The 72,089-nt window shown below is 44.6% G+C and overlaps 2 protein-coding genes and 2 pseudogenes across 2 annotated transcripts; all 4 read left to right on the top strand.

Moving 5' to 3' along the window:
• Positions 1-10,858: 10,858 nt before the first annotated feature.
• On the top strand, positions 10,859-11,530 carry LOC119922603 (olfactory receptor 4C3-like). Its single transcript, XM_038742334.1, has 2 exons — positions 10,859-11,011; positions 11,072-11,530. Exons 1-2 carry the CDS (start codon positions 10,859-10,861, stop codon positions 11,528-11,530), a joined length of 612 nt encoding a protein of 203 aa, XP_038598262.1.
• Positions 11,531-19,638: 8,108 nt separating this feature from the next.
• On the top strand, positions 19,639-20,894 carry LOC119922590 (annotated as a pseudogene).
• An 8,106-nt stretch (positions 20,895-29,000) lies between these two features.
• On the top strand, positions 29,001-29,937 carry LOC119922589 (annotated as a pseudogene).
• A 6,705-nt stretch (positions 29,938-36,642) lies between these two features.
• Positions 36,643-43,488, top strand: LOC119922602 (olfactory receptor 4P4-like). The gene is made up of 2 exons (XM_038742333.1): positions 36,643-36,996; positions 43,363-43,488. Exons 1-2 carry the CDS (start codon positions 36,643-36,645, stop codon positions 43,486-43,488), a joined length of 480 nt encoding a protein of 159 aa, XP_038598261.1.
• The last annotated feature ends 28,601 nt before the right edge of the window (positions 43,489-72,089 follow it).

Below are 72,089 nucleotides of genomic sequence, written 5' to 3'. Positions count from 1 at the left end.
TGGAGCATTTGAGCTAGAATACAGCAGGACAGACTAATCTAATGCTACATAGACAAGTAGCTCATATAAATCTGAAATGTCAGTAGTGAATATGTTCATTATCTTTGTGTTTTCTTGAATGGAAAAGTGACCCTCATCTGTGTGCTCAGTGTCCCCCTAGACTCAATGGAGAATGAAATCAGTGTGACAGAATCCATTCTCTTGGGACTTACACAGAATCCAGGGATGCAGATCATAATATTTAACATGTTTTTAGCCATCCACAGTGTGACTATGATTGGCAACCTGCTTATCATGACAACCATAACCAGCAGCAAGACTCTGGGCTCCCCCGTGTACTTTTTCCTTACTCATTTGTCCTTAATAGATATGATTCATTCTTCTTCCTCAGCCCCCAAACTGATTGCAGACTCCATCCGGGAGAATAACACCATCTCCTATGAAGTGTGCATGACCAAGGTCTTGGAGGTGCTGAGATCATCCTCCTCAGTGTGATGGCCTACAATCACTACGTGGCCATCCGTAAGCCTCTGCACTACCCGACCATTATCAACAGGCGATTATGCAGGCTGCTGGAGGGGGGTCATCTGGATGGTGGGGATTCTTCATGCACTGATCCAGATTATCTTCATAATGAGGTTACCATTCTGTGGCCCCAGTGTGATTGATCACTTCATGTGTGATCTGTACCCTATGCTGAAATTCACCTGCAGTGACTCCCAAACCATTGGTCTCTTCATTGCTGCCAGCAGCTGGGTGATCTGCTTGTTCAATTTCATTTTGTTGACGCTTTCCTAAGTCGTCATCATATGCTCGCTGAAAACTCAGAGCTTGGAAGCCAGATTGCTGCGCCCTCTCCATCTGCATCTCCCACATCAAAGTTGTTGTCTTATGTTTTATTCCCTGTATATTTGTGCATATGCGACCCTTGACCACTTTGCCTATAGATAAAAACATGGCTGTGTTTTAAACCATGGTAGCCCCCATGCTAAACCCCTAATCTACACTCTGAGAAATGCAGAGGTGAAGAATGCCATGTGGAAACTATGGAGAAGGAAAGTGTCAAGCCACAAGATAAATGGTCCAAAATGAAACTGATGTTCACACAAATGAGAGAAACAGCTGATTAATTTTCGACCAGAAAATTGACCAAGAGAAATATGACATTGGGGGTTCATGGTCATTCATTCATTCAATCGTATTTATTGAGCACTTACTGTGTACAGAGCACTGCACTAAGCGCTTGGGAAGTACAAGTTGGCAACATATAGGGACGGTCCCTACCCAACAGCAGGCTCACAGTCTGGACGGGGGAGACAGACAACAAAAGACAACATATTAACAAAATAAAATAAAAAGAATAAATGTGTACAAGTAAAATAAATAGAGCAATAAATATGTACAAACATATATACACATATACAGGTGCTGTGGAGAGGGGAAGGAGATAAGGCGGGGGGAAGGGGAGGGGTAGGAGGGAGAGAGGAAAGAGGGGGCTCAGTCTGGGAAGGCCTCCTGGAGGAGGTGAGCTCTCAGTAGGGCCTTGAAGGGAGGAAGAGAGCTAGCTTGGCAGATGTGCAGAGGGGCGGCATTCCAGGACAGGGGGATGACGTAGGCCGGGGGTCGACGGCAGGACAGGCGAGAACGAGGCACAGTGAGGAGATTAGCGGCAGAGGAGCAGAGAGTGTGGGCTGGGCTGTAGAAGGAGAGAAGGGAGGTGAGGTAGGAGGGGGTGAGGTGATGGAGAGCCTTGAAGCCGAGGGTGAGGAGTTTTTGCCTGATGCGTAGGTTGATTGATAGCCACTGGAGATTTTTGCGGAGGGGAGTAACATGCCCATAACATTTCTGCACAAAGACGATCCGGGCAGCAGCGTGAAGTATGGATTGAAGTGAGGAGAGGCAGGAGGACGGGAGATCAGAGAGGAGGCTGATGCAGTAATCCAGTCAGGGTAGGATGAGAGATTGAACGAGCAGGGTAGCGGTTTGGAATGAAAGGATCTTGGCGATACTGCGGAGGTGAGACCGGCAGGTATTGGTGACAGATTGGATGTGAGGTGTGAACGAAAAAGCAGAGTCTAGGATGACACCAAGGTTGAGGGCTTGTGAGACGGTAAGGATGGTAGTGCCGTCAAAAGTGATGGAAAAGTCAGGGGGAGGGCGGGGTTTGAGAGGGAAGATAGGAGTTCTGTCTTGGACATGTTGCGTTTTAGATGGCGGGCAGACATCCAGATGGAGATGTCCTGAAGGCAGGAGGAGATACGAGCCTGGAGGGAGGGAGAGAGAGCAGGGGCAGAGATGTAGGTTTGGGTGTCATCAGTGTAGAGATGATAGTTGAAGCCGTTGGAGCGAATGAGTTCACCAAGGAACTGAGTGTAGATAGAGAACAGAAGGGGACCAAGAACGGACCCTTGAGGAACCCCTACAGTAGGGGGATGGGGGGGAGGAAGAGTCCGCAAAAGAGACTGAGAATGAATGGCCGGAGAGATAAGAGGAGAACCAGGAGAGGACAGAGTATGTGAAGCCAAGTTTAGATAGCGTGTTGAGGAGAAGGGGGTGGTCCACACTGTCGAAGGCAGCTGAGCGGTCGAGGAGGATTAAGATAGAGTAGGAGCCGTTGGATTTGGCAAGGAAGAGGTCATTGGTGACCTTTGAGAGGGCAGTTTCTGTGGAATGTAGGGAATGGAAGCCAGATTGGAGGGGGTCGAGGAGAGAGTTGGCATTGAGGAATTCGAAGCAGCATGTGTAGACGACTCGTTCAAGGAGGTTGGAAAGGAATGGTAGGAGGGAGATAGAGCGATAACTAGAAGGTGAGGTGAGGTCAAGAGGGTTTTTTTAAGGATGAGAGTGACGTGGGCATGTTTCAAGGAAGAGGGGAAGGAACCAGTGGAGAGTGAGTGGTTGAAGATGGAAGTTAAAGTCAGAAACTTTAACTGTGTATCTTCATTCCTTATTTAGAAACCTCTCCAGATTTTAGGTACTTCTTTCCCATCTCCTTCCAGCTATGTGTAGTGTGTTTTCTTAGGTTTCTACAGGGAATGATAATAATGATTCTGGAATTTGTTAAGTGTCCATTGTGTGCCAGGCACTTTACTAAGCCCTGGGGTGGATACAAGAAAATTGGGTAGGACAGAGTCTCTGTCCAACATGGGGCTCACAGTCCCAATCCCCGTTTTACAGATGAGGAAACTGAGGCACAGAAAAGTGAAGTGACTAGCCCCAGGTCACCCAATAGACAGGTAGCAGAGCTGGGATTAGAACCCACTAACTTTTGGCTCCCCAGCCTGTGCTCAATCCACTACTCCATGTTGCTTCTCAACCCACCTGCTACTAGAATTTGGAGTCTGTTTCCTGGATGGACACTGCTACCTACTCTAATTTACCAAAAAAAATCCCACCCAAAGTGCCCCCAAACAGTAGCATTATTCATAGTGTCTTTGTCTTAGTGTTCTATTAGACCAGTTATATACATATATATATATATATATATATATATCAGTGAAGGGTATCTCTGACCAGAGGGATAATATAATAATTTAATGCCTGAGATGGTGCATGGAGAAGATGTTCATGCCTCTTTGTTTACGATATTGGTTAAGTGCTTACTATGTGTCAAGCACTGTTCTAAGTGCTGGAGTAGATACAAGGTAATCAGGTTGTCCCACATGTGGCTCACAGTCTTTATTCCCACTTTAAAGATGAGGTAACAGAGTCACAGAGACGTTAATTGACTTGCATAAGTTCACACAGCAGACAAGTGGCAGAGCCAGCATTAGAATGACTCCTCTGACTCCCAAGCCCGTGCTCTTTCCACTAAGCCAACGTACCTCAGGATAATTTCAAATGGAGTCTTCTGCTGTTCCCCAAGTCCAGCTGGGTCTTAAGGTGGGTGGGATGGGTTGGAGAGGTCTTAAATAATAACAATAATGATAACGTTTATTAAGCCCTTACTATGTGCAAAGCACTGTTCCAAGCACTGGGGAGGTTACAAGGTGATCGGGTTGTCCCGCAGGGGGCTCACAGTCTTAATTCCCATTTTACAGATGAGATAACTGAGGCACAAAAAAGTTAAGTGACTTGCCCACAGTCACATAGCTGGCAATTGGCAGAGCTGGGATTTGAACACATGACCTCTGACTCCACATTCCGGCAACTTTCCACTGAGCCACACTGCTTATCCCCTAAAAAAGAGCAGTTTAGGTTGTTAGCCCTTTGAGGGTCAATCATGCTATTTGCAAAATTGCACCCAGTTTCCCAGAGGGACAAGTGCTGAGGACATTGCTGAATTCTTCAGTTTCTCTGCACGTTCTCTCCCCCTGAGGGAAGCTTTGAGATGACAAATCAATGTACTCTAACTGCAAGGAGAGGAAAAACATACAAACAAGAATTATAGAAAACTGGGGTGGACTCATCAGTGTTCAATCACTATCTGACTCTCACCAGTTAAACTCAGTCCCAAGCTGCCAAGTGAATGTCCCTTTTAGACTTCTCTGATGCTTCTGGAAAACTAACCAGGCCTATTTTCTCCTGAAGGAAGATCATCTGGCTCCATGTCCTACCTACTATCACACAGTAGGGGTCAATGAGTGGGGAGAGGTGGCAAGGGCAAAAGAGTGTGGATGAATCAGAAACTGAGGAGCATCAGTTAATCAGAAAGTTTTATTGAGCGCTTACTAGGTGTGGAGCACTGTCTTAAGCAATTGAGAAACTACAATACAACAGATTTGGTAGATGTGATGCCTGTGTTTCAGTTCCTGTGCTTCAGTTCCCTCATCTGCAAAATGGGGATTCACTTCCTGTTCTCCCTCCTACTTCGACTGAGAGGCCCATGTGGGACCTGGTCAGCGCTTATTACAGTGTCTGGAACACAATAAACGCTTAGCAAATACCAGAATTATTATTATTATTGTTACCTCGTACCTACACTAGAACATAGTACAGTGCTTGACACATACTAAGCACTTAACAATTACTGCCATTATAATTACTATTACAATACGACCAAGTTGGTAGACACTTTCCTTGCTCACAAAGACCTTGCACACCTCAATGATGTCATAGGAGCCCACTGGCTCAGTGGAAACAGCCTGGGCTTTGGAGTTAGAGGTCATGGGTTCAAATCCCGGCTCCGCCACTTGTCAGCTGGGTGACTTTGGGCAAGTCACTTCTCTTCTCTGTGCCTCGGTTACCTCATCTGTAAAATGGGGATTAAGACTGTGAGCCCCCCGTGGGATAACCTGATCACCTTGGTACCTCCCCAGCGCTTAGAACAGTGCTTTGCACATAGTAAACGCTTAATAAATACCACCATTATTCTTCTTATTATTATTATTATTGTTAGGAAGGCTCAGCTGAATGGCAATTGACTAGAAAAAGGACATTATTTTCATGGACAAAATGTGTAAGAGAGAGCCTCTCAATATCACACTCATGGATGCAGACTCTTCCATGATAGGACAATATTGGACCGTAAGGCCAAGGACAGGCATGGAAAAGTGAGATCACATTAGAAAAAGAAATAATTTGAGAAGTATTCCCTCTGTTTCACCCAAACCATCTTGCTTGAGTTCAGCAGTTAAATGTAGTAGTTTTACTGCTCACACGGATTGGTCTTCTGAGCTCCTAAATCTGCTTATTGTGACTGCGGCATTCCAAAATGTTTTCCTGGAATGGACCTACTAAGTCTCAAAGCATCAAATTCCTCTCATCTCTGTGTCTCCATGTTCTTACTCTATGAATCGGTCGATAAAACCTGCACTTATGATGCTGGCACCCATAACAATCTCTCTTCATCCCTTTCCAATAAAGAAAAAAAGCATGGCCAGTAAATCAATCAGTTATAGTTTCTGAGCACTTACTATGTGAGAACACTGAACTAAGCGCTTGAGAGAGTACAGATGGGAACAGTGCTTGGCACATAGTAAGTCCTTAACAAATATCCTCATTATTATAATACAACGGCCATGTTCCCTGCCCAAAGCGAGCTTACAGCCTAGAGGGACTGGTCCCCATGTTGTCATTTAAGGTACTGAATAAATGTTCTTGAATAATCAACTCCTTTCTCAGCTAGATTCAGTCCTTACTCACTTGTAACTAGAAGTGGCATCCTGTGATAATATGATAACAGGAAGCAGCGTGGCGTGGTGGAAAGAGTACAGGTCTGGGAGTCAGAGGACTTGGGTTCTTATTCCGCCTCGCCACCTGTATGCCAGGTGACCTTGGTAAAGTCACTTCACTTCTCTGCACCTCAGGTAGTTCTATTGTAAAATGAGGATTCAATACCTGTTCTTCCTACTTAGACTGTGGGCCTCATGTGAGACAGGAACTGACCTGATTGATTCATATCTATATCAGTGCTTAGACCAGTGCTTAGCAAATATCATTAAAAAATAATCCCATTTGTCCCTTCCTTTTTCTTGTTGACACCTGAAGGAAGCGGCCTATATATCTCTAATGTCCCTAGAGAACGAATATGAAAAGAGATAAGATAAAGAATCAATGAATCATATTTATTGAGCACTGACTATGTGAAGAGCCCTGTACAAACAACTTAGGAGAGTACAATATGATAGAGTTGGTAGCTATGGACAAGCTTACTTTCTAGAGGGGGAGACAGTAGAATCAAGTAGAACAATAGTTCAACAATGGAATGAAGAAATTCCTATGAATGTTCTCCTCAAAGTTATGGCCTAGAAGACAACGGTCATTGTTCTGGAGTTCAGTCATTCAGTCATATTCCATTTGGGCACTAGCTATGGCACTCTTGGTGTTCATACTGAAATTCAACCTTCAGCTAGATGTTCCACGTCTGAGCCTCAGAAGATCTGTATCTGTTCTAGAGGATGGCCGATTCAAGAAAACATCCAAAATGTTCCCTCTTGTCTCTGGAGAAACAGACATTCATATAAAGCATATTCTGCAATGAGCAATAAAACCCCTATATGACCATCTCTGCCTGATCTTCAAATATTGCTTGTCAAGGGATTTTTTGAAATACATTGGCTCCCTCAGCAGAGAGAGAGTTATTTAATATGGTTCATGTAACAGTTGGGTATTCATTGAAAAATGAGTCATTTTGCAAGGTTACTTAAGAACAATGTCAAAAGATGGTTTTTCACGTTGATCCAAATGCTTTATATTTCTAAGGAGAACTCCATGTCCCCAGAATTGAAGTACTGAAAAAGACTGATTAAAATTCATAATGTAGATGCAAACCTGAAACAAAATGTAATTTAGCTCAAAGGGAATTTCAATTTGCTGAGTGATGGTGTTAAAATTAATCAAAATGGAATACAAGTGAGCAAGTATCACAAAAGAGAAGTAAGAGTAACGGGTAATGATGAAGTATTTGGCTTTTCTGGCAAGTACATTTCATATCTAGCACAAGAAATGAGACATTTAAGACATTTCAAAGAGGATAAATACCACAAGAGTCAAAAAGTATTGCGTAAAAGAGCATTGCCACTGCAGTATACTGATAGAAACCAAAATATTAATGAGTGCCCGAAAACGAAGACCCATTACAACAGTGTCCATGTAATAATGTGGACCTGAAAGGTATCAAGAGCATAAGAACCTAAATCAGTAAATTGTATTTATTGAGCACTTACTATTTGCAGAGCACTGTACTAAGCCCTTGGGAGAGTACAAGACAACAGAACCTAAAGTTGAGACAGTGACTAAGCTCAAATGAAAACAGACCTCCTCTAATTTACAACTGGGCAAAAACCAATAACAATACTTGTCTGAAACTGTATCACTCCATAATTACAAATGTTAAATTTTCAGTTACAGGTACATGATGTACTCTAGCGGCCTGCATAGTGGATAGAGCAACAGCCTGGGAAGATCATGATTTCCCATCCCGGCTCCACCACTTCTTTTCTGTGCTATCTTGGACAACTCCCTTAACTTCTCTGTGCCTCAGTTACCTCATCTGTAAAATGGGGATTGAGACTGTGAGTCCGATGTGGAACAGGGACTGCATCCAACCTGGTTTGCTTGTATCTACCCCAGCGGTTAGTACAGTGCCTGACACATTGTAAGCCCTGAACAAACACCAATATTATTATTATTATTTGTGAAATGTATCAAAAATATGAACAATGACTGTGGATTAGGAAATACTGAGGCCTTGGTTAAAAGTGGTAATTGATCCCTTTTAATATAAGGGTAATGTGTACTTTAGTTATTAAAATTCCCATTTCCTAAACGCGAAATGCTGATTAGGATTATGGAGAGTGTAGTAGTTAGAATTAAGACTATTTTAGTAAACTGTCATCATCCTTGTACCATTGCATTCAAAAAATTGAATTGGATTTAAATTTTTTATGTATCACCGCCTGTCTAGGATAATTCCTGGGTATAGATTTAGCAGAAAAATGGACAAAATTGTAAAAAGGACTATTTGTCAAAGCTAAACATTTAGGAGATAGCTCCACTTGGCCTTAGGAAATTAGCACCATGTTTAGCAATAGGACTAATCACCACCACAATTTTCTTTCTGGAAGCAAGTCATAGCTACATTTCCAATTAATTTGGAAGTGAAACGAGTGAAGAATGGGACATTTAATAGAGATAGGATGTCAAGAAAACAAAGCAAGAAGCTCAAGAATATGCCTCAGAACGGGTGAAGACATAAGGAATTTATATCTCCTTGTGTTTCGGGTTTAAGGATGTCACTATTGCGATTTTTATTGGGCTGCCTAAGTGCGAATAACAATTTCTTCCACACTGTGGGCATATAAAGATGCTCACTTTCCCCCTTTTTGGATATTTATTAAGTGATTAGTATGTGCCAGGCACTGTTCCAAGCACTGGGGTAGATACAAGATGGTCAGGTTGGACACAGTCCGTGTTCTACATGGGGCCTATAGCTTTAAACCCCAAGCTCAGCTGGCAACTGGCCTACCACGTTCAGTTAACAAAGACTGTTTGACCATGTGCTATGGCAGAGGGCTGAAAACATAATGCCTGGAGGACAGCTCACTGACCTACCTCTTTGCAAATCTATAGCTGCAGAAAATAGGAAAGACTACTAAGAGGAGACCCTTTTATTAATGCCTCTCCATCCCTCCTTCCAGTCTACAACTTCACAGGTTTCTCTTTGACCTGCAGACAGACATTAACAGGGGATCCCATACAAGTTTATAGCTCTTTAATAATGCTTAGGATTCTATCTCTTTGTCTCAGAGGATTTCACTCTCTTTTCTTGAAGCATGTGCCAAAGTAGTTAAGCTCGGGGCTATTTGGGAGATTATCTGTGTTTCTGTCTAATCAACAGGAGCAGCCTTGGGGACACTGATGCTGAGTCGGATTCTCTGGATGTGTGCCCATGCAGGGAAGATGTATATGGGTGTGCCTGTGGGCCATGCACCTGAAGTATATAAGTAGCAGCCCCTGAACCTTGGAGAAATAGTGTGGCATGATGGATAGAACACGGGCATGGGAGTCAAAAAGTCATAGGTTCTAATCCTGGCTGTGCCACCTGTCTGCTGTGGGCCTTGGGCAAGTCACTTCACTTCTCTGGGCCTCAGTTACTTCATCTATAAAATGGGGATTAAGATTTTGAGACCTATGTGGGACGGGGACTGTGTCCAACCCAATTTGCTTGCATTCCTCCCAGCACTTAGTACAGTGCCTGGCACCTAGTAAGCATTTAACAAAAATCACTATTATTATTATTATTATTACCCCGAGTGAAAGAGCAATACGGAGGGCTGGGGGAATTTCTCGGTGCACGGATTGGGCTGCTGGCTACAGTTCTCCCTGCCTTTCAATCAATCAGTCAATGGTATTCCTTCATTCAATCATATTTATTGAGCACTTACTGTTTGCAAAGCACTTTACTAAGTGCATATTTATTGAGCACTTACTGTATACAGAGCATTGTGCTAAGTCCTACAATTGAATGAGAACACAATACAATAACAATGATGGAAATTATCTCATACCTACATTGAGCTTAAAGTCTTCCCGAAGTGAAGTAAAAGGTCATCGGTCTCCCCCTGCCTCCTTCATATTTTCAGTCTGGATAGCGCCATTATTATTAGTTTCTCTCCCCTATAAAATCTTCATCCTCTCAACTGGGCTTCTCATAAAGCTCTCCCTGTGTCTGCAAGGCCTAGCTCTTTGCAAATCCAACCATCTCAAGCCACCACTATGAGTCAAACCCTTGCTGCCTCATTTTCCCTCTATTCTCGGTCCCACTATCCCTCTGTCATGTAAGAACAAAATTTTGTTCTACTTGTTCTGGTCACTGTAGTCTCAGACCCTTTCTGTCCTTGTAGTAGTAGTAGTAGTTAGACTGTTAGCTCCACGTGGGACAGGAACTGTGTCTGATCTGATTAACTTGTACCTATTCCCCCGCTTTGTGTCAAACATTGTTTTACATAGTTACTATCTATGAAGAGCCTGGGAAAAGTCGTGAAATGTGCTGAAGTAACAATTGCCACAAAAATACAAATTGTTAACTCTGTGGTGTTTCCAGGGACAATGAATGGATCTTAAACCTGGATAGTGAAAGTGCAAAAACGGGATAGAAAAAACATTGATTTTTTTACAAAATGTGGTGTTGGAGAAGGCTTTGGTGAATGCCTTGGACTGCCCAAAAAAACAAACAAATGGATTTTGGAGCTAATTAAACCAAAGTGGTCTTTGAAAGGCTAAATGACTCGACTTGGATTAGCATATTTTGGACACATAATCAGGAGGACTAATTCTCTGGAGAAGATGCTAATACTAGGAAAAGTCCAGGGAAAACGTGGAAGAGGCAGACTGGCAGATAGATGAATAAAGACCATAACAACGATAAGTGGAAGAACTATTAGAATAGAAAATGATTGTAGATAGCCTGTCTGCCATGAAAGCCATCTCCTATGATGACTGTAAGGTCCAGCTCTTTGTATCACACTTCTTCGGAGGGACGGAGGCCATCCTTCTCATTGTGATGGCTTATGACAATTATGTGGCCATCTGCAAACCGCAGCACCATTTGATCATCATGAACAGGCAGGTGTGTGTCCTACTAGGGGGGTGGTCTGGGTAGTTGGCTTCTTTCATTCAATAACTCAAGATTCTCTTCCCATTCTGGCTGCCCTTCTATGGTCCCAATGTCATTCATCATTTTCTCTGTGACATGTACCCTGTGTTGGAACTCACCTTCACAGACACCTACGTCGTGGGCCTGTCAGTGGCTGCCAACGGTGGCCTGATCTGCACTCTCTGTTTCCTCATGTTGGTCATCTCCTACGTGGTCATCTTGAACTCCCTAAAAAGTTATGGTTCAGAGGGAAGGCACAAAGCCCTCTCCACCTGTGGCTCTCACATCATGGTCGTCATGCTGTTCTTCATTCCCTGTATCTTCACCTACAAGAGATCTGCCTCCACCTTCCCCATGGATAAAGCAGTGGCAATATTCTATGTTTTCATTACTCCCATGTTAAACACCTTGATCTACACCATGAGAAATGTAGAGGTGAAAAATGTCATGAGGAAGTTATGGAGCCAAATAATGACTTCAGGAGAGAAGTGAATCATTTTCTGAGAATTATGGTGTTCTTTTTTTTCAGTGGGAGAAGGAAGGAGCCAGCAGGTTCTTGAGGTGCTTTAAGAGAAATCACTGTGGCTTAATCTCTTCTAAAAGACCCATACTTGAAGGTTTTAATGTATTCTGAATTGTCGGAACAATGAATGTCATTTCCTATGTCTAAGTCTTCCTTCTCATTATACACATTGTTTAAAAGACTGCTTTCAGTATATTCTAGGGGTAATTGGAATCCTCTTAAGCAAAGAATAGAAAGGAAAACAGATACTTTTGGTAAGTGGAAAAGCACTCAAGATTATATACTCAATAATTGAAATCAATGTGTCCAGGATGACATAGTATTGACTTTATCCGTGAATGAGAAGGTAGATTTTTATTGGGATTTGGATAGACTTGACACAGCAGAGCCAGCATTCTGTGAGGAAGGAGGAGGAAGGAAAACCTTAGGGACCACCTTGACTTGGGAAAATCAGTAAGAATAGCCCAAGCCTGCTCAAGTGGGCCCTGCATCGGCTTTTTAATCACCAAACTAGCCACCCACCCTCTTTCAGATGAAACGAAACCGGTCTTGAATATACTCCAACACAAACATAGCTCCTGATGGACAATATTACTCTTTGACAGTGAAACCTGAAAACTATTCAGATTATTGTTGCTATACACGATGTAGAATGCTATCTGACCAACAGTAAACACAATAATAATAATTAGAAGAATAATGAAAATAATGAAAACTGTGGTATTTATTAAGTACTTACTATGTGCCAAGTGCTATACTGAGCACTGGAGTAGACACAAGATAACCTGGTTGGACAGTTTCTGTCCCATATAGGGCTCACAGTCCAAGTAGGAGGGAGAACACGTATTTAACCCCCATTTTTCAGTTGAGGAAACTGAGGCACCATGAAGTTAAGCAACTTGCCCAAGGTTACACAGCAAACAAGTGGCAGAGGCAGGATTAGAACTCATGTCGTCTGGCTCCTAGGCCTGTGTCCTTTCTACTAGGCCATGTTACTTCTCCAAATCCAATCCAAATTTAGTTTAGCAATCTCATAAGGTACCAGAAATGTTAGTGAAATTGTCCAGATGGTTTGCTGTCCATCTTCTGGAGAATTCAAATACCTGCAAGAGGCTTAATGGTGACTTCTGTAGCCCTATCAGAGCAAGGGATACTGTGTGTCACTACCAACGACACCATCACTTATTTTTTTATGTGAAATACTACCTTGGGAAGTATCTCAAATCTCTATACTCTATTACTCTATTATAATAGAGTAATAATATACTCTATTACTTGGTCTCATCTGTAATTTAAATTGTAAGCTCGTTGAGGGTAGGGATCCTGTATTATTTTCATTTTATATGACAAGCAGCACGCATGACCTAGTGGAAAGAGTACTGGTCTGGGAGTCAGGCGACCAGAGGTTTAAACCCTTCTTCCACTTACTGTGTTACCTTGGGCAAGTTACTATTTTTTGTGGTACTTATTAAGCACTTACTATGTGCCAAGCACTGTACTAAGCACTGGGGTGGTTACAAGATTATAATAATTATGGCATTTGTTAAGTGATTACTACGTGCCAGGCACTGTACTAAGCTCTGGGCACTATACTGAGCATTGGACTCAGTCCATGCCCCACATTGGGCTTATAGTCTAAGTAGGAGGGGGTAGGATTTGATCCCATTTTACAAATGGGGTAACTGAGGTATAGAGAAGTTCAATGACTTCTCCAAGATTACACAGCAGAGAAGCAGCAGAGCAGGATTAAAACCCAGTTCATCTGACTCCCACGCTCGAGCTCTTTCTTCTGGGCCATATTGCTTCCCACTTAACTTCTCTGTACTTCAGTTTCCTCATCTGTAAAAAAGGGAAAAAAAAAGCCCTGTCCTCCTTCTCTCTTAGACTTGGAGCCCCATGTGGGACTGGAATTGTGTCTCATCTGCTTACACTGTGGTAATGTAAAGCAGAAGCTCCTTACCAGTGGCTTTAAAGCACATGATCACCTTACCCCTTTCTACCTCACTTTGCCACTCTCCTACTAGAACCCAATCCACGCACTTCGCTCCTTTAATGTCAACCTTCTCTTTCCATCTCGATCTCGCCTACCTCTCCACCAACCCCTCACCCATGTCCTCGCCACTTAACTTCTCTGTGCCTCATTTACCTCATCTGTAAAATGGGTACTAAGATTGTGAGCCCCACGTGGGACAACCTGATTACCTTATATCTACCCCGGCACTTAGGACAGTACTTGGTACAAAGGAAGTGCTTAACAAATGCCATCATTACCATCATCATGTCCTAACTCTGGCCAAGAATGCCTTTCCTTTTCCTATCCAACAGACATTTACACTTCCCACTGTAAAAGCCTTATTGAAGGCACATCTCCTCCAAGAGGCCTTCCCTGACTAAACTCTTATTTCCCTCTTGACTTTCTCCCCTCATTCATCTCCTGACCTAGCCCACAGCACTTATGTACACATCCATTATTTATTTATTTATATTAACGTCTGTATCCCCCTCTAGACTGTAAGCTCAGTGTTCACAGGGAATGTGTCTGTTATATTGTTGTATTCTCCATCCCTTTCCCCCCCGCCCCCCCCAGGCTCATATCTCCTCCTGCCTTCAGGACATCTCCATCTGGATGTCTGCCCACCATCTAAAACTCAGCATGCCCAAGACTGAGCTCCTTATCTTCCCTCCCAAACCCTGTCCTCTCCCTGACTTTCCCGTCACTGTAGACAGCACTACCACTCTTCCTGTCTCACAAGCCGGCAACCTTGATTCTATCTTTGACTCTGGCCTCTCATTCACCACACACATCCAATCAATCACCAAAACCTGCCGGTCTCACCTCCACAACATCACCAAAATCTGCCCTTTCCTCTCCATTCAACTGCTCCCTTGCTGGTTCAATCTCTCATCCTATCCCAACTGGATTACTGCATCAGCCTCCTTTCTGATCTCCCATCCTCCTGTCTCTCCCTACTTCAGTCCATATTTCACTCTGCTGCCGGACTTTGTTCAGAATCTCTCTGGGCCTGTCGCTCCCCTCCTCAAAAATCTCCAGTGGTTGCCTGTTAACCTTTGAATCAAACAAAAGCTCCTCACTCTTGGCTTCAAGGCTCTCTATCACCTCGCCCCCTCCTACCTCATCCCCCTTCTCTCCTTCTACAACCCAGCCTGCACATACGGCTCCCCTGCTGCTAACCTCCTCACTGCCTCGTTCTCACCTGTCCCTCCATCGACCCTTGGCCCACGTCCGTCCTCTGGCCTGGAATGACTTCGCTCCACACATCCGCCAAACTAGCTATCTTTGTTTCTCTCTTCAAAGCTGTACTGAGAGCTCACCTCCTCCAGAAGGCCTTTCCAGACTGAACCTCTCTTCTTTCCTCTCCTCCTCCCTGTAACCTCCCTATCGCCCTCTCCCTCTCTTTGCCCTACTCCTTTCCCATCCCTACATCACTTGTATATATTTGGACATATTTATTACTCTATTTATTTTATTCATACATATTAACTATGTTTATTTATTATTATGAAGTGTATATAGCTATACCTCTATTCATTCTGATGGTATTGACACCTGTCTACTTGTCTTGTTTTGTTGTCTGTCTCTCCCTTCTAGACTGTGAACCCGTAGCTGCTGGGTAGGGACCATCTCTATATGTTGTCAATTTGTACTTACCAAGCACTTAGTACATTGCTATGCACACAGTAAGCACTCAAGACATACGATTGCATTAATGAATGAATGAATGTGTTGCTGTTGTACTCTCCCAAGCATCTAGTACAGTGCCCTCAATACAGTTAGTGCTTAATAAATACTACTGATGGGTTGACTGATTTATTGCATCTACTCCAGTTTTTAGTTTGATGCTTGTCACCCTAGTAAGTATTATTTTTTATAATTATTTTACCATCCCAAGTGCTTAGTACAGTGTTTTGTATCACATATCTATGACACTTATGTACATATATCCTTATACTCAGTTGCTTCCCTTACCTGTAATTCCCTTTAATGTTTGCCTCCCCCACTCTATTGCAAGCTCCTTAACGGCAGGGATCATGTCAACCAACTGTATTGTACTGTCCAACATGCTTATCGCAGTGTGCTATCCACAGTAAATGATCAATATATATGATTGATTGGTTGCTCTGTATACAGCAGACACTCGAGAAATGCTATTGATGAATTTATTGAAGAAACACTGGGCTTCACTGCTATGAAGATATCAAAGTTATTCCTTCGGTTCCCTCTAGACTGTGAACTTGTTATGAGCAGGGGATGTGTCTGTTGTATTGTACTCTCCTAAATGCCTAGTCCAGTTCTTTGCACACAGTAAGTGCTCAATAAATACCATTGAATGAAGTAGTGAAAGTTCAGCTGCTGTTGCTTTATTGGGGCAGGTTCAGTGCACCTTCAAACGCCTAGTTAGGAAATATGAAATATTTGCCCAGTCAGAACTCCTGTAGGAGATAACAGGTCGAAATCGGGCACGTGTCCACTAGCCAAATAGCTTGTTGTTTATTTCATGTCTTTTTGGCCTATGGATGCATTCATCCTTGTAGAATCTCTGCAGGTGTTACACACCATAGCAGGATGACATAGCAGGTAGAAAATTCCCTGGGCACTGAGAAACTCCTCAGTGAATTCAGCCACTGGAGAAATAGCACTGTGAGAATGATGAAGCTCTATTGTTGTTGCTGTTCAGAATGGATTAAGGCCATTCATGTCATGACATTCACGTCCTCATGAACATTTTCCATAACGTGCTCTTCAAGGAAACAGAAGTGAAACTTCCCAAGGTCGGTTGAAATCCTCCAAATGAGGATATGAATGTTTGCTCCAAGTAAAATCCAATTTAGTCATTTTTTTGGCAAACCTTCTTTAGAAGGAAGATTTGGTACCATTAGAGAAATGGTCTTCATCAGACCCTTGTTTATGGAGTTGCCCTACAGGTGAAAAGAATTTTCTGAAAACTTCTCAGGATTGGAAGAAAGGCTTTCTAAAACTAGAGATTGAAAATGTCATTTTCTGCTGTTTATGGTCTCCCAGAGCTATGGATGAGAGGCATTCCCTAATCAATCGTATTTATTGAGCACTTACAGTGTGCAGAGCACTGTACTAAGCGCTTGGGAAGTACAAGTTGGCAACATATAGAGACAGTCCCTACCCAACAGTGGGCTCACAGTCTAAAAGGGGGAGACAGAGAACAAAACCAAACATACTAACAAAATAAAATAAATAGAATAGATATGTACAAGTAAAATAAATAAATAAATAGAGTAATAAATATGTACAAACATATATACATATATACACGTGCTGTGGGGAAGGGAAGGAGGTAAGATGGGGGATGGAGAGGGAGAGAAGGGGAAGAGGAAAGAGGGGACTCAGTCTGGGAAGGCCTCCTGGAGGAAGTGAGCTCTCAGTAGGGCCTTGAAGGGAGGAAGAGAGCTAGCTTGGCAGATGGGCAGAGGGAGGGCATTCCAGGCCGGGGGAATGACGTGGGCCGGGGATCGATGGTGGGACAGGCAAGAACGAGGCACGGTGAGGAGATTAGCAGCACAGGAGTGGAGGGTGTGGGTTGGGCTGTAGGAGGGGAGAAGGGAGGTGAGGTAGGAGGGGGCGAGGTGATGGAGAGCCTTGAAGCCGAAGGTGAGTAGTTTCTGCCTGATGCGCACATTGATTGGTAGCCACTGGAGATTTTTGAGGAGGGGAGTAACATGCCCAGAGTGTTTCTGGACAAAAACAATCCGGTCAGGAGCATGAAGTATGGATTGAAGTGGGGAGAGACATGAGGATGGGAGATCAGAGAGAAGGCTGATACAGTAGTCCAGACAGGATAGGATGAGAGCTTGAATGAGCAAGGTAGCGGTTTGGATGGAGAGGAAAGGGCGGATCTTGGCAATGTTGCAGAGCTGAGACCGGCAGGTTTTGGTGACGGCTTGGATGTGAGGGGTGAATGAGACAGCAGAGTCGAGGATGACACCAAGTTTGCAGGCTTGTGAGACGGGAAGGATGGGTAGTGCCGTCAACAGAGATGGGAAAGTCAGGGAGAGGGCAGAGTTTGGGAGGGAAGACAAATCATCACCATGGCACAAAAAGGTATTAGGTAACCGACGGAACCGAGAATTGAGGCCACAGGGAAAGATTTATAGGTTAGGAAAGACTTATTTAAATATGTCTCCCTAAATAGGGTGTAGCCTGCCCTTCCATTTGCAAGGCATTTTGTGTTTATCTATCAAAAGTAGTTTGCCACCTAACCTACACAAAGCTAGAGGAATAACATCCCCATCTTTGGAAGTAGCAAGGATACGTTTTTGTAGTTTGACTTGCTTTTTGAGTTTTAGTCTTCCAAATAATATGTCACATGTTCCTCTTCCCATTGAAGCTAATTGAACAAAAACTCCTGAATGTGTGTTTAGTGGTGTATGGCTGTTTCAAATATGTTGATATGAATATTTGTTTTCTCAACCTCTTTGTGAAGTCACAACTGCAAAACTTCATGGTTGTCATTTCAGGTCTCAGGGAAATTAAAAATTGAGCTCAAGTATATTGATGGAGCTTTTTAGTAATAGACTGAAAGTTACACTGTATGAGAAATGTTTTCAGGTACGTTATGGAGAATTCATATGTTTGTTGAATCTAACAAAGACATTCTTCATTCTTCTGTAAGATCACTGCGGGAAGGGTACGTGTTACCTGCTTGTTATATACTTTCTAAGCTTTTGAACAGGAAAGCTGAGTGTCCCAAGAGAAAGAGCTTGGTCCGGGAGTCAGAAGGCCTGGGTTCTAATCCCAACTTCATAACTTACCTTCTGTGTGACTTTGGACAAGTCACCTAACTTCTCTGTGCATCAGTTATCCCATCTGTAAAATGGGAATTAAGACAGTGAGCCCTGTATGGGACAGGGACTGTGTCCAATCCAATTATCTTTTATCTATCCCAGTACGTAGTACACAGCCTGACACATAGGATGTGCTTAACAAATTCCATAAAATACATAAAACCCCAAACAGGGCATTACACCACCGCTATTAGTACAGTATTATCACTATTTTTTTCACTTGCAAAATGAATGAACAATGAAGATGAACAAATATACATGAAAAGTTTAAAAATTAAGTTTGGCAAGGACTGTATGTTCTAAAACATTTAGACAGTATCAGCATTCAGGAATTGTTTAATGACAATACTAGAGCAACGTAGCAAGGAATATTTGTACCTCAGATACAAGTATTTCATTTGTTATATTTATAATCCAATCAATCATATTTATTGAGTGCTTTCTGTGTCCTGTCACTGTACAAAGCATTTGGGAGACTACAATATAACAGAATTGGTAGACAAGTTCCCTGTCCATAAGGAACAGACAGGCAAATAGCAATGTAGATAATCTGGTTGAAAGTCAAAGTTTCATGCATTACCTTTTGGAAATTTTTTTCTTCCTCTTGGCCAGAGACAGGAAAGCTTCATTGTCTTGACTGAGCTGGCTATCTGAAAATGAATTCAATCATGTAGCAAGGACATTGCACTAGGTCCCAGCTTTAATCTGGCTTTTATTTGCCCTCTAAATCCAGTTCAGCCATTGAGTTGCTGTTGAACCTCACTAGAAGCAGTGCGGCTCAGTGGAAAGAGCAAGGGCTTGGGAGTCAGAGGTCATGGGTTCAAATCCTGGCCCTGCCACATGTCAGCTATGTGACTTTGGGCAAGTCACTTCACTTCTCTGTGCCTCTGTTACCTCATCTGTAAAATGGAGATTAAGACTGTGAGCCCCACGTGGGAAAATCTGATCACCTTCTATCCTCCACAGCACTAGAACATCGCTTTGCACATAGTAAGCATTTAACAAATGTCATCGTCATTATTAAGCCTCATTTTCCCCTTTATAAATTGAAGAAGCTAAATAGAGTTCCATCTAATTCACACAGAGTTTGCAGGGAATAAACAAGATAATAGAAATGGAACCTTTGAAGTCCTACAAATAGTGGCTCCGCTTGTATCTAAGACTTCCTCATTTGTAATATTCATTGTATTTGCAGGTAAAACGGCTCTCACGTTGGAGCTGACCTGCTCCACAGGAAGAGATGGAATATAAAAACAACGTGGTTGAATTCATTCTCCAGGGAGTTTCCCAGAATCCGGAGGTGCAGAAAGTGTTATTTGTAGTTTTTTTCATCATCTACATGGTGACTATATTGGGGAACCTGCTCATTTTGGTAAACAGTAATAGCTAGCCAAAATCTATGCTCCCCCTTTGTACTTTTTCAATACCTACTTGTCTTTGATGGATGCCTTTTATTCTACTGCCACAGGCCCCAAGATGATTGTAGATTTACTCTATGAGAAGAAAACCATCTCCTTCATAGGCTGTATGACCCAGCTCTTTGTGAAACACTTACTTGGAAGTGCCGAGGTCTTTGCTCTGGTGGTCATGTTTCATGACTCCTACGTGGCTATTTGTAAACCTCTGCATTATATGACCATCATGAATCGGTGGACTTGAGGACTGATGGTGGCATTGATTTGGTTAGGAGGCCTTTGGCACTCAATGGCACAACTTCTCTTTATGTTCTGGTTGTCTTTCTGTGGCCCCAATGTCTTCGACGACTTTATCTGTGACAAGTACCCCCTGTTCATTCATTCATTCATTCATTCATTCAATCGTATTTATTGAGCACTTACTTTGTGCAGAGCACTGTACTAGGCGCTTGGGAAGTACAAGTTGGCAACATATAGAGACAGTCCCTACCCAACTACGGGCTTACAGTCTAGAAGGGAGAGACAGACAACAAAACAAAACATGTGGACAGGTGTCAAGTCATCAGAATAAATAGAAACAAAGCTAGATGCACATAATTAACAAAATAAATAGAATAGTAACTATGTACAAGTAAAATAAATAGAGTAATAAATCTGTACAAACATATATACAGGTGCTATGGGGAGGGGAAGGAGGTAGGGCATTGGAACTCACCTTTACCAATACCTATGTCATTGCCTATCAGTGGCTGCCAATTGCAGGGCCATCTGTGTGATCATCTTTCTCTTGCTACTCCTCTCCTGTGCAGTTATCCTGCGCTACCTGAAATCCCTCAGTTTGGAAAAGAGGCACAAAGCCCTCTCGATCTGCAGCTCCCATATCACTGTGGTGCTCTTATTCTTTGTCCCTGCATTTTCATGTACATGAGGCCTGTGTGCACCTGCTCCATAGACAAATCAGTGACTACATTCTGTACTATTATCACCCCCGTGCTGAATCCCTTAATCAACACTCTGAGAAATACAGAGGTAAAAAAATGCTATGAAGAAGTTCTGGAGGAGGAAAGCCACTTTAAATTGACATAATAATAATAGTATTTGTTAAGCACTTGCTATGTGCAAGGCACTGTACTAGGCACTGGGATGGATATAAGCAAATGGGGTTGTGAAGAACCCAGAGTCAAAATAAGTTTATTCATACAGAGGACAAAAAGAGCAACAGAATCATTCATTCAATTGCATTTATTGAACGCTTACTGTGTGCAGAGCACTGTACTAAGTACTTGGGAGAGTACAATAGTAAGAATATAGTAAGTACTTAACAAATACCATAAAAATATCATCTTTCCCCCTGCCTATGTACATTACCAAAATAAACTGGGGATAATATTAATAATAATGATGGTATTTGTTAAGTGCCTACTATGTGTAAAGCACTGTTCTAAGCGCTGAGGTAGATACAAGGTAATAAGGTTGTCCCACGTGGAGCTCACAGTCTCAATCCCCATTTTACAGCTGAAGTAACTGAGGCACAGAGAAGTTAAGTGACTTGCCCAAAGTCACACTGCTGACAAGCGGTGGAGGCAGGATTAAAACCCATGACCTCTGACTCCCAAGTCATAGTATCTATGCCTCTGGAAAATATTAGGGAAGAATTCTCAGTCAGCACACTATTATTCTGCCTAGTGGCTCTCACTGTCAGGAAATTCTTTTTCAAAAGCAATTTAAATTTCTTAGGATGTCTTTGAGGCCTATCATCGTATTCTTTTCTCAGTGGATATCAAGAACAATTAATCATCAACCTGCATGTAGGAGCCATTCACATATTTGAAGAAAATAATTAACTCACCTCATTGTTCTCCCGTCTGAATAATCCTAGTTCCTTAGTCTTTCCTCATGGGCGTTTTGGTTCCAGAACCTATGGCTTTATGCCACTCTTCTCAACTTTTCAAATGTTCCACATCCCCTTTTAAGTGTGGAGGCCCAAAGTGTATTTCAATTAATCAATCGATCAATCAATCAATGATATATTTTGAGTGCTTATTGTGTGCAGAGCACTAAGCGCTTGGGAGAGTACAATACCATAGATTTGGTAGAAGTGTTCCCTGCCCACAGGGGTTTAAAGGCTGAGAGAGGGAGACAGGTATTAAAATAAAATATGATATGTACATAAGTATTGTGAGCTGAGGGTATGGTGAAAATCATGTGCTTAAAGCGTACAAATATAAGTGCAAGAGCAAAACAGAAAGGAGAGGATACAGGGGAAATGAGCGCTTAGTTGGGGAAGACCTCTTTAAAGAGTTTCAATTTTAGCAAGGCTTTGAAGGTGTAGAGCCCGGTGGTCTGTCAGATTTTCAGGCCAGCCAGAGAGATGATTTGAGCCAGAGGTTAGTGGCTAAATAGGTGAGGTTGAAGTACAGTGAGAAGGTTGGTATTAGAGGAGCAAAGTGAGTGGACAGGGCTGTAGTAGGAAATTAGTGCCTCTAACACATATTCACATGGAAGACCAGCTGCTATCTTAAACTCAACATATCTAAAACTGAACTCATCTTAATTCCCCAATCCACTCGTCCATTCACCTTTTTCATGACAGTTGGCAACACCACCGTCCTCCCCATCTTTGAAGCCTGCAATCTTGATAATGTCCTCACCTCTTTCTCTTCCATCTCTCAGATTCACTCTAATAACTCCTGACATTTTTCCTGCTACTACATTTCCCAAATCTGCACCCTTCTTTCACCAAAATTGGCCACCAGCCTGGTCCTAACACCTGAGAAATCCTGGCTAGACTGATGCATCATCCTCCCCACAAATCTCCCTCTGGCTGATCAGGTTCTATCCTCTCTAATATGTACTTCACTCTGCTTCCCAGATATTTTTCTTCATGTTTCTTCACTCCCAATAAACTCTGAGTACCTGTTCGTCTCCACATCAAGCAACACCTTCTGACCATTTGTGCAAGGCTCTACTCCAGCTCAGGCCTTTATATAATAATGATAATTGTGGTATTTATTAAGTGCTTACTATGTGTCAAGCACCATGCTAAGTACTGGGATGGATTCAAGCACATCAGGTTGGACACCGTCCCTTGTCCCACGTGGGGCTCACAGTCTCAAACACAGATGAGGTAACTGAGGCACAGAGAAGTTAATAGACTTGCCCAAAGTCACACAACAGACAGGTGGCAGAGCCGGGATTAGATCCCATTACCTTCTGACTCCTAGGCCCGTGCTCTATGTCATACTGCTTATTTTATCAAGACTCCTGCTCTGGTACTCCCCAGCCTGAGCTTTACATTCCTTCCAAGAGAATCTGCATCTGGGAAGATGCTGATTGTGAGGGCACCTGAGAGTGCTTCTATTCGTTCAGAAGATAACTAATTGTTTTCACCTCCATGAAGTTTATTTAAGAAAAATTCATTCACCTACCTCTTTCTTGGCTACCTGTTGAATATTGTATATGTCTCAGGATATTTCTGGTGTATTTTAATCTTATCAGTGTTTATTCAATTTGCATTAATTTGGATGAATTTCAACCACAGCCTTGTTTTAAAACTAGTCTTCCCAGAGGTCACAAGGGCCAATATGGGGACGATAGATCTGAAAGTATCCTCCTTGATCAAATCAACTGTGGTTAAAACCAATCTGGAGCATTCCAGTGGACATTAGTTTTATACAAAAGATTTTACTTGAGAGGTTTCACTGACAAAACAGGATTCTGTTTTACTTCATTCATCCCTTTTCATATTAGCATCAAGAGGACATGGTCTGGACCACTTCTTCCTTGGGTGAGAAGAAATTTGGTAAATACTCAAAAAGGTGAATCAAGGATGATGAAAATAACAGTGCAGCACTTATGAACGTACCTTTTAAATTATATATTATAAATTATGTATTTATATTATTGTCTCTCTCCCCATATGGACGGCAAGCTCATTGTGGGTAAGGGACATCTTTCCCAACTCTTTTGCATTTTTCTCTTCCAAGCGCTTAGTACAGGCTCCGCACATATTAAGTGCTCAATAAATGCCATCATTATTGATGATGATGATGATTAATGAAAAGGCCAGTATGTCTTTGGGGAAATTTGCATAGATAAAAAGCAGCGTGGCTCAGTGGAAAGGGCCCGGGCTTTGGAGTCAGAGGTCACTGGTTCAAATCCTGGCTCCACCACTTTTCAGCTGTGTGACTTTGGGCAAATCACTTAACTTCTCTGTGTCTCAGTTACCTCAACTGTAAAATGGGGACTAAGTCTGTGAACCCCCTGTGGGAAAACCTGATCACCTTGAACCTTCCCAGTGCTTAGAACAGTGCTTTGCACATAGTAAGCGCTTAATAAATGCCATTATTATTATTATTATTATTATTATTATTATTATCAATCATTTATCATGCACACCCTGGAAGTACATAGGGGAGACACTGTTATATTGTGCTCTCCCAAGTGTTTAGCATGGTGCTCTGCACACAGTAAATGCTTAATAAATACAAATGAATGAATGAATGACTTTCTTCTCCTCCAGTCCCCTTATGCCTGGACTCGAGAAAATCCTTGCCCATTTCTGTCTTTTGTGTATACTTAGCTATCACTGTCAATTGACTATTGATCCCGGCCATATCCCATCAGAGGCTAAGTTATCAGCTGTAAAGCTTTAGGGATTCTTCCATCCCAGTTGTGATTCTATTGTGTATTTCTCGAGAACGTGGAGTTCTACACTTGAAAAATGGGAGCAATTCCTCTCTCACTTCCAGGAGCTGTGTGAACTAATAATCATCGTAATCATAATGGTCTTTGAGTCCGAATTACAACTGCATATATGTCTATATATCTACATATTAGATAGATAGCAGTTAGATTTTATTGAATTGAAAGAGAACAGAACGAAGGATCATTTACCAGAAAGAGGAAACTTGAACTTTTGTTTCATGGGTCTAGTGTCAGAATCTTGCTCAAGTTACTTGTAAAATGGAGATAGCGGTGACTCGTTGCTGCCTCTCAAAAAAGTACCAAGAATAAGTGTCCTGAGCTACTTAAAGCAAGATGTTAAAAACATTAAAATATCCTCTTTCATAATAACTGCCTTTTTAAACAGAATTTTCCAAATGATTAAGTTTGCTATTTTGGATCAATCACTTATATTTATTGAGTGCTTACTCTTTGCAGAGCACTGTACTAAGCTCTTGGGAGAGTATACTACAACAGGGTTGGAAGACATGAACTTCCAGTCTAGACAATCTGCCCTTCTGCAAGTACTTCTGGGTGTGAATTATACCTAAAAGAATCCATCATCCCCATCCCTCTCCACCTGAACCCCAGGCTCTGCCTCCTCTCAGGTTGCTGCTTCCACAAAAGGAGGGGTTTTGGCATTCAATGCTTCAGGTTTCCACCCGGGACAAATTAAGCTCTAGCTAAAAAGTCACAAAAGGGGCAGATTCAGGAGGGACATAAACATTTCCTCCAACACTTGACCAAAACAAAACCCAGTGTAGATACACTTTGGCCAATGTTCTAAACAGAGGAGATTACTCATTCCTCTGGGAGTGAAAATTGGTTCTTAACTAGGTCACAACTTTGATCAAGATTAAATATCTGTTGTGAGGAGATGGTTAGAGAGCTGATGGTGACAAAAAGCAGATTGAGCTTGCCATGTTAGCAGAGTTTTGACTCCAAATGGCAGGGCAAGCTTCCCCCTGTTTTCTGAGGAAAGGGAGACATACCAAGTTCTGGTCAGACCTTCAGGGAACAACTGGATACAGGAGACACTTAGATCCACTTAGCACACAACGTTCTTTGAAGTCAGTGCCTGAATTGAATGCTGATCTTGACTGTCTATCCTGAAGGTGGACTGGTGCATTACAATCTGAAGTTGTGCAGTACCTGAGAGAGTCAGAGTGGAAAGAAAAACCATCTCAGACACAGGACATAATCTACTTTCAGAATGCAGCAAATGTAAGATTTGAATATTGGCTTATGTTTGGTTTTTATTTCTCAAAAACAACTCACAATTTTTTTTCTTTGTCTTAAATCAATGCACTGCAAATGCTATCACTTTTGCTCTTGTCATTCTATTGTTAAAGTGTGAATATTAGTATTAATTGTCCTAATGGATATACCCAGGGCTGGCTCTAACATACGGTAACCTCAACTGTAAAACAGTTACCTCATCTGTAAAATGGGGATTGAGACCGTGAGCCCCTCTTGGGACAGGGAATGTGTCTAACCTAATTTGCTTGCATCTTCCCCAATGCTTACAACAGTGCTTGGCACATAGTAAGCACTCAGCATAGTCCCTCTCCCATATGGGCCTCACAGTTTCAATCCCCATTTTACAGATGAAGCAAATGAGGCCCAGAGAAGTGAAGTGACTTGCCCAAGTTCACACAGCAGACAAGTGGCAGATACAGGATTAGAACCCATGACCTATGGCTCCCAAGCCTATGCTCTATCCACTATGCCAAGCTGCTCCTTATCCCACTTTTAGCCCCCTAGCAGTTATGCACATACCCAGAATTTATTTATTTCAATGTCTGTTTCACTGCATAGACTACAAACTCCTTCTGGGCAGGGAACGTATTTACCAACTATGTTGTATTTTGTTCTCCCAAGCACTTAGTACAGTGCTCTGCACATAGCGTAAGTGCTCAATTAATATGTGATTGATTAATAGATTAAATGGGTAGTACTTTCTTACATTCCTATTTTCTCCATCATCATCCCTATGTCCCTCTAGGAAATCATTGTGATCTGTTCATCCACACATTAATTCCAACCTCCTGAACCTACTAATATTTTCCACTAGCATTTCTTCCTGTTACAGTGAACAGTTACAGAGAAGTAGGTTGGCCTGTGGACAGAGCATGGTCCTCGAGTCAGAGGACCTGTGTTATAATCCTGACTCTGCCACATGTCTGCTGTGGGACCTTGGGCAAGTAGCTTCACTTCTCTAGGCTTCAGTTACCTCATCTTTAAAAAGGAGATTACGACGGAGCCCCATGTGGGACATGAATTTGTCCAATCTGATGAGATTGCCAGTGCTCAGTATAGGGCCTGGAACATGGTAAGTGCTTAAAAAATATCATTAAACAAAACAAAGTACAGTGAAGTTGAAATGCTCATTACTGCCGAATGAAATGTTGTGTTTTATTTGGTTTGAACCGTTCTCCCAAAGCTTTGAAGGTGTCACCTTATCCTCATGTGGTGTTATTTGCTCCCCGCTTGTAGACTGTAAACCCGGTGTCGGCAGGGATTGTCTTAATTGCTGAATTGTACTTTTCAAGGGCTTAGTACACTGCTCTGCACGCAGTAAGCGTTCTATAAATATGATTGAATGAATGAATGACTACCAATTCTAGATTTGCTCTGTCTGCAGCCTTCATTAGTTTACTGACTTTGGTCACACCACCTTTTAGATTTTAACCTAAATACTTAAATTCTATCTTCACAAGAAAGCTTCGTCACCCCTGGATCATCTCTGTTGATCTTCTCTGGTTCTTCTCCCACCCCACTTTATCTTAAAATGGAGCAACCGGATCACAAACCAACAATTACTTTGAGATCACTTCCCTGAACCATGCTTGATAGCTCTGAGTCCATTATCATATTAATGTAATTGTTTCTTCCGAGGTGGATCAACATTTCCTTAGCTAAGATTGCTCTCCCTTTTAAAATACATCAGCCATTCTATAGACTAGTAAAATACATCTGCCACCATCTTCTTCTCCCCTGTTGCAGTAAAAACAAGGCTAAAAATATCTGTGACAGAAATACTACTCTGATACACCTTTACTTAAAGAACCTAGTGTCTTTGGGCACCTTAAAAATGGTTCACTGTCTTTTCAAATATGTATATATCCTCTAGATTGTGAGCTCGTTGTGGGAAGGAACATGTCTACCAACTCTGTTATGTTATAATCTCACAAGTGTTTAGTATTGTGCTCTGTACACAGTAAGCACTCAATAAATATGATCTGAGTGATCAATGCCTAGTTTTTCTCTGTCTTATTTTTCTGTAATTTTCTTTGTGTCTGACCACCACGCCCCCTCTCCCCCCATTCGCCACTAGGCTATGAGTTCCTTGAGAGTGAAGATTATGTTTTAGAAATCTGTTATTTTGTTCCAAACATTTAGCAGAATGATCTGCACAAGGAAGGTGCTCAACAAATACTTTTGATTGATTGATTGCCTACCGTCAGATAGTGATGGGAATGCCTTTCAAGTCCAGCCCATCTAGATTATTGTTTATCTGGATTTTTGACTATCTGGATTGTATTTAGCTCTGAATGACCAGAGACACAGCATGGCCTAGTAGATAGAGCACGAGTATGGGAGTCAGAAAGACCTGGGTTCTAATACTGGCTCCACCACTTGCCTGCTATGTGACTTAGGGTAAGTCACTTCACTTCTCTGTATCTCAGGTACCCCATTGATAAAATGAGGATTAAGACCATGAGCCACTTTTGGGACATGGACTGTGTCAAGGAGGCCTTCCCAGACTGAGCCCCCTCCTTCCTCTCCCCCTCTCCATCCCCCCCGCCCTACCTCCTTCCCCTCCCCACAGCACCTGTATATATGTTTGTACAGATTTATTACTCTATTTATTTTACTTGTACATATTTACTATTCTATTTATTTTATTTTGTTAATTTTTTTTGTTGTTGTCTGTCTCCCCCTTCTAGACTGTGAGCCCGTTGTTGGGTAGGGACCATCTCTATATGTTGCCAACTTGTACTTCCCAAGCGCTTAGTACAATGCTCTGCACACAGTAAGTGCTCAATAAATACGATTGAATGAATGAATGAACCTGATTAACTTGTATCTCAGAACATAGTAAGTACTTAGCGAGTTCCATATAAAGGATCCAGTTCATGTGAAGTTTTACTGTAATGCACATTCGTAATTTTTTATATTTGTAGTACCTCCTTGTTAGAAGGAAAACTCTTCAAGGACAAGAAGTGAGTTTTCTCCTCCCTTGTCTTCTGAATAGAGCTGATACTTAAATACTCAGTCAGTGCTGCTATGTGACTGCGATTAGAAGAGTTGAAACCTGGAGGTCCCTTTTAGAGTAATCTTTCTTGAAATCTGTCAAAAATTCAACAATAGAGAACCTTCATATGTCTTCTTCTTTGGTATTATGATCCCAATATGGATTAGATTTTTATTTTCTTTCCTGATAAACCAACTCTAACCCATGTCCTTCATGGAAAAGATGGAGAAAAAAACTAATGTGACCGAATTCATCCTCCTGGGTTTTACCCAAAGTCCGGAGATTCAGAGAACATTCTTTGTCATTTTCCTCTTATCCTCTCTAGTCACTGAGATGGGGAATCGGCTCATTGTCATAGCCATAAAGGCTAGTCAAACTCTGGCCAACCCCATGTACTATTTTCTGGCTTATTTGTCCTTCATAGATACCTGCTATACATCCTGTGTGGATCCCAAGATGATTATAGATTTGCTGCAGGAAAGGAAAATGATCTCCTTCAATTACTGCATGTTGCAGCTATGTGCAGGTCATTTGTTCGCCGGTGCCGAGATGGTCCGCCTCATGGCAATGGTCTACGACCTCTATGTGGTCATCTGGAAGCTCCTTCACTACATTGTCATCATGAGACAGTGCGCATGTGTGACCTGCTGGTGGGAGTGGCCTGGACAGGGGGCTTCCTTCACGCAACTATCCAGCTCCTCTTCATGGTCCAATTGCCATTCTGTGGCCCCAACGTGATCGACCACTTCACCTGTGACTTGTTCCCTTTGTTGAAGCTTGCTTGCACTGACACCCAGATCTGCGGCCTGATGGTCGTGGCCAACAGTGGGGCAATGTGTACATTAAGTCTTCTTCTACTGGCCTTGTCTTACATCGTCATCTGGAGCTCCCTGAGGACTCACAGTTCTGCAGGGAGACGGAAAGCTCTCTCTACCTGTGTTTCCCACATTGTCGTAGTTGTTTTTTTCCTCTTTCCATGTACTTTCATGTACTTGAGACCCGTGTGCACTCTTCCTGTGGACAGGTCGATGGCCATAATTTACATTATTGTCAGACCCATGTTGAAACCATCATCTACACTGTGAGAAGAGCAGAGGTGAAAAATGCCATGAAGAAGCTGTGGAGCAAGAAGGTGAAATGAATTCTTTCATTTATGCAAATGTTTGGGTGACAAGAGGGAGACTGAGAAGGGGACAGGAATTGTTTGTCGGGTCCATATTATCTGGGGTATGGACATAAAAGTCTGGGTTCATTTTGGGCCCAGATAAAGGGGGAATAATAAATAAAATCAAATATCTGAATGGAGGCTGGGTTGTTCATTCATTCATTCATTCAATCGTATTTATTGAACGTCTACTGTGTGCAGAGCACTGTACTAAGCGCTTGGGAAGTACAAGTTGGGAACATATAGAGACGGTCCCTACCCAACAGCGGGCTCACAGGCTAGAAAGGGGAGACAGGCAACAAAGTAAAATATATTAACAAAATAAAATAAACAGAATAAATATGTACAAATAAAATGAATAAATGAATAGAGTAATAAATACATACAAACATATATACATATGTACAGGTGCTGTGGTGAGGGGAAGGAGGTAAGGAGGGGGGGACGGGGAGGGGGAGGAGGGGGAGAGGAAGGATGGGGCTCAGTCTGGGAAGGCCTCCTGGATGAGGTGAGCTCTCAGTAGAGCTTTGAAGGGAGCAAGAGAGCTAGCTTGTCGGATGTAAGGAGGGAGGACATTCCAGGCCAGGGGGATGACGTGGGCCAGGGGTCGAAGGCGGGACAGGCGAGAAAGAGGCACGGTGAGGAGATTAGTGGCAGAGGAGCAGAGGGTGTGGGCTGGGCTCTAGAAGGAGAGAAGGGAGGTGAGGTAGGAGGGGGCGAGGTGATGGATAGCCTTGAAGCCGAGTGTGAGGAGTTTTTGCTTGATGCATAGGTTGGTGATCATTGGAGATTTTTAAGGAGGGCAGTAACATGCCAGGAGTGTTTCTACACAGAGATGATCTGGGCAGCAGGGTGAAGTATAGCCTGAAGTGGGGAGAGACAGGAGGATGGGAGATGAAAGAGGAAGCTGGTGCAGTAATCCAGTAGGGATAGGATGAGATATTTAACCAGTAAGGTAGCAGTTTGGATGGAGAAGAAAGGGCGGATCTTGGCGATATTGCGGAGGTGAGACCAGCAGGTTTTGGTGACGGATTGGATGTGAGGGGTGAACGAGAGAGCGGAGTCGAGGATGGCACCAAGGTTGCGGGCTTGTGAGACGGAAAGGATGGTAGTGCCATCAACTGTGATGGGAAAGTCAGGGAGAGGGCAGGGTTTGGGAGGGAAGATAAGGAGTTCAGTCTTGGACATGTTGCATTTTAGATGGCGGGCAGACATCCAGATGGTGATGTTCTGAAGGCAGGAGGAGATAGAGATACGAGCCTGAAGGGAGGGAGAGAGAGCAGGGGCAGAGATGTAGATTTGGGTGTCATCAACGTAGAGATGATAGTTGAAGCCGTGGGAGTGAATGAGTTTACCAAGGGAGTGAGTGTAGATTGAGAACAGAAGGGGACCAAGAACTGACCCCTGAGGAACCCCTATAGTAAAGGGACGGGAGGGGGAGGAGGAGCCCGCAAATGAGTCAGAGTGAACGGCCTGAGAGATAAGAGGAGAGCCAGGAGCGGACAGAGTCTGTGAAGCCAAGGTTGAATAGTGTGTTGACGAGAAGGGGGTGGTCCACAGTGTCGAAGGCAGCTGAGAGGTCGAGGAGGATTAGGATAGAGTAGGAGCCGTTGGATTTGGCAAGCAGAAAGTCTTTGGTGACCTTTGGGAGGGCAGTTTCAGTGGAATGTAGGGGACAGAAGCCAAATTGGAGGGGGTCGAGGAGAGAGTTGGCATTGAGGAATTCGAGACAGCGTGTGTAGACGACTTGTTCATGGAGTTTGGAAAGGAATGGTAGCAGGAAGATAGGGCGATAACTAGAAGGGGAGGTGGGGTCAAGAGAGGGTTTTTTTTTAGGATGGGAGTGACGTGGGCATGTTTGAAGGCAGAGGGGAAGGAACCAGTGAAGAGTGAGCAGTTGAAGATGGAAGTTAAGGAGGGGAGAAGGGACGGAGCAAGAGATTTCATAAGATGAGAGGGAATGGGGTCAGAAGCACAGGTGACCGGAGTAGCACTTGAGAGGAGGGAGGAGATCTGGGTTGTCTTGCCTCAAGCCACTTATCTCTTCTCCTTTTGGTGTAGTTAGGAACTCTACTTTGACAACTGTGTCTTCTCGGGGCCCAGTTCATGTCCTCCCCTCTCCTCCACCACGAAAATGCCCCCAGGCCTCTAGCTAGGGCCAGCAGTTTGGAAGCTGGAACAGTATTGCTCTTAGTCTTTATAAGGAGGGTTGGCCATTCACTCCTTTTCATAATGGGACCACACTGAAGGCTCCTTTAATACTATCCAAGTGTTACTGGCAAGACATGCGGGCTCAAACCTCTGTAAGATTGAACCAGACCATCCTGTGCCCTATAGCTTAAGGAGTTCAGTAATAATAATATTGGTATTTTGTTACACACTCACTATGTGCCAAGCACTATACAAAGCACTGGAGTAGGTACGAGATCATCAGATTAGATATAGTCTAGTGCCAGTTTACTCATTGCATCCTGATCTTGTCTATCCCATATCCATCCCCTTTCCCACATCTCCCCAACCCATCCCTGAGTTTGGAACTCCCTCCCCACTCCAAATTATCCAGACCATCACTCTCTTCACCTTCAAAGCATTATTGAGGTCACATTTCCTTCAAGAGGCCTTCCCTGGTTAAATCCTCTTTCCCCGACTCTCCCTTCTGCATTGTCTAAGCATTTGGATCTGAGACCTCTGGGCATTTGATATTCACCCCACTCCCAGCCCCAAAATATTGTATATATTTTGTATATATTGTATATTTTGTATATATTTTATTATATATATTTTGCATATATGGGGGGACCCCGTTATCCACAACACACTGGTAAGCCCCGGCCTGAGCCAGCGTGGACCCCGGATGTGCAGGCGCCCCTTGGTCCCCTCGGCTGTCCGCTCCAACTCCTCCAGGCTCAGCTCCTCCTCGCCCTGCACAGCCACTTCCTCGTCGGCTGCCCTTCCATCCCGGCCCAGCCCCCCACCGCCCTGGGTCCTGTAAATTGTATATATTTATAATATATAAATATATATATTTATATGTCTATAAATTATACATTATAAATTATCTATTTATATTAGTGTCTCACTCCTTCTCATAGTCTGTACGTTCATTAAGGGCAGGTACTATGTTTACTCTATTGTGTCTGAAGTATTGTATTTTCCCAAGCACTTAGAACACCGCTCTGCGCACAGCAAACATTCAATAAATACTACTGGTGGCGATGATGATTACGATGATGCTGGGGGCTTCTCTCCTGTTCTGCTCTGGGCCAGTCAGACCAGAAATGACTCACACACCAACACCAATTCTTCCACAAATTTTAGAATATCGGGAAGGCTATGGAAGTTGCTGTGGTTGGGACTGTTGGCCTCTGAACCATGAGGAGCTGGTGGGCATGGGAGGGGGAGGAGGAGCCCGCAAAGGAGACTGAGCATGAACAGAGAGATAAGAGGTAAGAGATAAGGATAAGAGAGATAAGAGATAAGATAAAACACAATGTGACTGTAGTTTGTTTTGCAAACTTTACTCATGGGGTCACAAGGCTAATCTTGAGAGGCCCAGGGCTTGGTTCATTGTTAGGTGCCCAAACTTTAAACGGAATCCCCTTTAAATAACTCTTGTAATGGGAGGAGAAAAAAATATGTCCAACTATTCCACTGAAGGACAGACACTACACAAGGGTGAAACGGGTGAGTTGTATAGAGGAATATCCTCCTTATGTTAGAACACCTAAAGTGCAGAGACAGACTGAAGGTTAAGCTGCTGAACTCTTAGCTGGGCACTCAATAGAAATATTTCCGAAGAGATCATGGGGTTTTTGAGAGCAAACTCTTGAGCCACTACTGTAGGGAGAGATTGGTAATCCAGGGAAAATGTACTAAAATCTGTTAGAGGTTTCTAAAAGTCTGCCCTTCTAACTTTGAAGATATTTTTTTTTCCAAGGGCAGCTTCTAGACAAATCAGAACAAAGTACTTTGTTTTCTAAATCTCAGTTAGATTCCCAACCAGAAACTGGAAAGTAGGGACTGGGGAGTGGCCCTGGGCTCGTATCAGGAAGGAATTTTTTTCTTTCTCAATTATATCTTGGGTTTTCCCAGGCCTTATTGAGGGACCTCATCAATTTAGCCAGGCCAGCAGCATGGACCAGGAGAAAGACCATTCATTCATTCATTCAATCGTATTTCTTGAGTGCTTACTGTGAGCACAGGACTGTACTGAGCACTTGGGAAGTACAAGGTGGCAACATATAGAGACGGTCCCTACCCAACAACGGGCTCACAGTCTACAAGGGAGAGACAGACAACAAAACAAAACATGTGGACAGGTGTCAAGTTATCAGAATAAATAGAAGTAAAGCTAGATGCACATCATTAACAAAATAAATAGAATAGTAAATATGTACAAGTAAAGTAAATAGAGTAATAAATCTGTGCAAACATATATACAGGTGCTGTGGGGAGGGGAACGAGGTAGGGCAGAGGCCTGGATGGGGAGGAGGGGAGGAAACGGGGGCTCAGTCTGGGAAGGCCTCCTCGAGGTGAGCTCTCAGTAGGGCTTTAAAGGGAGGAAGAGAGCTAGCTTGGTGGATGGGCAGAGGGAGGGCATTCCAGTCCAGAGGGAGGACCTGGGCCGGGGCTCGACGGTGGGACAGGTGAGAACGAGGCATAGTGAGGAGGTTAGCGGCAGAGGAGCAGAGGGTGCGGGCTGGGCTGTAGAAGGAGAGAAGGGAGGTGAGGTAGGAGGGGGCGAGGTGATGGAGAGTCTTGAAGCCGAGGGTGTGGAGTTTTTGCTTGATGTGTAGGTTAACTGGTGGCCATTGGAGATTTTTAAGGAGGGCAGTAACATGCCCAGAGCGTTTCTGCACAAAGGTGATCCGGGCAGCAGAGTGAAGTATAGATTGACGTGGGGAGAGACAGGAGGATGGGAGATGAAAGAGGAGGCTGATGCAGTAATCCAGAGATAGGATGAGAGATTTAACCAGTAAGGTAGCAGTTTGGATGGAGAAGAAACGGTGAATCTTGGCGATATTGCAGAGGTGAGACCATCAGGTTTTGGTGACGGATTGGATGTGAGGGATGAACGAGAGAGCGGAGTAGAGGATGACACCAAGGTTGTGGGCTTGTGAGACGGGAAGGATGGTAGTGCCGTCAACAGTGATGGGAAAGTCAGGGAGAGGGCAGGGTTTGGGAGGGAAGATAAGGAATTCAGTCTTGGACATTCTGAGTTTTAGATTGGGGGCAGACATCCAGATGGAGATGTCCAGAAGGCAGGAGGAGACCCAAGCCTGAAGGGAGGGAGAGAGAGCTGGGGCAGAGATGTAGATTTGCGTGTCATCAGCGTAGAGACGATAGTTGAAGCCGTGGTAGTGAATGAGGTCACCAAGGGAGTGAGTGTAGATAGAGAAAAGAAGGGGACCAAGAACAGACCCTTGAGGAAGCCCTAAGGGGATGGGAGGGGGAGGAGGAGCTGGCAAAGAGACTGAGAATGAATGGCCGGAGATATAATCAATCAATCAATCAGATAAGAGGAGAACCAGGAGAGGACAGAGTCTGTGAATCCAAGGTTGTATAGCGTGTTGAGAAGAAGGGGGTGGTCCACGGAGTCGAAGGCAGCTGAGAGGTTGTGGAGGATTAGAATAGAGTAGGAGTCGTTGGATTTGGAAAGAAAGAGGTCATTGGTGACCTTAGAGAGGGCAATGTCGGTGGATATTAGGGGAGAGAAGCCAGATTGGAGAGGGTCCAAGAGAGAGTTGGTGTTGAGGAATTCGAGGCAGCGGGTGTAGACGACTCATTCAAGGAGCTTGGAAAGCAATGGTAGGAGACAGATAGGGCGATGACTAGAAGGGGAGGTGGGGTCAAGAGAGGGTTTTATTAGGATGCGGGAGACATGGACATGTTTGAAGGCAGAGGGGAAAGAACCAGTGGAGAGTGAGCGGTTGAAGATGGAAGTTTAAGAGGGGAGGAGGGAAGGGGCGAGAGATTTCATAAGATGAGAGGGAATGGGGTCAGAAGCACAGGTGGCTGGAGTAGTACTTAAGACGAGGGAGGAAATCTCATCTGAATATACTGCTGGGATGGACGGGAGAGTAGCGGAGAGGGTTGAGAGCAGGGGGGATGGAGAACGGGGAGGAGTGACTTTGGGGAGCTCATACTTGAGATGGAGTTAATTTTGCAAATGAAGTAGGAAGCCAGATCGTTGGGGGTGAGGGATGGAGGAGGAGGAGGAACAGGGGGTCTGAGAAGGGAGTTAAATGTACGGAAGAGCTGACGGGGATGATGGGCATGGGTGTCAATAAGGGAGGAGAACCAGAACAATATTTCAGAATTTATTATCTTGTGACTTTCCCCACATCCTACAGTGCAGGATATCTGTTTTGGGCTGTTTCTGCTACTTATAATTGGCATTGTGATGGGAAATCTGCTCATTCACTTCACCAGCCAGTTCAGACACCTAATCAATCGCCGATGTATTTCTTCCCAGTTATTTGTCCCTTGAGGATCTCTGCTACACCTCCACCGTCTCCCTTAAACTCATCGCTGACTTGATGGTGGAGAGGAGGACCATTTCCTTCCCCAGCTGTATGACCCAGATTTTTGCTTCTCACTTCTTTGGCGGTGTAAAGATCTTCATCCTGGTGTGGATGGCTTATGATCGTTTCTTGGCTATCTGCAAGCCACTGCGTTGTCATGACGGTATATGGTCGTCACAAGCTGGCAGGCACACACATACTGCTTCTCGCCTGTGTGGTGGCCTTTGTGCATTCCATGGTTGAGTTACTCCTCAACCTCCAGTTGCCCTTCTGTGGGCCCAATATGATTGATCACTATTTTTATGATGTGAATCCCCCGCTGAAAATCGCCTGCACCAACAAGTACTTTGTAGTCCTTGTAGTCCTCTTGGTTATGGGCAATACAGGAATGATAGCCATGTTGACCTTTGCGATGTTGCTTATTTCTTACATAGTCATATTAGTTTCTCTAAGAACATGCTCCCCTAATAGTCGGTGCAAAGCCCTGTCCACCTGCAGTTCACATGTGAAAGTAATAATAATGATGACATTTATTAAGTGCTTAATTTATGCCAAGCACTGTTCTAAGCACTGGGGTAGATACAAAGTAATAAAGTTGTGCCACGTGAGGCTCACAGTCTTAATCCTCGTTTTACAGATGAGCTAACTGAGGCCCAGAGAAGTTAAGTGACTTGCCCAAAGTCGCACAGCTAAGTGGTGGACCCGGGATCATCACCTCTCAGACTCATCACCTCTGACTCCCAAGCCCAACTCCCAAGTGCTCTTTCCACTGAGCCACGCTGCTTCTCCATATCACCCTGCATCTGCATCTACTTAGGTTCAGCCACCACATTCATGGCAGACAAAGTACTTGCTGTTGTTTATACCATAATTGTAACTATGTTCAACCCTCTCATTTACATGCTGAGAAATACAGAGATGCAAAGTGCCATCAGGAAGGTGTCGTCCAGGAGGGTGCTTTCTGGGGAAATAAAAGTTTTCTTGCTTGTGACTTCCATCGCACGTTCCGAATAATTCATTCAATCATTTTTATTGAGCACTTACTCTGGGCAGAGCACTGTACTAAGGGCTTGGGAAGTACAATTCAGCAACAAAGAGAGACAATCCCTTCCCACAACTGGCTAACAGTCAAGAATGTCCTTCAACATTCTCTTAAATCTTTGGTCACACCAAAGCAGCATGGTCTAATGGCTGGAGCACCATCCTGTAAACTAGGTGGACCTAGGTTCTAATTCTTAATCCACCACTTGTCTGCTGTGGGACCTTGGGCAAGTCATGTAACTTCTTTGCTTCTTTGAGAAGCAGCATGGCTCATTGGAAACAGCCCGGACTTGGGAGTCAGAGGTCATGGGTTCCAATTCTGACTTCGCCACTTGTCAGCTATGTGACTTTGGGCAAGTCACTTACTTTCTTTGTGCCCTCAATTACCTCATCTGTAAAATGGGGATTAAGACTGTGAGCTCCACAGGGGACACCCTGATCACCTTGTATACCCTCCAGTGCCTAGAACAGTACTTTGCATGTAGTAAACACTTAACAAATGCCATTATCATTATTATTATCTGGGCCTCAGTTACCTCTTCTGTAAAATGGAGATTATGATTGTGAGCCCTATTAGGGACACGGACTGTGTCCAACCAGGTAAGCTTGTATCTACCCCAGCGCTTAATACAGTCCCTGACATAAAGTAAGCACTTAAAAAAAATTCTGTCTACTCCCTACTATCTGCAGGTCACAGGTTTTATGATTCCCAAGGAATTTTAATGGTTTTAACCATTGTTCTATTGTCCCAGCAAGGACCACTGCAGGGTTCCCTAAGATGCTATGGCACTGTACCAAAAGGAGATCTTCCCATCGCAGTTTGTAGCCACTTAGATAAACAATGGGTCTCTCATGGCACCTGCTCTCTAGTCTAGAGATTGAATCAATTCTGGAGTTGCCAGAAGGGTAACCCAGGGTCATGCCAAGAGAACTAATCCTCAGTTGGCCCCAGTGGTCGAGAGGACTATCAAGGGCCTAGCTTAGTCCTGTAATTTTCCTAAGGTTCCAAATTCATTAAACTGGAAGGTTGGGAGAAAGAAGAAACAACAGGAAGCACAGGTCACCTTATTTTTCCTCTCCTTCATCAGCAGATTTCTTTTTTTTTTTGCCTATCCTTCTACTCACTTGTTCCTTCTAATTTTCACTGCTGACACTATTTGATATTATTCCCTGCTGTCTCAGAATGTGAATTTAAAAAAGTGTCCTGACTTCATGTGTCTATTTCTGATTTTATTCTAATAAAATTCTAATTTTATTATTGCCATAGCAAATTGATTGTTTAACTGCACCCTGTGATGCCATCGCCTACTTATAACATTGCTACTGTTTTATTGCTTCTGCATCTCAGTTGTTAACCTCCCGCTGAACTGTCACTCGCCCTGCTGACCCCACCATGAACTTTCAATCCCCTTGCTCCCAACTGCCATTCCCATTCCTCACCTTCCCCTTCCCCTCTCCCACCCAGCTTTTTCCCTCCCTCTCCCCCACAAAGACCACTCCCCCTCACCCCCTACCAAGCATCCCTCTGTACCAGCGCCAGTCCTCCACTCCTCCCTCCCGGCCCCCCCCCCTCCCCTTCTCCCCGCCCCCACCCCATCCCAGTTCTCCTTTCCCATCGCCACCCCACTTCCCACTCTCCCCGCCCTGGCCCCCGCCAACTCATCTCAATCCAAACCCTCCCCACCCCTCGCACCCTTCCCACTCCCTCCCCTCCCTCGACAGCTGCTGCCAAGTGTGGCCTCTGGAACGCCCGCTCCGTTTTAAGTAAGATCCCTTTCATCCTGGACCTATTCCTTTCCAGCTCTCTACTCCTCCTCGCCCTAACTGAAACATGGCTGTCTCCGGACAACGCGGTCTCTTCTGCTGCTCTCTCCAGTAGAGGCCTCTTCTTCTCCCACTCCCCCAGACTCACCGGAAAAGGAGGAGGTGTCGGTTTCCTTCTTGCCCCCCCAATGTTGCTTTTGCACTATCCCTCCTCCCCCTTCCCTTTCCTTCCCTTCCTTTGAAGCCCACATTATTCTCCTCTACCACCCCCTCCAGATTATTGTAGCCATAATCTACCATCCTCCCGGCCCCACTTCCAACTTCTTTAACGACTTTGACCCCTTCCTCACCTTCCTTCTCTCCTTCTCCATGCCCACTCTGATCCTCGGAGACATCAACATCCACATGGATATCCCTGATGATTCCTCTGCCGCCCGCCTTCTATCTCTACTCGATGCTGCCAACCTCTTTCTCCACCCCACCTCACCCACTCACCAACTTGGTCATACCCTCGACCTCATCATCTCCTATCGCTGCACTGTGTCCACCATCACCAACTCTGAAATCCCTCTATATGATCATAATCTTCTCACCTGCATCCTCACTCACATTCCTTTCCCTTGTAAATCCATATTACTCCCTCACAGAGATCTCTGCTCTCTTGACCCCATCCATCTTTCAGAGCGCCTCATATCCCACTTCGCCGCCCTCTCCTCTCTACCCAGTCTTGATGATGAGATTACTGCTCTCAACTCTACCCTTTCTACTCAGCTAGACTCACTCGCTCCCCTTTCGCTTCGACGCTCTCGTACCACTAACCCACAGCCCTGGATCACAGCCACTGTCCGCCTCCTTCACTCTTATTCTCGAGCTGCCGAACGCTGCTGGCGAAAGTCTAAACACCATGACAACCTCGTTCACTACAAGTTTATCCTTTCCTGCCTTAACTCAGCCCTCTCCTCTGCCAGACAAAACTATTTCTCCACCCTTATTGACACCCATGCCCATCGCCCCCGCCAGCTCTTCCGTACATTCAACTCCCTTCTCAGGCCCCCGGTTCCTCCCCCTCCTCCTTCCCTCACCCCCAACGATCTGGCCTTCTACATCATTGACAAAATTAAATCCATCAGGTCTGACCCCCCAAAGTCATTTCCCCCCTTTCTCCAACACCCCGGCTCTCAACACTCTCTGCTACTCTCCCATCCTTCCCAGCAGTATCCTCAGAGGAGCTCTCCTCCCTCCTCTCAAGTGTTACTCCGGCCACCTGTGCTTCTGACCCCATTCCCTCTCATCTCATGAAATCTATTGCTCCATCCATTCTCCCCTCCTTAACTTCCATCTTCAACCGCTCACTCTCCACTGGTTCCTTCCCCTCTGCCTTCAAACATGCCCATGTCTCTCCCATCCTAAAAAAACCCCTCTCTTGACCCCACCTCACCTTCTAGTTATTGCCCCATATCCCTCCTACCATTCCTTTCCAAACTCCTTGAACGTGTTGTCTACACGAGATGCCTCGAATTCCTCAACAACAACACTCTCCTCGACCCCCTCCAGTCCGGCTTCCGTCCCCTACATTCCACGGAAACTGCCCTCTCAAAGGTTACCAATCACCTCCTGCTTGCTAAATCCAACGGCTCATACTCTATACTAATCCTCCTCGACCTCTCAGCTGCCTTCGACACTGTGGACCACCCCCTTCTCCTCAACACGCTATCTGAACTTGGCTTCACAGACTCCGTCCACTCCTGTTCTCCTCTTATCTCTCCGGTCGTTCATTCTCAGTCTCTTTTGCAGGCTACTCCTCCCCCTCCCATCCCCTTACTGTGGGGGTTCCCCAAGTTTCAGTGCTTGGTCCCCTTCTGTTCCCGATCTACACGCACTCCCTTGGTGACCTCATTCTCTCCCACGGCTTCAACTATCATCTCTACGCTGATGACACCCAGATCTACATCTCTACCCCTGCTCTCTCCCCTTCTCTTAAGGCTCGCATCTCCTCCTGCCTTCAGGACATCGCCATCTGGATGTCTGCTCGCCACCTAAAACTCCACATGTCCAAGACTGAACTCCTTGTCTTCCCTTCCAAACCCTGCCCTCTCCCTGACTTTCCCATCTCTGTTGACGGCACTACCATCCTTCCCGTCTCACAAGACCGCAACCTTGGTGTTATCCTTGACTCTGCTCTCTCATTCACCCCTCACATCGAAGCCGTCACCAAAACCTGTCGGTCTCAGCTCCGCTACATTGCCAAGATCCGCCCTTTCCTCTCCATCCACACCGCTACCCTTCTCATTCAAGCTCTCATCCTATCCCGTCTGGACTACTGCATCAGCCTTCTCTCTGATCTCCCATCCTCGTGTCTCTCCCCACTTCAATCAATACTTCATGCTGCTGCCCGGATTGTCTTTGTCCAGAAACGCTCTGGGCATGTAACTCCCCTCCTCTAAAATCTCCAGTGCCTACCAATCAATCTGCGCATCCGGCAGAAACTCCTCACCCTGGGCTTCAAGGCTCCCCATCACCTCGCCCCCTCTTACCTCACCTCCCTTCTCTCCTTCTACAGCCCAGCCCGCACCCTCCGCTCCTCTGCCGCTAATCTCCTCACCGTACCTCGTTCTCACCTGTCCCGCTATCGACCCCCGGCCCACGTCATCCCCCGGGCCTGGAATGCCCTCCCTCTGCCCATCTGCCAAGCTAGCTCTCTCCCTCCCTTCAAGGCCCTACTGAGAGCTCACCTCCTCCAGGAGGCCTTCCCAGACTGAGCCCCTTCCTCCCACCCCGTCCCCCTCTCCATCCTCTCCATTCCCCCATCTTACCTCCTTCCTTTCCCCACAGCACCTGTATATATGTATATATGTTTGTACATATTTGTTACTATATTTTTTTATTTTACTTGTACATATCTATTCAATTTATTTTATTTTGTTAGTATGTTTGGTTTTGTTCTCTGTCTCCCCCTTTTAGACTGTGAGCCCACTGTTGTGTAGGGACTGTCTGTATATGTTGCCAACTTGTCATTCCCAAGCGCTTAGTACAGTGCTCTGCACACAGTAAGCGCTCAATAAATACGATTGATGATGATGATGATGATGATGATGATGATAGGTAGATAAGTCAATAGCTAATACTAGATGGAGTAACCTACATTTTTCAGTAAAGTATTCTTAAGAGAGAGATTCTGATTAGGTGTTTTCCAGCTCAGAGGACAGAATGAGAGACCACACCTCAAAATTGCAGCACGACAGGGTTCTATTAGACATAAAGAAAAACTTGTTGACTTTAAAAGGGACTAAATGCTGGAATGCAATCTCCGTCCCTGGAGATTTTTTAAATAGGATAGACAAGCATCTGTCCTGGGTGGTTTAGAAATTGATTTAACCAAGGTCCCTTCTAAGATTCTCTGCCCATCTAACACATCCACCTCAGCAAGGATTAGGATAAAAAATACAGTGCTTTGAGATCTATGGACAAGAGGGATCTTCCAGACTACTAATTTGCTTCTGATACACCATTAGTCCATCATTGAATTTTTCATCTACTCTAACTGCCAAAGAACCTAATAAAAAAACGCTATTTACATCCTTAAAGCACCAGTAATGTCACATGGTGTCCAACTGAGATTTTTATGCCACCATTAAAACAAGGAATTGGCTGTTCCTCTGAGAAAGGGGCAACCAAAGCTTCAAAGGACACATTAGTAAGTTTCTCAATTAACCACTCAGTAGTGATACAACTTGGTTTAAAACTCTTTTGCTTAAATCATTAATTTTTTTCCTTGGGTGGGAAGAAGGGGGAAGACTCCAGGGTGGAAGCCTAATACCAGGCTAAGCAGATGGAGTTAATGCTATCTCAAAGAAGCCACCAAGCACTGTATCTGATGATGTCTATTTTTGAGTAGGAAAATCGATCAATTAAGAGAAAAGGAGGCTTGTGGAGTTACACACTGAGAAAAGGCTGCAGGCAATGTTCCTGCTGGGAACTAATAAAAAAGCTATACAAAAGTTGGATGAAAGGAAATAGGACATAAGACCATGTTCGATGCACTCAAGACAAACCTAAGGGTCCCTCTGGGCAGAGAAGAAATCACTGTGAGCTATTTGGCTATTTCATGGAGAAAACAGAAAGTGAAAACTCAGCCTTTGCCACTGCTCAAGTTAAAATGTTCATGACAGATAGCATAACAGGTTCTGTGCCAACATGAAAATAGAGGGAAGCAAAGGAACTGAGATGTCTTTGAGCCTCAGAGAGCCAGCCTATTTTAGAAAGAAAAGCCACAGACCAAGCTATAGACTCAAAAGGACTAGCAAAGATCTTGGGAAGTGACCTACCTATCTTCCCACTTCCAGGCAGGTCAGCCCTTATTTTTCCTGAAATGTTGTTGCCTACCCTATTGGTTTGCTAACCTATTGGCAAACCGTATTACTAATTTAGGACAATGTAATAGATTTCAAAACATGCAGGAAAGGCTATTTCGGGTCACCTAGATTACCAGTCATTGAAAGAGAGAAAAGACATTTTGTAGCAACAGGAAAAAAAATGACATAATAAGAAGTTGGATTTTAAACAGATTTTTTTTTCATTTTCCAAGTCTGGGACCTATTCCTGAAGGGAATTTCAGCCTAGGAAAAAAGAATAGTTGATAGTTGTCAACTTGAATTACCTAAACTCAATCATTTCAAGAGAATTCAAGAGCTTAGGAGTAACATTCTTAGACAGAATATAGTATTTAAAAGAGGATACAGTGCTCAAGCATTCAATTTGTGTAAAAAACCTGAAATAGTTACAAAGGAAATAAATGCAATTATGCTACAGTTAGGAAAGATTTATGTGATAACATTTTGTAATAATTGCTTCCTTTTAAAAGTAACACTGTAAGTAATGCTTAGTGGTATTAACTAACTCCTGTATTAATTTCCTGTTACTGCTTGACCTGCATACTTTGCTCCTTTGGCACCAGCCTACTTGCTGTGCCTCAGTGTCATAATAATAATAATTATGGTATTTGTTAAATGCTTACTATGTGCAAAGCACTGTTTTAAGCGCTGCAGGGATACAAGGTGATCAGGCTATCCCACGTGGGGCCTCACAGTCTTAATCTCCATTTTACAGATGAGGGAACTGAGGCACAGAGAAGTTAAGTGACTTGCCCAAAGTCACACAGTTGACAGCAGAGCTGGGATTTGAACCCGTGACCTCTGACTCCAAAGCCCGTGCTCTTTCCACTGAGCTATGCTGCTTCTCTGCCCATCTGTCTTGCTGCCATTCCCTTGCTCATGTCTTCTCTCTGGCCTGGAAATCCCTCCCCTTTTATATCAGACAGACCATGACTCATCCCACCTTAAACGTCTTACTAACATTACAACTCCTCCAAAGCCTCCCTCATTTTTCCTACTCCTTTTCCCTTTTGTGCCCTTGCACTTGGATCTGCATCCTTTTAACACTTGATGGCCTCCCATTCTCTAGCCCACAGCATTTATGGGCCTTTCCTCTCCATCCAAACTGTTGCTATACTCATCCAATAGCTTGACTACTGATTAACCTCCTCAAAGACCTCCTTGCCTTGTCTCTCCCCACTCCAGACCATACTAAATTCTGCTGCCTGGATCATTTTTTCTAAGACAAATTCAGTCCATATCTCCCCGTGCCTTAAGAACCTTCAGTAGTTGATCACCCACCACTGGACATCAAACGGAAACTCCTTACCCTTAACTTTAAAGCACTCAGTAGCTTGCCCTCACCCACTCTTACCTTACGTCTCTGATTTCGTACTACAACCCAGTCTGCACACTTTGTTCTTGTAATGCCAATTTACTCTCTGTACCTTCAAGTCATCTATCTCACGGCCAACCCTTGCCCATGTCCACCCTCATTCATTCATTCAATCATATTTACTGAGCGCTTACTGTGTGCAGAGCACCGTACTAAGTGCTAGGCAAGTACAAGTTGGTAACATATAGAGACAGTCCCTTCCCAACAATGGGCTCACAGTCTAGAAGGTGGAGACAGACAACAAAACAAAACATGTGGACAGGTGTCATGTCAACAGAATAAATAGAAGTAAAGCTAGATGCACATCATTAGCAAAATAAATAGAATAGTAAATATGTACAAGTAAAATAAATAGAGTAATAAATCTGTACAAACATATATACAGGTGCTGTGGGGAGGGGAAGGAGACAGGGCGGGAGGGATGGGGAGGGGGAGAAGAAGAAGGGAGCTCGGTCTGGGAAGGTCTCCTGGAGGAGGTGAGTTCTCAGTAGGGCTTTGAAGAAAGGAAGAGAGCTAGCTTGGCGGATGTGAGGAGGGAGGGCATTCTAGGCCAGGGGGAGGACGTGAGCCGGGGGTCCACGGCAGGATAGGCGAGAATGAGGCTCATTGAGGAGGTTAGCGGCAGAGGAGCGGAAGGTGTGGGCTGGGCTGTAGAAGGAGAGAAGGGAGGTAAGGTAGGTGCGGGCGAGGTGATGAACAGCCTTGAAGCCGAGAGTGTAGAGTTTTTGCTTGATACGTAGGTTGATTGGTAGCCACTGGAGATTTTTGAGGAGGTGAGGTACATGCCCAGAGCGTTTCTGCACATTGATGATCTAGGCAGCAGTGTGAAGTGTAGACTGAAGTGGGGAGAGACAGGAGGATGGGAGATCAGAGAAGAGGCTGATGCAGTAATCCAGTTGGGATAGGATGAGAGATTGAACCAGCAAGGTAGCGGTTTGGATGGAGAGGAAAGGGTGGATCTTGGCAATGTTGCGGAGGTGAGACTGACAGGTTTTGGTGATGGATTGCATGTGTGGGGTGAACGAGAGAGCAGAGTCGAGGATGAGACCATGGTTGCGGGCTTGTGAGATGGGAAGGATGGTAGTGCCGTCTACAGTGATGGGAAACTCAGGGAGAGGGTAGAGTTTGGGAGGGAAGATAAGGAGTTCAGTCCTGGACATATTGAGACATTCTGGACTGTAACTCCCTCTCTTTTCATATATACCATACCACCACTCTCCCCACCTTCAAAGCTTTATTAAAATCATATCTCCTCCAAGTTACCTTCCTCAGTTAAGCCTTCTTTTCCCCTATACCCTCTCCCTTCTGCATTACCTGTGCACTTGAATTTGTACCTTTTAAGTACTTTATATTCAACCCACCCTCAGGCCCACAGCAGTCATGTACATATGCACAATTTATTTTAATGTCTGTCTGCCCCTCTGGACTATAAGCTCCTTGTGGGCAGAGAATGTGTCTATCAACTCTGTTGTATTGTACTCTCCTAAGCGCTTTGAACCATTGATTGATTGATTGATTGAACTTATATCCTTTCTACCAAAAGCCTCTCCTCTTTTTTCTGTAATATCTGAAACAAACAACATGAAAATGACCCTTAATAGACAAAGCAATGATTAGTAGCCAAAACAAACAATAGAAGATTTGGTTGAATACCTGGTCTGTTAGTTGCATCTAGGCAAAGGTGACTTTATCTTTTTGAGTGTTAAGTGGGATAGAAAGAGTATCTCTAGAGGTTAGAGGCACTGAGAGAGAATGAGAGAGAGAGAGAGAGAGAAAGAGAGAGAGAGAGTAATATGGAAAGAGAGAAAATGGGATGCAAAAAGAATGAGAGAGGAAGAAACTAGGAAATAGGGTAAAGGAGTCTTCTAGTCTGTGAGCCCACTTTTGGGTAGGGACCGTCTCTATATGTTGCCAACTTATACTTCCCAAGCTCTTAGTACAGTTCTCTGCACACAGTAAGCGCTCAATAAATACGATTGATTGATTGATTGATCGATAGATTGAGAGAGTGAGACAGAGAAGAATGGGAGATAGAGGAAGAGGGAGAGAGAGAGAGGGAAAGTACTGAGGCATTCAGACAGGTATGATAAAACACACACTCAGATACATGATGAAGGCAACAGGAAGGCTGGAACTAATTTAATTGGCCAAAGATCACACCAAATTGGTTGTGGCTTCCCTTCACCTGCTGCAGCTATAACAATAATAATAATAATGATAATAATAATAATCGCATTTATTAAGCGCTTACTATGTGCAAAGCACTGTTCTAACCGCTGGGGAGGTTACAAGGTGATCAGGTAGTCCCACGGGGGGCTCACAGTCTTCATCCCCATTTTACAGATGAAGTAACTGAGGCACAGAGAAGTTAAGTGACTTGCCCAAAGTCACACAGCTGACAATTAATGGAGCCAGGATTTGAACCCCTGACCACTGACTCCAAACCCCATGTTCTTGCCACTGAGCCACGCTTTGTCTCTTAAGCTACCATTAAGCAGGGCTGTGGGCTGCAAAGAGGTAGAGTTCTTTACTACAGCTGCCACCATTGTCTCTGCCAAGGCCTCCACCCCAGATTAAATGGGGCCCAAGACATATTTTAGATGAATCCTTTCTATCTTTCATGGCCTTCATGACTAGAAAAGCCAATGTGGGACCTACAGTCTTGGATACTAAAAGACGGTCTGCTATTGTGTTGTCATGTTTGATGTTTACAGTTCCTGGCACTGTTTTACTCTTACTTCTTTATTGTCATTTCTTTCGAAGCTTTTGCTCAAAAAGAGCCACTATTTCTTGATAGCTGTATACCATATTGATCTAACCACAGCTATCGATTCCCAGTTTTCAGCTAGGATCTAGCATCACGTGAGGTTTTGGTTTACTGCATCCTTAAAACATTCCTCTGCACTCCTTGCTTTCATCTTCCCAAATCTGGGATGGCAGAATAATTTTTAAAATTTCATGATCGTCCTTCTTGGTGCATATCTGCTCACTTTAATCAAGGCTCATAATCAGGTTCTTTGCTCTTTATTCTTTCTTCTATGGATGTTCATCGGCTCAGACAATTTCAACTTTCACCTGCATGTGGATTACACCCAAAATGATAACTCCAATAACATCCTGAAAGTGAAAAGCAGTCAAATTTGTCCTCCTGCCTCTAGGACAACAATACTTCAATATCTCAACACCACCTATTAACATGTCAAAACTGGACTACTCCCCTTCCTATCTCCCCTTTATCTCCTCCTCCACAGTTCTTGTCACTGTCAATGGCAAACTCCCTTCTCTGTCCCACACACTTATATCATTGGAGTGATCTTGGTCTCTTCTCTCTCTCGGTGGGCAGGCCTACAATTTCTTCCTCAGCAACATTTCACAGACCCACTCCGAGGATCAGAAGTTTTAATCTTGAAATGATTGGCAACTGGGAAGGCTTTTGAACAGGAGACTGAAAGGAAGATCTTTTGGAAAGATCATTTTGATGCTATGTACAGCGGAATAGGTTAGAAACAGAAGTACTGTCAGAGGCAGTTGCAATAACCCAGTTCTCAGGTGATTGGGCACATAGTAAAACTGACACATAAGTTCTAATGAATGCTATTATCACTTATCGTTATTATTACTCTAACAAGCTGCAGTTCTAATCACCTCTGAATTGACTGCAACTGCCTCGTTGACAGTCCTCCACCTCTAGCCTTTCCCTCTACACATAACAACAAAATGATCTTTCCACAAGGGTAGATTAGAAGATTCCACTGGCCTGCTCAAAAACCTTTCTGGTGGCTGATCACTTCAGATTTAAACTTCTGATCCTTGGCTTTCCATCAACTGCCTTCCCCACAATCCCTTGGCGAGAAGCAGCGTGGCTCAGTGGAAAGAGCACGAGCTTTGGGGTCAAAGGTCATGGATTCAATTCCCAGCCCCGCCAATTGTCAGCTGTGGGACTTTGGGCAAATCACTTAACTTCACTGTGCCTCAGTTACCTCATCTGTAAAATGGGGATTAGGACTGTGAGCCTCCCATGGGAGAATCTGATTACCTTGTAACCTCCCCAGAGCTTAGAAAAGTGCTATGCACATAGTAAGAGCTTAATAAATGTTATTATCATTATTGTTATTATTGTTATTGTTATTGTTGTTATTATTATTCTCTTTCCACATCCTTAGTTAATCCTCAGTTCCCCTTCATGCCAACAAAACATCTCGGCATTCCTCACCAAGGGCCAGTGCTGTTTTTGTGAAGATTCACCAGTTTTCACCAGGTCCCCCACCTGCTAAGTCACAAGCATATTTAAACTCTTCCACACTCTTTAGAGACTTGTTGTGGAGTACCTTCCACATTCAGAAGTGACATATGGAGGTACAAGGAAGCGATGGAAGATGGAAAGCACAGTAGACAGATTTATTCTCCCAAACACTTGGTACAGTGCTTTGCAAACAATAAGTGCTCAATAAATACCACTGATGATGATAAACGGGATATCTGAAATTAGCGGGCGGGAATCTTTATGGCATTTATTAGGCGTTTATTCTGTGCCAAGCACTTTTCCAAGCATTGGGGTACATACTAAATAATCGGGTTGGACACTGTCCCTGTCCCACATGGGACTCACAGTCTTAATCACCATTTTACAGATGAGGTAAATTAAGAGAAATTAAGTGACTTGCCCAAGTCACCCAGCAGGTGGAGCCGGGATTAGAATCAAGGGCCTTCTGACTCCCAGGTCCCTATTCTATCTACTAGGCCATGCTACTTCTTCCAAGGAGGCAGGACATCTTGGGATTTCCTCCAGGGCCCACCAAAGCAGAGTCTCCTTTAAAGATGGTACTTGTTAAATACTTACTATGTGTCAAGCACTGTTCTAAGTGCTGGGGTTGATACAAGGTAATCAGGTTGTCCAACGTGGGTCTCACGGTCTTAATCAACATTTTACAGATGAGGTAACTGAGGCAGAGAGAAGTTAAGTGACTTGCCCAAAGTCACACAGCTGGTAAGTGGCGGAGATTAGAACCTATGACCTCTGACTCCCAAGCCCATACTCTTTCCACTAAGCCACGCTGCATCTCTTACAAGAATGGGGCCTCGTTGGAGCTAAATAGAAACTGCCCTCAGATAAAGCTGTCTGGCATCTGAACCACAACACACAAGACTTCCCTTGCCAGGAATGTCCTCCCTCCATTCTCTGACCACACCTATTGCTCCATCCCAAATTAACCATCAAACCATGGCTTCCTCCTCCACTCTCTCCTCTGAAGAAGAAATTCTTTACACCACATATTTAAGAGAAATCCATTCTTTGCCAGTTAAAATATCCTTTATGACATTCATTTCCATAACTGCCTCAGTTGGTTTATTTGTTTTTTTTTCTTTTCTAAAGTTCTGATGCCGTTATCCAAATTTTCACTTTGTGCAGTGATTTTTCAATGCAGTTTCCAGGGTTAGCTGCCCTACTCAACTCAGCCACTTGTCTCCTGTGAGACCTTGGGCAAATAGGTCACTTAACTTCTCTGTTCCCCAGTTACCTCATCATCATCATCATCATCATCAATCGTATTTATTGAGCGCTTACTATGTGCAGAGCACTGTACTAAGCGCTTGGGAAGTACAAATTGGCAACATATGGAGACAGTCCCTACCCAACAGTGGGCTCACAGTCTAAAAGGGGGAGACAGAGAACAAAACAAAACATACTAACAAAATAAAATAAATATAATAGATATCTACAAGTAAAATCAATAAATAGAGTAATAAATATGTGCAAACATATATACATATATACAGGTGCTGTGGGGAAGGGAAGGAGTTAAGATGGGGGGATGGAGAGGTGGACGAGGGGGAGAGGAAGGAAGGGGCTCAGTCTGGGAAGGCCTCCTGGAGGAGGTGAGCTCACAGTAGGGCCTTGAAGGGAGGAAGAGAGCTAGCTTGGCGGATGGGCAGAGGGAGGGCATTCCAGGCCCGGGGGATGACGTGGGCCGGGGGTCGATGGCGGGACAGGCGAGAACGAGGTACGGTGAGGAGATTAGCGGCGGAGGAGCGGAGGGTGCAGGCTGGGCTGTAGAAGGAGATAAGGGAGGTGAGGTAGGAGGGGGCGAGGTGATGGAGAGCCTTGAAGCCAAGGGTGAGTAGTTTCTGCCGGATGCGCAGATTGATTGGTAGCCACTGGAGATTTTTGAGGAGGGGAGTTATATGCCCAGAGCATTTCTGGACAAAGATAATCCGGGCAGCAGCATGAAGTATGGATTGAAGTGGAGGGAGACACGAGGGTGGGAGATCAGAGAGAAGGCTGATGCAGTAGTCCAGACGGGATAGGATGAGAGCTTGAATGAGCAGGGTAGCGGTTGGGATGGAGAGGAAATGTCGGATCTTGGCAGTGTTGCGGAGCTGAGACCGGCAGGTTTTGGTGACGGCTTCGATGTGAGGGGTGAATGAGAGAGCAGAGTAGAGGATGACACCAAGGTTGCGGGCTTGTGAGACGGGAAGGATGGTAGTGCTGTCAACAGAGATGGGAAAGTCAGAGAGAGGGCAAGGTTTGGGAGGGAAGACAAGGAGTTCAGTCTTCGACATGTTGAGCTTTAGGTGGCAGGCAGACATCCAGATGGAGATGTGCTGAAGGCAGGAGGAGATACGAGCCTGGGGAGAGGGGGAGAGAGCAGGGGCAGAGATGAAGATCTGGGTGTCATCAGCGTAGAGATGATAGTTGAAGCCGTGGGAGCGAATGAGGTCACCAAGGGAGTGCGTGAAGATCGAGAACAGAAGGGGACCAAGCACTGAACCTTGGGGAACCCCCACAGTAAGATGATGGGAGGGGGAGGAAGAGCCTGCAAAAGAGACTGAGAATGAACGACCGGAGAGGTAAGAGGAGAACCAGGAGTGGACGGAGTCTGTGAAGTCAAGGTCAGATAGCGTGTTGAGGAGAAGGGGGTGGTCCACAGTGTCGAAGGCAGCTGAGAGGTCGCGGAGGATTAATATAGAGTATGAGCCGTTGGATTTGGCAAACAGGAGGTCATTGGTGACCTTTGAGAGGGTTAGTTTCCGTGGAATGTAGGGGACGGAAGCCAGACTGGAGGGGGTCGAGGAGAGAGTTGGTGTTGAGGAATTCGAGGCAGCGCGTGTAGACAACACGTTCAAGGAGTTTGGAAAGTAATGGTAGGAGGGATATGGGACGATAACTAGAAGGTGAGGTGGGGTCAAGAGAAGGTTTTTTTAGGATGGGAGAGACATGGGCATGTTTGAAGGCAGAGGGGAAGGAACCAGTGGAGAGTGAGCGGTTGAAGATGGAAGTTAAGGAGGGGAGAAGGGATGGAGCGAGAGATTTCATGAGATGAGAGGGAATGGGGTCAGAAGCACAGGTGGCCGGAGTAGCACTTGAGAGGAGGGAGGAGAGCTCTTCTGAGGATACTGCTGGGAAGGATGGGAGGGTAGCAGAGAGTGTTGAGAGCCGGGGGGTTGGGGAAGGGGGGGAAGTGACTTTGGGGAGTTCGGACCTGATGGATTTAATTTTGTTAATGAAGTAGGAGGCCAGATCGTTGGGGGTGAGGGAAGGAGGAGGGGGAGGAACCGGGGGCCTGAGAAGGGAGTTGAATGTACGGAAGAGCTGGAGAGGATGATGGGCATGGGTGTCAATGAGGGAGGAGAAATAGTTTTGTCTGGCAGAAGAGAGGGCTGGGTTAAGGCAGGAAAGGATAAACTTAACGTGAACGAGGTTGGCATGGTGTTTAGACTTTCGCCAGCAGTGTTCGGCAGCTCGAGCATAAGAGCGAAGGAGGTGGACAGTGGCAGTGATCCAGGGCTGTGGGTTAGTGGTACGAGAGCGGCGAAGGGAAAGGGGAGCGAATGAGTCTAGCTGAGTAGAAAGTGTAGAGTTGAGAGCAGTAATCTGAGCATCAAGACTGGGCAGAGAGGAGAGGGCGGCGACGTGGGGTGTGAGGTGCTCCGAAAGATGGGTGGGGTCCAGAGAGCGGAGATCTCTGTGAGGGAGTAATACGGATTTACAGGGGAAAGGAGTGTGAGTGAGGATGTATGTGAGAAGATTATGATCAGAGAGAGGGACTTCAGAGTTGCTGAGGGTGGACACAGTGCAGCAGTAGTAGATGATGAGGTCGAGGGCATGACCAAGTTGGTGAGTGGGTGAGGTGAGGTGGAGGAAGAGTTTGGCAGCGTCAAGGAGAGATAGAAGGCGGGCGGCAGAGGAGTCGTTAGGGATATCCATGTAGACGCTGATGTCTCCGAGGATCAGAGTGGGCATGGAGAAGGAGAGAAGGAAGGTGAGTAAGGGGTCAAAGTCGTTAAAGAAGTTGGAAGTGGGGCCGGGAGGGCGGTAGATGACGGCTACAAGAATCTGGAGGGGGTGGTAGAGGCAGATAATGTGTGCTTCAAAGGAAGGGAAGGAAAGGGAAGGGGGAGGAGCGATAGTGCAAAAGCGACATTGGGGTCGAGAAGGAAACCGACACCTCCTCCTTTTCTGGTACGTCTCGGGGAGTGGGAGAAGAAGAGGCCTGCACTGGAGAGAGCAGCAGAAGAGACCGTGTCGTCTGGAGACAGTCATGTTTCAGTTAGGGCAAGGAGGAGTAGAGAGCTGAAAAGGAATAGGTCCAGGACGAAAGGGATCTTACTTAAAACGGAGCGGGGGTTCCAGAGGCCACACTTGGCAGCAGCTGTCGAGGGAGGGGAGGGAGTGGGAAGGGTGCAAGGGGTGGGGAGGGTTTGGATTAGGATGAGTTGGCGGGGGCCTGGGCGGGGAGAGTGGGAAGAGGGGTGGCGATGGGAAAGAACTGGGATGGGGTGGGGGCGGGGAGAAGGGGAGGGAGGGTCCCGGGAGGGAGGAGTGGAGGACTGGCGCTGGTACAGAGGGATCCTTGGTAGGGAGTGAGGGGGAGTGGTCTTTGTGGGGGAGAGGGAGGGAAAAAGCTGGGTGGGAGAGGGGAAGGGGAAGGTGAGGAATGGGAATGGCAGTTGGGAGCAAGGGAATTGAAAGTTCATGGTGAGGTCAGCAGGGCGAGTGACAGTACAGCGGGAGGTTAACAACTGAGATGCAGAAGCAATAAAACAGTAGCAATGATATAAATTATCGATGGCATCACAGGGTGTAGTTAAACGATCAATATGCTATGGCAATAATAAAATTGGCAGATAATGATGTCACAGAGAGCAGATACAAAATATTAAGTGCTGGAGTAGGGTGGGCTTGTTAAGGGGGGTCAGGGAGCAGAGATACCTGGGGAGAGGAGCGAACAGTCAACTAGCATGGGAGGGCTGAGTAGGTGCGAATGAGGATGTCGTTAATGTGACATGGTGCTAACAAGGGCTTTTTACCTGGGTGCGGGGGGAGAGTCAGTCAGGACAGGACCGGAAAGGAAGGGATGAGAGGCACTTAAAGGAAGGTCGCCCAAGTTTTAGGGGGGGGGGGGGTGGAAGCAGGCGGCGTCTGTGGGGGCGATGTGATGGCGGGCGGGGCTCTCGGGAACGTAGTTCCGGGCGTCTATGGCGGCGCTCTGAGGACAGGATCCTTCCGGGAGCAGCGAGGCCGCGCGGTGTGATGGCGTGCGGGCTTCTCAGGAAGGGAGTCCCGGGCGTCTATGGCGGCGCTCTGAGGAGAGGATCCTGCCGGGAGCAGCAAGGCCACGCGGTGTGATGGCGGGTGGGCCTCTCGGGAACGGAGTCCCGGGCGTCTATCATCTGTTTACCTCATCTGTAAACTGGGCATTGAAACTGTTAATCCATGTGTCCAACCTGATTATCTTCAACTTCCCCCATGCTTAGTACAGTTCCTGCTATATATTAAGTGCTTAACAAATACCATTAAAAAAAACTTGGAGAAGAATAAAGCTTTCCAGACTATACATACTTCATTTCTCAGGAAATGGCCCTTGGAGAGCTCAGAACATTTTCTTGTGGTGTGGTTAGGGGTGGAGAGAGACAGTGGTTTAATTATTTGCAGCTGCTTTCATCTGGTTCAATCTGAATCTTTGTATCTTTCATCATTGTTCTATTTTTATTTCTACTGTGTGGTTTTTCCAACCTTGTTGATATAAACATCGGCTTTACTACCACTCAGTTTTTGCTACAAATTATTTTTTTTTCCTTTGGATCTCATATGCACATATATTCAAAGATAATTCCAGATTTGCCAGGCAGTCCAAGAAAACATTTCCAGTGTCTCCAAGTCTACACTGTCGACCACCCTCTTCTCCTGGGAACATTCTCCAACCTTGGCTGAATTCACACTGTCCTCTCCTGGTTCTCCTCCTATCTCTCTGGCCGCTCAGTTTCAGTCCCTTTCATGGATTTCGCCTCTGCCGCTCACCCTCTAGCTGTAGGTATCCTGAAGGTTCAGTTCTGGGTCCCCTAATATTCTCCATTTATACCCATTCACTCCGATGGCTTCAACTACCATCTCTATGTGGACGATTCCCACATCTACATCTCCAGCCCTGATCTCTCTCCCTCACTACAGTCCTGCCTTCCATTCTGCTGTCACCTCAAACTTAACACATCCAAAAGAGAAATCTTTATCTTCCCACCCAAACCCTGTCCTCCCACTGACTTTCCCATCACTGTAGATAGCACCTTGGTATTATTCTAGACTCCTCTTTCTCTTTCAACCCACATATTCAATCTATCACTAAATCCTGTCAGTTAAACTTTCACAACATCACTAAAATCCATGCTTTTCTCTACAACCGAACTGCTACCAAGTTAATCCAAGCTTTTTGTCTTCTCATGCTTTGATTACTGTATCAACCTCTTTGTTGTCTTCCCAGCCTCCTGTCTCCCCCTGCTCCAGTCATACTTCACTCTACTGCCTAGATCATTTTTCTACAAAAACGTTTAATTCATGTTTCCCCACTCCTGACAAATCTCCAGTGTCAATCCACCTCTGCCTCAAAGAGAACCTCCATACCATAGGCTTTAAAGTACTCAGTCAACTTGCCCCATCATACCTAACCTTTCCACTCTCCTACTGTAACCCAGCCTGCACACTTCACTCCTCTAATACCAACCTTCTCACTGAACCTTGACCTCATCTCTGACCTCTTACCCACATCCTGCTTCCAGCCTGGAATGCCCTCCCTCTCCTCACCTTCAAAGCCTTATTGAAGGCACATCACAAGAAGTCTTCCCTGACAAAGCCCTCATTTCCTTCTCTCCCACTCTCTTCTGTATTGCCTTGACTTACTCTTTTTATTCACCATCCCTCCTCTAGCCCCACAGTACTTATGTACATATCCAAAATTCATTTATTTCTATTAATGTTTGTATTCCCTTCTACACTGTCAGCTCACTGTGGGCAGGAATGTGTCTGTTATATAGTTGTGGTGTACTCTTCCAGGTGCTTAGTACAGTGCTCTGCAAACAGTAAGCACTCAATAAATATGATTGATTGATTGATTGAAGTCTAGCAGGGCTGGAAGGACAGAGAAGGGCAGGTGAATGTACCTTTGGTATTAGGAAAATTCTCAAAGCAGGCAGAAAGTCCTGGAGGGATCAGAAACACTGGTAGAGGAGAGAGTAGGGAGGATGTTCACTTGTTAATAATTGAATTAATTAGTAATTAATTAAGCAAGTGACTTCGTTTACTAAAATTTGAAGTGGCTGGTTTCCTTCTCTGTGAAGAGACACAATAGGGGTGGGAATGGCCGAAGAAGTCAGGACAGCTGCTTCACCCCACAGAGGGAAACCCCACCTCTTATTCCCAACCCTAGTACTATTTCCAACAATCAATCAGTCAATCAATGATATTTATTGAGTGCTTAGTACAGTGCACACAGTAAGCGCTTGGGTGTGTTCACTGCATTTCACCAGCCATGCGTTCTTCCCAAAGGAGATCTCCAGCACCACCAACTCCAACAAGCCAGCCCAGGCTGGGTTTTCTCCACCACTTACTTTTTTAAAAAATGGTATTTGGTAAAGTCTTATTATGTGCCAGGCAGTGTTCTAAGCACTGGGGTAGATACAAAATAATCAGGTTGGGCATTGTCCCTGTTCCACATGGGGCTCGCAGTTTTAATCTCCAATTTACAGATAAGGTAATTGAAGCACAGAGAAGTGAAATGACCTACTTAAGGTCATACAGCTGACAAGGGCTGGAGTCCTCCTGACTCTCAGGCCCATGCTCTATCCACTAGGCCATGCTGCTTCTCGTGGCTTCCTGGCTGCCCGATCACATGGGAGCCACTCAGCTGGCTGAGTTGCAGCAGCCAGACATGTATTCAGCCTGCTCCGCAGAACACAAACATAGTGTCGTGATGTCAAAAGCTCAAACCCGCTCTGGGCTTAAGACCTATGGCAGAAATGACCCAAATAGGTGCCTAGATTGCACTGGGCCATGCAAAGTAGGCTGAATAAACCATTTTCATCCCATAATTACAACTCCCATGATCCCGTGATTATGTGTTGTTATGGTTAGAAGACCTGTTTTGGAGGGCTAGCATGTTGATTCTTAACTAAAATCCCCTCTCTGGACTAAATGATGACTGAATGGCAGATGTTCAGATCTTAAAACTCTGCCCCAGGCCTTCAAATAGCATTACGAAATCAGATATAAACAGTACTGTTATCCCAATGAATGAACTCTACAGTGTGCTGAAATTTGAGTACAAGATTCTTATAGCAAGAGTAAAACTTTACTTTTTAATAACATTGCTAGGTAACCTGATCAAATTACCAGTCTATATGCTAATCTGTGTGCCATGGTTCACTGGGAAGATTAATAGCAAGAGGATGGAATAAAGTGTCTTTTATTCCACGTTCAAACATGCTGTATAAATACCATATCATAAATACATGTTCGGTAAATACCATCGATAGATTGATTGATAATGAGCATGCATCATTAGCGGGGTTTTAACTTTGGAAATTGATTTCTCCCCGGTATTTTAACACGGCAGTAACATAAGTAATAAAACATTATAATTTGTTTTTTTATATTCAAGAAAGGTTGACATAGATTCATGGATGAGAGGTCTATAGTATTTACAACAATTAGCTTATTTACAAGCCTTTAAGAGTATTTAGCTAGATCAGGGACAATAGTAACAGTAATAATAACATTTATGGTAGTACACAGGATGCAATGCACTATAATAAGCACCTGGGAATTAGAAAACAAGGAAGTGAGACATTCCCTGACCACAAGGAAAGAGGAAGACAAGCACAGAAATATTTGGAGTGATCAACATAAGTAACTGGATGTATAATTGAATAAATGATTATACAAAAGACCTAAGAGTGGGCATAAAGACCCCTGCCTCCCCCCCACCCCCAACTCTAGACTGTAAGCTTACCTAACGTGGGCATGGAACATGTCTGTTTATGGTTGTGTTATACTCTCCCAGGAGCTTAGAATAGTCCTTCCACACAGTAAGCACTCAATAAACACAATTGAATGAATGAATAAGTTGTAGAGGAAGATGATGAGTTATATGATTTGGACTGCAGGGAGTTAATCATAGAAGCTAGTTGGAGAAGGTGAGATTTCAGAAGGCTGATGACTTTGAGAAGGGCTGTGGTCTATTGGATTTGAGGAAGCAGATGGTTCTAAATCACAGGAATAGCATGAACAAGAGTCACAAGCGAAGACTGGCTTGGGAGGAATGGAGTGAACATACCGGGGAGTAGCGGGTGAAGAGAAATGTATTGGGAGTGAGTTGGTGGAGAGCCTTGAAGTTGATTGAAGGAAGTTTTTATATAGATGGAAATGGGAACTAGTGGAGAGTTTAGAATAGTGGAGGGATGTGTGCCAAGCAACACTTCAACAAGACGATCTAGATGTACTAAGGACTGGAATAGAGAGAGGCTGGAGTCAGAGATATCAGCGAGGAGGATAAAATCGGCTAACTATAATATGATTGGAGCTTGGACCAGGATGGCTGGTAACAGTACAACTTGGTCACTAGAGGAAAAGGTTAGAGTTAGAAAATATATCATTAAACATGAGGATGGATATATTTGCTGATCTTCTGAGCATCCTGTTGCCAATACAGCTGGATGTCATGCACCATTGAGCAGATCCGGAATGACCTTTCTTATGTTTCTGTTTAACATCTGGCTCTTTACGAGTCCAGCCAAGTTTGCAAATTTTGCATCTGTTCTGAGTTACCAACAACTGTTTCTACTTCTAAATCAAATAACTCTTCTCCACTGAGCATTGGAAAAGAAAATAATAATAAAAAGAAGAAGAATACCTTAAATTGGTAGAGCACATTTTGCTCTTCACATCAGATGCCTTTCCAGGTAAGTCAAAGCATGTGCCAAATAGAGAAAGAGAGAAAATATGGTAGATAGTGAAGTGAACCCTGGGATTATTATTTTTCACACGAATATATGAGGATGTTTCCAGATAAGGTACTGACCCAACTCCCAGGAGAAAGAGCAAACGATTCCTGTGGTAAATGCTGTTCCCCAGACCCCCTCGCACGTCCCCGAGTTAAATGGAACAGTCGGCAGCACCATATGGCAAAGGTTGAGGTCAGAGAGATAAAACGTTTTGCTGCACTGAAGAACGGTTAACAACACATGAATGTAAATTCTAACACATTGTAAAACTGTTACAAACTGAGCTGAAAAGAGACGTTAGTTATGGCAGGAAAGCTGTTGTCCAGCTCCACCCTATCCCTTCCAGTTCATTAAAGGTTTTGTGAAAAGAAAATGGAGTTTTGTGGCCTCACCTGTCAATCTGTCCCCTGCTCCTTGGCCGGATTTCTAATGGCTTTTCTATGTGATTTAGAAGGTTTTGTGCCTGGGAGTTGTAAAGAATTTCATCTCTGCATCCCTCCCACAACCATACAGGAGGATGGGAGTCTCCCCCTTTTAGACTGTGAGCCCACGGTTGGGTAGGGACTGTCTCTATATGTTGCCAATTTGTACTTCCCAAGCGCTTAGTACAGTGCTCTGCACATAGTAAGCGCTCAATAAATACGATTGATGATGATGATGTGCACACACAATCTCCCAATGAGAGCACTAGCATCAGCAACTTTTGTTCCACTTTTGCTTCACTGCTCTCTCTCTAGCTCTCTCTCAGAGCCACAATACTGCTGAAGGTCACTGGATCAAGCTAGCGTAAAGAAAGACTCAAAACCTCAATAGTTTTACATTGGAATATATTCATGGAAAAATCCATGGAAATTTGTAACCGTGTTGGTGGCAGGACCACCCCACCTGTAATAATGATGGCATTTGTTAAGCATTTACTAATACTGACAGTCCCCATAAAAGTGAGAAGGAAATTGAGTTGGAAATGGAATTTCTCCCAAGGACTCAGTGGCCTCTTGCCACTCTCCAAGGTTAGCAAAAAACATTGCTGAACCCTCTCCAGATATATTTCAACACAATCCAGGGCACAAACAGCAGGTAAGAATTCAAGTGGATTGAGAGGGGAACTCCAGCCAGTGCAAGAAGAAATGAAGTCTAAAAGGGAATGACCAGGTGTTGTGCTCAGGGGTTCACCCAGCAGGCAGCTTGAGAAAAGACTGCTGATTTCGGGCTAAATATTGCCTGTTCTCTGGATATCCCCTTCCCAGCTTTGCAACTCAGTGTCTTTTCAGCCACCACAGTGCAGCAGACATGCTTTTTTCTCCACCTTCTGCCCCTTCACATCAATTCTCAACTTCCTTTTTTAAGCTCCCTCAGCACTTTCCCAGGAAGGCTTAGATGAGTGTGTTGTCTCTCCATCTCTTAAATACACTAAGCTAAATAGAGGTAACTGCAGATCCTTTAAAGATTCATGAGAAATATCTCCAGTCAATCCTGAGGAGGTGTAGGCTAGGTGGGATGGCCCTTACCTATCTCCCCAGAAGACTGGCCTGGCCTGAATTATCTCTTAAGTGTTCCACATGGGCCAAGCTCCTCCAGGCTTCATTTCTAGGATGATAATAATAGTCATGATTATGGTACTTGTTAAGTGCTTACTATTTGCCAAGCACTGTTCTGAGCACCGGAATCAGAGTAGCAACATGGCCTAGCAGATCGAACACAGGTCTGGGAGTCAGAAGGACCTGGGTTCTAATACCAGCTCTGTCACATATCTTCTTGGGCAAGTCACTTCATTTCTTCGGACCTCAGTTAACTCATCTGTAAAATGGGAATTAAGACTCTGAGCCCCATTTGGGACAGGGACTGTGTCCAACCCCATTTATTTGTTTCCACCCCAGTGCTTAATTCAGTGCCTGGAACACAATAAGCACTTAACAAATTCTACAATTATTATTATTCACTGATTCATGACGTGAATCCCTCTCCATATCTGTCAGACCACAACTCTTCCCACATTCATAGCCCTGCTAAAATCCCAGCTCCTCCAACAAGCCTTCCCTGATAAATTTCCAGTAACCCACATTTTATAAACTTATCAGCCATCTCTAGAACTATGAATTTATTTATACCCATCATCAACACTTTTGTATTTATATTTATTCAATTGTATATTCAATTATTTATCATGGCTACAACCCCATAAGCATTAAAGCTAATTTTGGGCAGAGAATATATCAATTCTCTGTCTTGAGATTCTCAAGCCCTGAGTACAGAGTATTGTGTTGCATTGCTCAATAAATACTGCTACGGGTACTACATAATGATTTATCCATTCAACATGGAGCCTAATAGAATTGATGGTGCAATGTGTGATGACCCACTGTCATCTCCATTAGAGAAGATTCATTCATGACCTGGGAGTCAGAAGGACCTGGGTTCTAATTACGACTCTGCTACCTATCTTCTGGGTGACCTTTGGAAAGCCACTTTATTTCTCTGTGCCTCAGTTCCTTCACCTGTAAAATGGAGATTAAGACTATAAGCCCCCTGTGGAACAGGGACTTTGTCCAAACCTGATTAGCTTGTGTCTACCCCAGAGCTTAGAACAGTGCTTGAGATATAGTAAGTGCTTAACAAATACTATTATCATTATTATAATTATTATGTTTTCATTAGGCAACCGAAGAAGGAGAATTCTTTCTCCTAAATCTGAATCCACAGGCCCAAGACAAAGAAACCATTCCCTTGAGATGGAGACAATAGCAATAGTGCTGGGTTTCCTGGGAACCAAAAATACTCTGTCCTTACCCTTTCTTGTCTAAATCCAAACCTCACAAAATTGATTATAATTGTCAAGCAGTAGCACGTGGGGAGGGCTGTAATGTGCCCCTAGGGCAAGCTTTGCAGCTGAAGCAAGGGGTAAGGGACTGAAAACTCACAGCTGGGAACCAGTCACTAGCACCGGTGACTGGTTCCCTTGAGCTGTTTGGCTCCATCCCCAGGCTCGACAGCTCATTACCTCATCAATTCCTACCGGAATAGGCTACCACTGTTTAAAACTGGGGCTGAGGGAGGCCTAGGGGAGGGCCAGGGCAGAAGTGTGTAATCAGGATCTATTCTGTGCTGCTGCCAGGAGCCAAAAACTCAGCTCCGCTGCGAGATGGGAAAAGACAACGTGGAGGTGGGGAGATAAAACTCTACAGGACAAAGGCAATGGTTAGGGAAGAGATACTAAAGAGAAGTGTGTCTCAGACCCACATTATCCCACTATGAGGCCGGATTCACCATCACTGAGAACTCCCAGGCCATGTATCAGCCTCTGGGGATTACTGAGGATCACCTTAAAGAACCAGGCATAACCTTAGCATGTGGAGGGAACTGCAGCATGGCTTTATCCTGGAAGGCTTCTTGATCAACGCCTCAAAGTACATTGCTTCAAATTTGCTCCTCTCTGAAAGAAGAAGTCCATTTAAAATAGCAGCATCTTAATATGTGCCAAACATTGGGGTGCAAGACAATCATATCACACCAGGGTTCATGGTCTAAGAAGGAGTGAGAAGAGGTATTTTATCTACAGTTTACAGATGAGGTAGCTGAGGCCCAGTGATATTAAGTGATTTGCCCAAGGTCACACAAGAAGTAAGTGGCAGAGCTGGCACTAGTACACAGGTCTCCTAAATTCCAGTCTGAGGCTCTTTCCACTAGTCTTCCTTTAAAGAGGAAAAAGGCCTCCTGAAAAAAAGTTTGGTTATAGATTTGTCTCCTAAAATCTTGCTGAAATTTCCAAGAAAGAGGGAAAAATTAATCCTCACTATTTCCCAGCTGAACAGCCAGCCTGCACACTTCACTTCTCTAGTGCTAACCTTCTTAATGTACCTCAATCTTGACTGTCTCACGACTGACCCCTAGCCCACATCCTGCCTCTGGCCTGGAACGCCCTCCCTCCTCTAACTGAAAGACAACCACTCTTCCCCGCTTCAAAGCCTTACTGAAGACACATCTCCTCCAAGGGGCCTTCCCAGACTAAGCCCCACTTTTCTCCATCTCCAACTCTCTTCTGTATCGCCCTAACCTGCTCTCTTTGCTATTCCCCTCTCTCAGCCCCAAGGCACTTATGAGCTTCTTGTGAGCAGGGAATGCCACTGTTTATTGTTGTATTGTATTTTCCCAAGCACTTAGTACAGTGCTCTGGACACAGTATGCGCTTCTAGACTGTGAGCCCACTGTTGGGTAGGGACCGTCCCTGTATGTTGCCAACTTGTACTTCCCAAGTGCTTAATACAGTACTCCACACACAGTAAGCGCTCAATAAATACGATTGAATGAATGAATGAATGCTCAAGAAATACGATTGAATGAATGAATGAATGAACAGCCAGGCTGAACTTTCAAGCACGGAGACACTGGGAGAAGCTCTTTCAAGGCCTCCAACGGAGAGGGGGCATGTAGTATCTGGACTTTGTTAACCTCTGGCTGCAATCAGTATAATCTGGCAAAGGGAAAGAAAATGAATTGCATATCACTAAGTTTTTCAGTGACAAGATAAAGAATTAAGGATCTATGCAGTTCGAGGGGAGCCACCCTGCATGAAGTAATAATCAAGGTACAGGTTATCTGTAAGAAACTTGTGAAATGGCAGTCTCCCATTGAACTCTAATTCCATAGAAAGGGAAACTTGCCCTGTCTTCTCCCTTCCTCATTGTCCCCCACTCCCTCTCTCCCAGGTGGCAATAGCTGAGGTTTGGGGTGCTTTGACATGCTCTTTCTTTTCTTCTTTGCTTTCTTTCTCTTTCTTCACTCAGAAGGAAAAAAAAGAATGTGAGGGGCCGTGGTAGGCAGAGAGAGCAACTTTCCTTTCAACTTAAGTCCCGGAAAGAAAACTTTCTCTGCAGGGAATAGGGAATTGAAGCGTCTTTCAGGGACCCTTTAGAAATGTTTGCTTTTGACTTAGAGGACTTTGTTGTCACTGGCACCTCATTCTCCTTGCATGTCTCAGCTGAGCCCCTTAGCTCACTTGCCTCCCTGCTCTAGGTTCCAGACCTTCCCCTTTCCAGCGGAAGGAGAGACTAACCAAAGGCCAGTGGAAGGGGAAAGATGGAGCAGTTGTTTGGGGGCACTGGAGAGGGCAACCCAAGCCACCCTAGTAGAGACTGGAAAGTGTCCTGTGGCTATATAAGCCACCCACACTCCAGGATATGGGAAATATGCTACTGCTTGTCATTAAAATACTGAAAGAATATGATCATTAAATTGAAAGGATGAGTAGTGATCATAACAATAAATGCATAAATATAAAGTGACATTTCTATTGTGCATTTAGCTTTGCATTAGCTAATTCAGTGTTTCTAGTTCATTTGATGGTAAAACGTTATCACTACCGACATGCTCCGCTAAGTAAGCTTCTGTCACAGAATTAATAACCCAAGGATGTAATGGATTAAATCAGACAGAGATTAAATAATAATAAGAATAATTACGGCATTTGTTAAGCCTTTACTATGTGCAAAGCACTGTTCTAAGCAAGCAGTCAGTGGCCAAATCGAGGACTCTTTGGGGTGGGTGGTTTGAGGAGGGGAAGTTCCTTTACTTCCAGCACGCCAGTTCTCTCCTATCTGGCTCTAAACCAAAACTCAACTGGGCTCAGAGCCAGTGGGTTCAGAGTGTGACTTGCCTTATCTGTCCTGTGCAGCCAGTGGCAGGACAAGGTCTCTTGGTGGAGGCAATAGAGGAAAAAGAGAGAGAAGGAGACCACCTCAAGAGGAGGCTAAGCCCACCAGGAGCAGGACAAGAAACTCCAGCCCCACCCTATGCCCATAGTCATTCATTCATTCAATCGAATTTATTGAGCACTTACTGTGTGCAGAGCATACTAAGTTCTTAGGAAGTACAAGTCGGCAACATATAGAGATGGTCCCTACCCAACAACGGGCTCACAGTCTAGAAGTGGGAGACAGACAACAAAACAAACATGTGGACAGTTGTCAAGTCATCAGAGTAAATAAAGCTAGATGCACATCATTAACAAAATTAAATTAATAGAATAGTAAATATGGACAAGTAAAATAAATAGAGTAATAAATCTGCACAAATATATACAAGTGCTGTGGGGAGGGGAAGGAGGTAGGGTGGGGGAGGAGGAGAGGAAAAAGGGGGCAATCCAATTGGCTCTGAGCCCACTAGAGCCCACTAGAGCCCTGTAAATCCATATTACTCCCTCACAGAGATCTCCACTCTCTTGACCCCATCCATCTTTCAGAGCGCCTCACACCCCACCTTGCCTCCCTCTCCTCTCTACCCAGTATTGATGATCAGATTACTGATCTCAACTCTACCCTTTCTACTCAGATAGACTCACTCGCTCCCCTTTCCCTTCGCCGCTCTCGTACCACTAACCCACAGCCCTGAATCACTTCCACTGTCCGCCTCCTTCGCACTTATGCTCGAGCTGCCGAACGCTGCTGGCGAAAGTCTAAGTACCATGCCAACCTCGTTCCTTCAAGTTTATCCATTCCTGCCTTAACTCAGCCCTCTCCTCTGCCAGACGAAACTATTTCTCCTCCCTCATTGACACCCATGCCCATCACCCCCTCCAGCTCTTTCGTACATTGAACTCCCTTATCAGACCCCCGGTTCCTCCACCTCCTCCTTCCCTCACCCCCAACGATCTGGCCTCCTACTTCTTTAACAAAATTAAATCCATCAGTTTCTACCTCCCCAACGTCACTTCCCCCCCCTTCTCCAACCCCCCGGCTCTCAACACTCTCTGCTACTCTCCCATCCTTCCGAGTAGTATCCTCAGAGGAGCTCTCCTCCCTGCTCTCATGTGCTACTCCGGCCACCTGTGCTTCTGACCCCATTCCCTCTCATCTCATGAAAACTCTCGCTCCATCCCTTCTCCCCTCCTTAACTTCCATCTTCAACCGCTCACTCTCCACTGGTTCCTTCCCCTCTGCCTTCAAACATGCCCATGTCTCTTCCATTCTAAAAAAAACCCTCTCTTGACCCCACCTCACCTTCTAGTTATCGCCCCATATCCCTCCTACCATTTCTTTCCAAACTCCTTGAACGAGTTGTTTACACGAGCTGCCTCGAATTCCTCAACACTAACTCTCTCCTCGACCCCCTCCAGTCTGGCTTCCATACCTTATATTCCACGGACACTGCCCTCTCAAAGGTCACTAATGACGTCCTGCTTGCCAAATCCAACGGCTCATACACCATCCTAATCAATCAATCAATCAATCAATCAATCGTATTTATTGAGCGCTTACTATGTGCAGAGCACTGTACTAAGCGCTTGGGAAGTACAAATTGGCATCACATAGAGACAGTCCCTACCCAACAGTGGGCTCACAGTCTAAAAGGGGGAGACAGAGAACAGAACCAAACATACCAACAAAATAAAATAAGTAGGATAGAAATGTACAAGTAAAATAAATAAATAAATAAATAGAGTAATAAATATGTACAACCATATATACATATATAGTATAATCCTCCTCGACCTCTCAGCTGCCTTCGACACTGTGGACCACCCCCTTCTCCTCAACACTCTATCTGAACTTGGCTTCACAGACTCCGTCCTCTCCTGGTTCTCCTCTTATCTCTCCAGTCGTTCATTCTCAGTCTGTTTTGCAGGCTCCTCCTCCCCCTCCCATCCCCTTACTGTGGGGGTTCCTCAAGGTTCAGTGCTTGGTCCCCTTCAGTTCTCGATCTACACGCACTCCCTTGGTGACCTCATTCACTCCCACGGCTTCAACTATCATCTCTACGCTGATGACACCCAGATCTACATCTCTGCCCCTGATCTCTCCCCCTCTCTCCAGGCTCACATCTCCTCCTGCCTTCAGGACATCTCCATCTGGATGTCTGCCCGCCACCTAAAGCTCAACATGTCCAAGACTGAACTCCTTGTATTCCCTCCCAAACCCTGCCCTCGCCCTGACTTTCCCATCTCTATTGATGGCACTGCCATCCTTCCCGTCTCACAAGCCCGCAACCTTGCTGTCATCCTTGACTCCGCTCTCTCATTCACCCCTCACATCGAAGCCGTCACCAAAACCTGCCGGTCTCAGCTCCGCAACATTGCCAAGATCCGCCCTTTCCTCTCCATCCATACCGCTACCCTGCTCGTTCAAGCTCTCATCCTATCCCGTCTGGACTACTGCATCAGCCTTCTCTCTGAGCTCCCATCCTCGTGTCTCTCCCCACTTCAATCAATACTTCATGCTGCTGCCCGGATTGTCTTTGTCCAGAAACGCTCTGGGCATGTTACTCCCCTCCTCAAAAATCTCCAGTGGCTACCAATCAATCTGCGCATCAGGCAGAAACTCCTCACCCTCGGATTCAAGGCTCTCCATCACCTCGCCCCCTCCTACCTCGCCTCCCTTCTCTCCTTCTACAGCCCAGCCCGCACCCTCGGCTCCTCTGCCGCTAATCTCCTCACCGTACCTCGTTCTCGCCTGTCCCGCCATCGACCCCCGGCCCACGTCATCCCCCGGGCCTGGAATGCCCTCCCTCTGCCCATCCGCCAAGCTAGCCCTCTTCCTCCCTTCAAGTCCCTACTGAGAGCTCACCTCCTCCAGGAGGCCTTCCCAGACTGAGCCCCTTCCTTCCTCTCCCCCTCGTCCTCCTCTCCATCCCCCCATCTTACCTCCTTCCCTTCCCCACATCACCTGTATATATGTATACATGTTTGTACATATTTATTACTCTATTTATTCCTTTATTTTACTTGTACATATCTATTCTATTTATTTGATTTTGTTAGTATGTTTGGTTTTGTTCTCTGTCTCCCCCATTTAGACTGTGAGCCCACTGTTGGGTAGGGACCGTCTCTATATGTTTCCAACTTGTACTTCCCAAGCGCTTAGTACAGTGCTCTGCACACAGTAAGTGCTCAATAAATATGATTGATTGATTGATTGATAGAGCAGAACTGCATGGGTTCAGAGCCACGTGGGATTGGCCGTGGCAGAGCCAACAAAGAAACATTCATGACCCTCACAGTCAAACCCACACTGACGCAGTCAAGCAACTGCGTGTTGGGGCCTCCAGAGATGTGGGGCTTGAGGGGTTAATCCAGCTCCGGAAGGTAGCACCTGATTTAAAAGTAATAATACTGATGGTATTTGTTAAGCACTTACTATGTGCAATGCACTATTCTATGTGCTGGGGTACCTACAAGTTGATCAGGTTGCCCCACGTGGTGCTCACAGTTTCAATCCCCATTTTACAGATGAGGCAACCGAGGCACAGAGAAGTGAAATGACTTGCCCAACGTCACACAGCTGACAAGCAGCAGAGTCGGCATTAGAATCCACGACTTTAAATTCCCAAGCCCGTGCTCCTTCCAGTAAGCCACGCTGATTTCTAGCTGGCAATTAGAGGAGTGCTGTTGAGCACAAGTCATTTTGTTACCTCTCCTGGGAACAACTCTATGAAGTTTCATTGATCTTTACTCACTTATAAGCATCACACTGATGGCTCAGTAGGTGTACAGGATTAAGAATATTCTGAAGGAATGATTTACCAAAGCTATGGAATCTATTCATTGATTTTTAAAATTATGTGTCTGCCAACTCTGTTGTATTGTACTGTCCCAAGAGCTTAGTTCAGTGTTCTGCACATATCAAGCTCTCAATAAATACCATTGATGACATATCTCCCACCCTCCCGAACCCACAGCACTTGTGTGTATATGTACATATTTATTATTCTCTTCATTTTATTAATGGTGTGTATATGGCTATAATTCTATTTATTTATCTTGATGCTATTGATACTTGTCTACTTGTTTTGTTTTGTTGTCTGTCTCCGCACTTCTAGACTGTGAGCTTGTTGGGTAGGGATTGTCTCTAGTTGATGCCGAGTTGTACTTTCCAAGTGCTTAGTACAGTGCACTGCACACAGTAAGTGCTCAATAAATACGATCGAATGAATGTTGACTATAATAATAAATAATAATAATAACTGTGGCATTTTTTAAGTTCTTACTGTTTCCAGGCACTGCACTGAGTGCTGAGGTGGATACAAACAGATAGGGTTGTACAGAGTCCCTGTTCCACCTGGTGCTCACAGTCTCAATCCCCATTTTACAGATTAACCGAAGCACAGAGAAGTGAAATGACTTGCCCAGGGTCACACAGCAGACATCTGGCAGAGCTGGGATTAGAACCCAGGTCCTTATGACTCCCAGGACCATGCTCTGAGTTTCTATTTGATGTAGAGTTGAAAGAGCAACTATTGGAGGTTTTTGAGGAGAGGGGAGACATGGACTGAACCACACTTTAGGAAGATGATTCAGGCAACAGAGTGAAGTGTGAACTGTTATCTCTTAAGTGCTTAATACTGTGCTGCACACACAGTAAACACTCAATAAATACCACTGATTGATTGGCTGGGATAAACAAGCTTTCCCAATATGAAATTATTCAATAGGGAATAGGGGGGAAATCTGCGTTGAATCAGCAACTCAGGTTTAAATCATTCTCTTTCTGACACATGACCAGATCATCTTTGCCGGGGGGCTGCACTGCTTGTATGAACAGCCTTGGCCCCAGAGGGGGTGTGTCCAGGGAGACAAGGGGATGGCAGTGGGTTTGGCCATCACACAATCAATAATGCTGTCTTAAGCAGGCAAGAGCATGGCTCTATCTGCTGTTAAGTAGGACATACAGAAAAGTTCTGATTCACAGTATATCAATCAATCAATCAATAGTATGTATTGGGTGCAGAGCACTGTCCTAAGCATTTGGGAGAGTACAATATAACAGTGCTGATAGTCATGTTCCCTGCCCTTAATGAGTTTACAGTCTGGAGTTGGCAGCCTTTCCTTGGTCAGGGAACGTATCTACCAATTCAATAGTATCCTACTCTCCCAAGTGCTTAGTACAGTGTCCTGTACACATTAAGGGCTCAAAAATACCATTCATTGATTAATTGACTTTACAACGTTAGTGGCTGGTCCCTAGGGAATCTGAGGAGAATGTAGACAGCTCAGGAATGCCCTTCACCACTACACAGAAAATAAATAACGATGCCCCCACCTAAACAAACACCTTCTGTTGGAGGAGGATGCCAAAACAGTGGTCACCGTCTCACTGAAGTAGCAGCAGTGGCACTTTGAATGCCTAATTAGAAACAAATCATTCCCCCTAACTGGAAGAATCTAGACAAACTATCACTAATTTGGGTTCAATTAATCCATCGTATTTACTGAATCAGTCAATAATCAATCGTATGTATTGAGTGTGTACTGTTTGCACAGCATTGTACTAAGCACTTGGGAGAATAAAATATAACAGAGTTGGTACACATATTCCTTGCCCACAATGAGCTAGAAGGGGATACAGACCTTAATATAAAAAAATTACAAATATGTGCATAGGTCCTGTGGAGCTGAGAGAAGATGAATAAAGGGTGCAAATCCAAGTGCAAAGGTGACACAGAAGGGAATGGAAGAAGAGGAAATCAGGGCTTAGTCAGGGAAGGCCTCTGGGAGATGTGCTTTTAATAAGGTTTTGAAGATGGGAAGAGTGATTGTCTTTCTGATATAAATAAAAAGCGCATTCCGGGCCAGAGGCAGAACGTTGTTGAGAGGTTGGCGGCAAGATTAATGAGCTCAAGGTACAGTGAGTAGGTTGGCATTAGAAGAGAGAAGTGTGCAGACTGGGTTGCAGTAGGAGAATAGTGAGGGACAAGTTGATTGAGTACTTAAAATTTCGTGGAAAGGAGCTTCTGTTTGACGTGGAAGTGAATGGGCTGCCACATTAAGAAGCAGCGTGGCTTAGTGGAAAGAGTACGGTCTTAGGGGTCAGAGGTCGTGGGTTCTAATCCTAGCTCCGCCACTTGTCAGCTGCGTGACTCTGGGCAAGTCACTTAACTTCTCTGTGCCTCAGTTCCCTCATCTGTACAATGGGGATTAAGACCGTGAGCCCCACTTGGGACAATCTGATAACCTTGTAACTATCCCAGTTCTTAGAACAGCTCTCGGCACACAGTAAGTGCTTAACAAATACCACCATTATTAATGGGCAGTCACTGTAGGTTCTTGAGGAGTGGGGAATACACGGACTGAATGTTTTTGTAGAAAAATGATCCGAGCAGCTGAGTGAAGTATAGAATGGAGGCAAGGAGGTCAAAAAAGGAGGCTGATGCAGTAATTAAGGTGGGATAGGATAAGTGCTTGAATTAACGTGGTAGCAGCTTGGATGGAGAGGAAAGGGCAGTTTTAGCGATGTTGTGAAGGTCGAACCAGCAGGATATGATGATAGATTGAATATATGGGTTGAATGAGAGAAATGAACTGAGGATAATGCCAGGGTTATGGGCATGTGAGACAGGGAGGATAGCGGTGCCACCTACGGTGATGGAAAAGTTGGGGGAGGTCAAGATTTGGGTGGGAAGATAAGCTACTGAACACTTACTGTGTGCCGAGCAAGACTACAAAATCAAACAGAAAATCCATTAAATCATTAAGACACTATTTCTAAGGGCACCCAAAAAGAACATAGGAATAAAAGACTTTGAGCAATGCTATTAATGGATCAGAACAATTGTCTATTGAGCTCAAGTCTCAACCAACCAATCTTGGTGCTTGGGAGAGTACAATACAGATTTGGTAGATATATTCCCTGCCTACAATCAATCAATCAATCATATTTATCGAGCGCTTACTGAGTGCGGAGCACTGTATTAAGCGCATGGGAAGTACAAGTTGGCAACATATAGAGACAGTCCCTACCCAACAGTGGGCTCACACTCTAGAAGGGGGAGACAGAG

Source organism: Tachyglossus aculeatus, unplaced genomic scaffold, assembly GCF_015852505.1.
Source record: "Tachyglossus aculeatus isolate mTacAcu1 unplaced genomic scaffold, mTacAcu1.pri scaffold_114_arrow_ctg1, whole genome shotgun sequence".
Lineage (NCBI taxonomy): Eukaryota > Metazoa > Chordata > Mammalia > Monotremata > Tachyglossidae > Tachyglossus > Tachyglossus aculeatus.
Note: the sequence above shows the minus strand (reverse complement) of the source record. Positions and strands in the feature narration are given on the sequence as shown.

Coding starts and splice junctions, on each gene's coding strand:
- LOC119922603 (XM_038742334.1), top strand. CDS start 10,859: ATGAAAGCCATCTCCTATGATGACTGTAAGGTCCAGCTCTTTGTATCA. Junction 11,012..11,071: donor TGATCATCATGAACAGGCAG/GTGTGTGTCCTA, acceptor CAATAACTCAAG/ATTCTCTTCCCATTCTGGCT.
- LOC119922602 (XM_038742333.1), top strand. CDS start 36,643: ATGACGGTATATGGTCGTCACAAGCTGGCAGGCACACACATACTGCTT. Junction 36,997..43,362: donor CCTGCAGTTCACATGTGAAA/GTAATAATAATG, acceptor CCCTCTGGGCAG/AGAAGAAATCACTGTGAGCT.